General features: G+C 44.7%; 4 protein-coding genes across 6 annotated transcripts in view; 1 reads left to right on the forward strand and 3 right to left on the reverse strand.

Moving 5' to 3' along the window:
• Positions 1–5,924, reverse strand: part of HPX (hemopexin) — a 5,954-nt gene extending 30 nt beyond the window's left edge. Inside the window, exons 1-10 of the mRNA XM_077113799.1 lie at positions 5,792–5,924; positions 5,587–5,630; positions 5,412–5,483; positions 5,111–5,232; positions 3,309–3,459; positions 2,444–2,656; positions 2,024–2,167; positions 682–812; positions 438–600; positions 1–299 (exon numbers count right to left, since the gene is read on the reverse strand). The exon at positions 1–299 is cut by the window's left edge and continues 30 nt beyond it. Of these exons, the coding sequence (XP_076969914.1) occupies positions 40–299; positions 438–600; positions 682–812; positions 2,024–2,167; positions 2,444–2,656; positions 3,309–3,459; positions 5,111–5,232; positions 5,412–5,483; positions 5,587–5,630; positions 5,792–5,874 (1,383 nt within the window). The 5' untranslated portion in view covers positions 5,875–5,924 and the 3' untranslated portion in view covers positions 1–39. The remainder of the gene's footprint in view (positions 300–437; positions 601–681; positions 813–2,023; positions 2,168–2,443; positions 2,657–3,308; positions 3,460–5,110; positions 5,233–5,411; positions 5,484–5,586; positions 5,631–5,791) is intronic.
• Positions 5,925–18,392: 12,468 nt separating this feature from the next.
• Positions 18,393–46,134, reverse strand: TRIM3 (tripartite motif containing 3). 3 transcript variants are annotated; one of them, XM_077113800.1, is made up of 12 exons: positions 45,960–46,134; positions 38,174–38,339; positions 31,289–31,520; positions 30,906–31,057; positions 30,515–30,695; positions 29,525–30,257; positions 29,321–29,424; positions 21,001–21,168; positions 20,623–20,791; positions 20,287–20,357; positions 19,083–19,223; positions 18,393–18,961 (listed from the first exon to the last, which is right to left on the reverse strand). In XM_077113800.1, the coding sequence occupies exons 2-12, from the start codon at positions 38,302–38,304 to the stop codon at positions 18,809–18,811; spliced, it is 2,235 nt and encodes a 744-aa protein (XP_076969915.1). In that variant the 5' UTR covers positions 38,305–38,339; positions 45,960–46,134; the 3' UTR covers positions 18,393–18,808. The 3 variants fall into 3 exon arrangements, with proteins under 3 accessions (XP_076969915.1, XP_076969917.1, XP_076969916.1); XM_077113802.1 differs by lacking the exons at positions 38,174–38,339; positions 45,960–46,134 and adding an exon at positions 37,685–38,145 and having other exon boundaries at positions 31,294–31,520; XM_077113801.1 differs by lacking the exons at positions 38,174–38,339; positions 45,960–46,134 and adding an exon at positions 37,685–38,145.
• Positions 46,135–48,388: 2,254 nt separating this feature from the next.
• On the reverse strand, positions 48,389–53,425 carry ARFIP2 (ARF interacting protein 2). The gene is made up of 8 exons (XM_077113803.1): positions 53,294–53,425; positions 52,371–52,511; positions 52,018–52,114; positions 51,033–51,151; positions 50,632–50,853; positions 49,931–50,088; positions 49,608–49,782; positions 48,389–49,175 (listed from the first exon to the last, which is right to left on the reverse strand). The coding sequence occupies exons 2-8, from the start codon at positions 52,467–52,469 to the stop codon at positions 49,020–49,022; spliced, it is 1,026 nt and encodes a 341-aa protein (XP_076969918.1). The 5' UTR covers positions 52,470–52,511; positions 53,294–53,425; the 3' UTR covers positions 48,389–49,019.
• A 41-nt stretch (positions 53,426–53,466) lies between these two features.
• Positions 53,467–54,428, forward strand: TIMM10B (translocase of inner mitochondrial membrane 10B). The gene is made up of 3 exons (XM_077113804.1): positions 53,467–53,619; positions 53,806–53,901; positions 54,078–54,428. The coding sequence occupies exons 1-3, from the start codon at positions 53,590–53,592 to the stop codon at positions 54,252–54,254; spliced, it is 303 nt and encodes a 100-aa protein (XP_076969919.1). The 5' UTR covers positions 53,467–53,589; the 3' UTR covers positions 54,255–54,428.
• Positions 54,429–70,286: the final 15,858 nt, after the last annotated feature.

Consider the following 70,286-nt stretch of genomic DNA (forward strand, 5'->3'; position numbering starts at 1 on the left):
AACTGGGAAGATAGAGCCAGACTCACTTCAGGAGGCCCCTTAATGATTGCAACCCAGAAGGGTGGTCACTTTCTGGGGCTGGGGGACAGTCTTGGCAGCATTGAGTTTATCCACATCACTGTAGCAGTACAAATTGGGGCCATGGATGAGGTACAGGCCGGAACCACTGGCGGAACATGAGCTGGGGCCAAGGGACTTTCCCACACACAGGGCTCCATCAACCTCGTCATGGGGCCAAGGTAACGCTGTCCATGTAGCTTGAGCTCCTAACTTCAGGTCAAGCCACCACAGCCGCCGTCCTGGGAAGAATACATCAAACATAACATGCTTCCATGTCATAGAGATCCTAACCTGACCCGTCTCATAGCCTGGCAAGGAAATGTACCATGGAGAGTCAGCAGAACAAGCTATCCTTTAAAATCCAAAAGCCCCCTCACCTGACATCACATGGAGCCGAGAAGACCCAGGACAGATAAAGGCTGCATCCACAGACTCAAGGCTAAACCCATGGGGGCTCCCAAGTTCCTTCTCTAGCCTCTTTGGATAACCACTTACTAGGGTGTAACCTCCTTTTGTCAGGAAGATATACACCTGGGTGCCCTGGAGGACAAAGGACATTAATCAGTATAGATGGATATCCTTACACCAACCTCCACCTCAGGCCTCTCCCCAAACATTCACCTGGATCAGATAGAGTTTGTCCTCCCAGGAAAAGGCAGCATCCACTGTGGAAGGCCCTTGGGGCCACTGATGAGCAATGGGCCATCTGTGCCACCCATCTTGGCTGGTGTCCAGACGCCAGTAGTGGGACCCTGTGGGGTACCAGGGGTAGCTCCAGTGCTGGTGTTAAAAGCCCGGTAATGAAGAAGATAGTGACAGAGCAGCCAATGAGTCTCATAAGGGAGGACAGTATGTACATCGGGGCCAAGAGGGAGAAGGTGAGATTGGAGGGAGAAGTAAAGCAGGACTTGGGAAGCAATGTTGGGCATTGTGACCCAGTTGGAGCTGGAGTTAAGGCAAGCACGGAAGAAAGTGAACAAGTTGCCAGGTAAAACCAACACTCAGAGTCTGAGGAGGTTCTCTATGCTTCCCAGGTGTCTGTGTACGGAAGAGTGGTCATAGATAATGAGATATCATGGCAAGAAATTAAAGGGGGAAGTACCATGCAAGTTTCCACTGATTGTTCTCACTCTGGCAGTGTTCTCTAACCCTGTGAGGTGACAGGAGAGTGAGGGAGTAGCCAGGCCAGCGTCCCATTTATCTTCTCTCCTCACAACAATTTATTAAAGGAATTGTTTAGTCTCTTTCTTCCTCAACTCACTCCAATTACACTTCTGTTTCTCTCCTCCATTGAAACTGTTCTTGTCAAGGTCACAGTATTCTCCATCTTGCCAAATCCAAATGTTCTCAACTGCGGACTAAGACTCATCATTACCTGCCTGACTAACCCCAGAATCTGTAGTATCATTAGATGGCTTTATCTATGATGTCACAGATCAGGGGAGGGGTGTTTCCATTTCCCACTCAGAGGAGAAATCCCCTGGGGCTAGTGAAACCACCTCCTAAAGGGTCTAGGATACTTCTTGGCAGGTTTTCAATAATGAGAATACCTTGTTCCCAGGCAATTCAGTATTCAGAGGACTGGACATAGGAACCAAGTACCTGGGAAAGGATGGAGCTCCAGAGGATAACTTCTGGGCAAGCTAGAGGTCCTGGGAGGACATGGAGCAAGGAGGATATGAGGAGGTATAAGGACCTGTGAGGCACAGAGAGGGCTCGGAAATGGGCATAGATGGTGCTGAGAGATAAACAATGAAGTTGGAGACTGGATGATAAGAGACAGGTCAAGAAATATGCAGCAGAGGAGATAAGAGGCATGAAAGGGCATGCCAAGGATGGGGAAGAGATGGGGCAAGGTAGGGACATAGTGATGAAGTTGGGTGAAATAGGTCAGGGATGGAAGACAGTGGAAGAGATGGGGGTATGGCAGGCAGAGATGGGGGAACTGGAGGGCATCTCTTACCACTGAAGGCATAGGTGGCACCATGGTTGTCAGATACCAGTGCAGACAAGACTAGATCTGGTCTACAGCGCACAGATACATCCCCATGACCATGGTGTGTAGCATTTCCATGGTGAGTCCTATTCCAGTATCCAGGGGCATGACCTTGGGATAGAAATAAATGAGAGGAACTCAGAGGAAGGTCAGAGATTAGAGTGAGGTCTAAGACAGAGAGATGGCTGGGGTTAGTGGGTAAGTGGGCTTCCATATGAGGGCAACAGGGAAAAGTCAAGATAGAAACCGAGGATAAGGGTTAAGTATTATAACACAGGGCCAGGTATTATAACACAGAGTTAAAATAGGAGCTGGAGCACATGGGATTCACAAAGTCAGGGGAGGTGGGTGAATTCTACTGGGTCCCAGGGGCTGATGCTTTCTCACCTCTGCCAGGGCAGGACATGAAGTAGTCTCGGATATCAAGAGGGTACCTGGGAGGCACCTCTCCTGTGACAGGGTTGAAACGTAAGAAGAGGTTACGCTGGAAGCAGTAGTGGCGGCCAAGCCATCTCAGGGCAGAGGTGCAGTTCCCAACAGCAGGCCAGGAACGCTCCTTCGCGGTTCTTGTAGCCAAATCCCAGAACCACTTGCGGTTACCTTGGTCCAATCAATCAACAAGCACATAGTGAGACCAGGTTCATCCTTGTACCTGCCCCAGACCCAGGAAGGGTCAGATAAGGTCCTGATCACAGAAAGCTCACAGTCCGGCAGGGTGAAAGCTGAGGGACTGGGAATACAATGAAATGCAGCAGCAAAAGGGCACATGATCAGCTCAGCAAGGGCAGGGCAGAGAGTCAGGGAAAACTTCCCAGAGAAGGTGATATTTAATCTGAGATCTAAAGCAGAAGTCACAAGGCAGACAAGAGAGGCAGATGGAACTCCAGAGAGGAAAGAGCCTGAAGCCTGAGGCAAATTTTGCATACAGGGAAACAGCATTGTTTCTGGAGCTTAGTATCCAGGGTAAAGGTGTAAGGTGAGGTGAGGTTGAGCCCATAAACTTTGTCAAGGAAGGTCAGGTTAAGGAGCATACATTTGTCCTATGGTGAAATGAGTGACTTTTAGCATAATTACACCCAATGACTCCCATCACCCTCTCCTCCCCCTGCTTGAACTCTAGACCATAACCAGTTTATCCTAAGGAAGTCCCCAGCTGCATCACTATCACTGCCACTAGCACAATTGACCACACTAACACCATGAGCACCAATCCCCCAGCACCCCAGCATCTTGGACTCCAGCCTTCACTAACCTTGGAAGAAAAGGATGCCCTCATCGTGGCACTCTCCACGGTGACATTCCACAGCAGCATCCACTGGGGAAGGGATTCCAGGAAATTCTTCTTGGAGCAACTTTGGATGTCCTTTCTCCTTCTCAGGAGAGTATACCCAGACTTTGTCCCCCTGCATACAAAAGCACTCTCATTTAAGCTGTGCATCCCCCAATATTGCCACTTTGCACTCACACAACATCTTTGGGTTTGTTACACTTACGCAATGTCCTCCTGCAGCCCCACACACTCTCAGTCCATCTGTGGATAACAATATGCTGTCCCCTTGCACAAATACACACTTTGGATTTGATGATGCAAACCCAGATGCTATTACCATAACATACACATGTCGGGCTATGCAAAATCAGATACTCCTATGATACATATATTTGCAAAACCATCCATCTTTGCAAGCATATCCATACATAGTCATCCTTCAGTCATCCATCCATTCATCCATTCATTTGTTTATTTATTTTCTCATTCAAGAAAAATTGCTGTCTCTTACTATGTCAGGTACTATGTTAGGCACTGGGGATAAAGGGATAAAGACCATGCCTTTGCCTTCAAGGAGTTCACTGTACAAAAGCAGAAAGGGTCCATAGATCCTAGCTGTGCAGTTACTATGACTGATTGAAAGCATGAGGTATTTTGGGTATATAAGGGGAATGCCCAAGTCTGCCTAGAGAAGTCCTGGCAGACTTCTCCCAGAGGTCCCTCCCAGAGGAGGAAACATTTTTGTCAAGAGTTGGAAAATGAATAGGAATTTTCCAGGCAGACAAGTGAGGAAGGGTGTTACCAGCAGAGGGAGCAGCACATACAGAGTGCAGTCAAGGAGGCACAGTGTGCTCAGAGGACTCTTGTAGTCTCAGGTGGCTAGCACATGGTGAATGTGGTAGGGGAGGAGGGAAGCCTGGAAGGATAATCAAGGGCCAGATCTGACTTGCCAGGACCAGGCACATAGTGGTGTCATTTACTATAATAGGGAACATAGAAGAAAGAGTTAGTTTATGGAACCATGACAAGTTCAGTTTGGGGGATACTGAATTTGAAGTACCTGTGTTAGAGATGTCTGTAGGAAATTGACTAGAGACATCTGGAGCTCAGAAGGGAAATTCAGATCTGGGGTCAACAGAGGAGGGAATCCTCAGAGCCATGGCTGTTTGGGATCACTCAGGGAGGGTGCTTAGAGGGGCTATGACAGATCCCTGAGGGATATCTGGGCACTGGCTGAGGATAAGAAGCCTGAGAAGAACTGGAAAAGAGGCAGGAGGGAAAACAAAGCTCATAGTCTGGACTGCCTCTACCACATAGCACCTTTGGATAAGTTAGGAGAAGGCACTTTTCCTTCTAGCAGACACGGGCCCGACCAGGGCACATGATTCAGTGAGCAGAGTGGGCTGGATTTCATCCTCCACTCGCCCCTTGACCAGATGCCAGTGTGTTGAGAAAAACCTGTCCAGCCAGATGAGTAGGACCTGAATGCAGAGTCATGGAAGCCAGGGAAACAAAATGACAAGAAGGAAAATATGGCGAACAGTGTAAGTGTAGCAGAGAGGTCAAAAACTTAGATGAGGACTCAAGAACAGCTGCTGAGTGTGTGGTGCCTGTGTCCCCCCGTGCACGCTCTTTTTGCCTGAGCATTTTGGGGAAAGGAAAGCACAGAGGGAGGAAAGCTGGTACCTACTGGTATGGGCTCTGTGCCGGGGCCATTTACAGGAGGGGGTCTGGTATAGATTCCAATCCTTCCTGGCCCAACCCTGACCTTGGCCCAGTAGTACCTTGATCAGGAAGACGGTATCGTGACCTTGGCGGAAGGCAGCATCCACAGGGCCGGTGAAGTTCTTCCACTTCTCTGAGATTAACTCCCGGGCCCATGCGTGACCCTTCCACATGAACTCCCCTGAAAAACCCACACTATTCAGTGACCCAAAACAAACCTTTGGCCTAATGAAGACAGTTACAGAGAAGCTGTGAGTGATACTGTCAGATAAGTCCTAAGACGTCCCCAGAGATGGAAATCGCCTCTGTGAAGGAGAACAGGTCTGAGACCCCATACGCCCCAACCCCAGCTCCTCCTACCTTTAAAATACAGCATGGTCCCACTGTCATCCAAGGTGGCAGCATCAACGCCCCAGCCATCTGAGCAGCGTTCTGGGGTGAGGGATAGGGAAATGACAAAGTAAAAGACTGCTCCAATGATAAAATGCAGAAACAAAAACAGACTGACAGACTCAGGGGGCTCTGGGGGTCTTACCGATCACGTCTGGGTCCACCTTGGTCTCATTTCCACCTTTAGCCCTAGAGAAAAAGCAAATCACTGTCTGGGTCCATTGAGACCAATCCTTCTTCCTTAGCTCCTCATCCCAAACTTTCCCCAGGGCTGAAAACTGGCCCTAGCCCACCCTTACCCACCCTTGACCAGACCCCAGTCTTCCGGCCCTTGTTCCATCTTTACTCACGGAGGAAGAGGGTGGGCAATGGCCAGTGACCAGCACAGGCCCAGCAATCCCAGGACAAGTGGTGCTCCCAGTACCCTAACCATTCTGAGCTAGAGAGGCCACAGGACAGCTCTAAGCACCCAGTTTGAACTCCCTATATAAATGGCAGCAGCACCACCCCCTACCTCCCACTCTACTGGGAATGTACTATCTCCAGGACAAAGCAAATATTGGCTGATTTCATCATTACAAATAAGATCAGAGTCTGGACAGAAATCTGAGTGCAGGACTCCCTCTTCCTGGCAGGGGCTCCCACCCCCTTTTAATGACTTCTGAGCAGTGGCTACAATGTTGATGTCTCTCTGCAATTCCCATCACTTTGGCAATGGGTGCCCACTTGGGTGCCCCAAAGGACAGGGAAGGGGGTAGATTGCACATCATCTTTCTATGGTTTGATTTATCTCTTCAATGGGGGAGGAGAGAAGAGGAGGAAACTAATATTTTTTGTGTCCTAAGTGTCAAAAAAGAAAAAAAAAAAGCTCTCTTCTAGGACAATTACAGCTATAGACACTGATATTTATATGCACTTAGTAACCACATACACAGATAACATACTTAGATGTACTCTGAAAACAGCTTTTTCCAAGTTTCATTGAGATCCTTTCAGGGGCATCCCAATTCTCTTCAGCTTTGCCCTTGGACTAGTGATTTTTTAGTCACTATTATCCCACCATTGCCAAATGGCCAAGCCCCACCTCTACCCTCATCCCCACTGGCATAGTGTTTTGCAAAAATGTCCCCAGGGTGGGACTGTCTGACAGTAATGGGGCAGGAAGAGGAGGTGTCTCTCTTTCAGAGAGCACTACTAGTAATTAGTCTTTCTTGGTAGTTTCCACCTTAGGGGAAAAGTGCTGTATTTACCCATCACAGAATAAATAGAACTGTAACTGGGGTTTCAAAATATTTACAGCTGATTCCTGCTTAAATGCTATCTTCCCAATGAAGCCTTTCTTGACCCCTTATCTAACCATTTCAGACTCTTGCTTATTTCCTTGATGTCACTTACTAAAACTTGAAATTATTCCTTTTCCTGGCTTGTTTGCTTGTTTTGTTTATTTTTTAACATATTTTTTTCTTTATTAGAGAAGTTCTGGATTTACAGAATAATGCATAGAATACAGGATTCCCATACACCACTCTAACACCAAAAGTTTGCATTGGTGTGGAACATTTGTTACAATTGTTAGTGCATCTCTATAATCATACTATTAACTAAAGTCCATGGTTTAACTTAGGGTTCACAGTTTGTGTAGTATAATTCTATGGATTTTTAAAAACACTTTATTCTGTTATCTTATATACAATCTAGCATTTCCCCTTTTAGTCATGTTCATATATGTATTTCAGTGCTGTTAGCTGTATTTACGTTGTTGTGCTGCCATCACCACCATCCATTACCAAAACATTCCCATCATTCCACCTATGGACTTTGTACATGTTAAGCCTTGACTTTCCATTCCCTATTCCCCCCCGCATCCTCTGGAAACCTATACTCTAGAGTCTAACTCTTTGAGTTGCATATTCTGATTGTTTCAAATCAGTGAGATCATAACAATATTTGTCCTTTTGTATCTGGTTTATTTTCTTTTGCATCTGTTATTTACCATTATATTTCTGCCACCTAAAATAATGCCTGCTCAATAAATATTTGTTGAATGAACCAAAAAAAATGGATTTCAAGTACTGATTAATGTTGCTAGTGTTTCAGTCACATTTCTGACACCACCACCCCCTTTGGAGTGAGGAAAATATTACAAATTGGGGCATGCTATGAGGGGGATCCATCATGATTGAGGCATCCTAAGCCCGCTGTCCCTAGCCCTCCTTCTATGGTTCTGTTTTTCTTTTTTATCCTAGACCCATGCCCCTCTCCTCCCCAAGTCCTGAGATCTCACCTGCTATTGCCCTGGTACATCCTGGACCACTGCTGACACCTACCCCATATCCATTTGTGATTTGACTACAGTAAGAAGACAGCTATGAGCAGAGTAAGCAATGGGCCAAGCTGAGTTTCCAGGACCCCTGCTCTGCAGCTCAGCCCGAAAGCACCCTGGCTCCTCTGAGATAGCTCTGAGCCTCTGAAACCCCCATATAACCTTGGCAGAGGTCTAAGATTCCTTTACTACCCTACAAAGGTTTATCTCAACAAGAAAACAAGATTTCTGGGACCTCTGTCATGTCACCATGTCACCTGGCATCATGTCATCTCTTGACTTCCAAATGAAAACGTGCCTTGTTAATATTCCCTCCTCAAAGCTGGGTTCTCTGAGCCTTTGGCAGCATGGGCAATACCACAGCCCCCACAGCAGGTATCTGGCACCCACCCTCTCCCCATTGCAGGGCATCTCTGGCTGGACCTGCTCCATGCCAGCTATTGGGCATTGTGCTCCCAGACAACCCACCCACCCCATTTTCTTTTCCCTCTCAGTCTCTGAAACCTTCTATAACATTATCCCCAGTTAGAGTGGCAGTCTTCCTGGGATTCTTCCTTCTAAGCTCCTGGTGACCTTCCACAGCAATCCTCTCAATGTGTCTCTAGCTGCCAGAACTGGGTCTACATGTCCTTTGGATTTCACTGAGGCATCACTGGCACCTGAGCCTCCCTGGGGAGATGGGAGGTTTCACATCAAGTCACAAACACTCCCCAGAATACCCAGAGTGCGGGTCCTCAACAGTCCTGTGAGTCTAGGAAAGCAGCCTCCACTGTGGTCTAAGGGTGCTCTTTGGAGGAAATAGCGCATATTCTGGGTGATGATTTTTCATCTTGGCCTCATCTTTCTTTCACAGCTCTGATCCCCTTATGGCATCCCAAGATCTAGCTTTCCTAGAATAGTACTTGAAACCCACTCCCCCACCCCCACCCTTTCACTGTTATTTCCTAATTCACTTGTCCACCCAGGGTAGCTTAGAAATCATTATCAGAGCCACGCTTCCCGCCAGGAATTAGACTGGCAGGGCCTTCTGGATCAAAACAGCCCAGAACTTGCTCAAAGTTCTGAGCAAGAGCTAAGAGACAGAGAACTGTGTCCATTTGGGAATCCAAGCAGCAGGTACTTTTGGCTATCCTGGTTGCTGACCACAAGGCACGAGGAAAATCTTCTCAGGGCACCCCAGAATGGAGCAGCTTTGCTTCTTTTCCTCTCAATTTAGGAGGTCACTTCTTGTCTCAAATCCTTCCCAACTTCTAGCCAGGGCTGAAGGGAGAGTGCATGTCCATATTAGGGCCTGAGGGAGCCCTAGAGGCTGCAGGGATGAGTAAGTTCTCACTCTTCAACTGGAGGCCAGACTCCAGGGGTGCTTTCTCCCTGGAATGCCTCACTGTGGATTTCCTCCCTCACACTGTCAGCTGGGGGGTGGGGGCTGTAGTGGCACATCCCCTTCGATGATCCTTCCTCTCCATCAACCCCTGTTGGCCAGAATGTGTTTGAGGACTTCAATAGCTTCTTTGATTTCCTGGGGAATTCAAGCCCAGAGAAATTCAGCGATCTCTTTTTGTCATGTTATCTCTCATTTCTCCATCCTCACCAGCAGTTTTCTGGCTTTCCCCTGATGGGGAGTCTGAATGTGAGTCTGAATGCGAATCAACATCGTCTACATGGACAGAGCTTCCTCCTGCTTTGCCAGGGACCGGATTTAGGTTGGACACTGACCCACTATCCATTGGAATGGCTCTTCCTAGCCTTCTATGTGCTGATCTGAGCTCTCTGACCTCAGCCATTTCTCCTGGGCCCCACTGAAGAGGCTGTCTGAACCGTGACTTTGTGCTTCAGGGAGGAGAGACCAGATTCCCCCTCTCTCTGAGCTTAGAAGGTTTAGGAATAAAGTTGCAGACCGCTAAAAAGAGCATCACTGTTTTCAATTGATCTCTCCACATGCACATTTTCATTTGCTCTGTCTATAATAGGGCTTCCTGCATAGCCCATTCTTGCTTCTCTATGAATAAACAATTATAATAATAATTAGCTGATATCTAGTCGCACATTCATCAGGCACTATATGCTAAGCACTTGGCATGGATTAGTTCATTAAATCCATATATATATTATATATACGCGATAGGTACTATCATTAGTCCCATTTTACAAATGAGGAAACTGACATTAGGTATCTTATCCAAAGTCATATTGTTAGCAAGTGGTAGAGTCACAGTTTAACCCCTGGCTATGATCCTAGCCCTAGCAAGGGGTAGGCTGGTAAATGTTTAACAGCTGGCTCTCCAGAGGTAAAAAAGCCCTGATTTATAGCATTTGCTAATTTCTGTGGTGGAAATACCCCTGCCCTGGTGAACTGCAATCCACCAACAAGATGTCATCAAACATGGAGTTGGGAAATGATGTGCAGTAGCACACTATTATATGGCATTTCAACTTACACAATAGATGTAATAATCTCAAGAATACAGATAACAGCAAAATGTAGTAAAATAATTCGGAAGCGATGAGTTTTAAGTATTTATTATCTTTGTTTTAAAGATAGTATTTAATTTTTTTGTTTTCTTTTTATTAAAAATATTTTCAAACCTATAGAAAAGTTGCAAGAATAGTACAGTGAACACCCATATACCCTTCACCTAGAGTCACCGGTTGCTAATATTTTGCAATATTTATTTTCTGTGTGTACATGTATATTATATACAATCTTTTTGTATTAAAAAATAAGGAAAGAGAGTCTATATTATTCATTAATATATCACTGAACAGTCCCTGACATGCAGAAATTTCTTAGTAAATATTTCTTGAATGAGGGAGGGAGTGAATGGAATAAATGAATGAATAAATATGAAATTATTTGCAATCTTGTATCAACCCTCTATTTTCTAATTAGGTGGTTATCTAACTCAGGAGTCTCCAACTTAGGTGAAAAAAATTCAACTTAGAAATAAGTTCTGAAGCAAAAATGCATCTAATTTTTAAGTGTATATAATTTAATTTTTAATAATGTCTGGGTTCAATAACCAACTCTCAAAATTCCTGCAAATTTGACTTTCAGCCCTTGGAGCCAGTATAAATCAGCTTCAGCACACTACTGTCCATCCTACAGCCTTCATGAAGAGGACAAGGATTTCATCTGCTTATTCACTGCTGTCTTCAGCACTTAGAACAGTGTCGGGGATATGGTATGTGATTAATAAATATTAAGTATTGTTCCACTTTCAAATTACACCTAAATTCTGCTCACTTCTTTCCATCTCTTTCCCTCCCTAGAAGTGCAAACACCACTTCTTGGCTGAACCACTGAAATAGCTTCCCTGCTGCTCCACCCCTCAATAATACATTCTTTGCACAAACCACAGTAATCTTCAACAATGTAAATCGGATTGTCTTGTGCTCCTGCTTAAAACTTTTTCTTTCTTGAAGATAAAATCAGTTTTAATTTGACTAACCAGAGACCACCACTATTAATACTTCATTTGGTGTTCCATCCTTTTTCTATTCTTAGAACATTCTTTAAAATAAAGATATGATTTTATAGAACTTTTTTTTAAACCTCACAGCTTATCTCAGACATCAGCATTTTTAAAGGGTGCACATAATCCCATCATATGTCTTAATTAAATACTTACCTTAACCCTTCCATACTGATGGACAGGTAGTTGTTGATGTTTTCAAGTATAAATGAAGCTATGATGAACATGACTGCTTTGTGCATTTACCCAGCTGTTTTCTTAGAATACAGTCCTAGAATGGAATTGCTGGGTCAAAGACTAAAGATAATAGTAAGATATTCATAGTCTTCAAGAGAGAGTGGTTTAGATATGGTGAATTGCCTGCTTTTTATTCTTGCTTTTCTTCCTATCCCACACAATCAATGCCCAACTCTCAGTTTCTCCCACCACGCGTCCCTTTCTTCCCTACTGCTTAAATTTTTCAGTGATTTACTGTTATACTCCAAATCAAATCCTAACTCTTTACCTGAATTATAATGTAATTCAGACCTAACTTTCCAAACTTTTTTCTTTTCTCTCTCTTCTCACCCTTCCTCTGCTTCAGCTACCCTTGCTTCCTTTCAGATCCTCAAACACGCCAAGATCTTGGCCACTCTGGACCTTTTTATCTGCTCTTCCTTGTCTGAAACTCTCTTCCTCTTCTTCTTATTTTCTAATGAAAAAATTAGAATGGCCATAGCCCAAACACCCCTAAAGAGAGGGTTGGAAAGGTCAAGGGTGATAGGGGAGTTATACAGAGAAGATAGAATAAACAAATGAATATGAATGCTGAATCATTAAATTGATATCTCTTTTAGTCTCCAGTATCTTAGAGCAACTAGAAGTAAAAACCTAAAACTGTGGACTTGTAACCCATGTCAACCTCTGAAATATGCTCTACAACTAATTGTTGTGCTGTGCTTTGACACTTATTGCTCTTTTGTGTACATGCTATTTTTCACAAAAGAAAGAAAGAAAGTCGATTGTGATGATAAAAAAAAAATTTAAACCTTCTAGGCTCGTATATTCTGGAGCAGCTAGAAGGAAAAATGTGAGAGGACAAACCCTGGGATCTGCCCTGTAACTACTTGTTGAAGAGTGCTTTGAAAACTATTCTTTTTTATTTCTTTGCTTTGTATATATGTTATACTATACAATAAAAAAGTTAAAAAAAACTTTATTGTGGTAACATTTGAAACATAAAATTTCACATTTTAACTATTAAATGCACAATTTAACTATTAAGTGCACAACCTACATTCTGTAGGTTGTCTTTTTACTTTCTTGATAATGTCCTTTGATGCACCATCATCCATTACCAAAAGGCTTTTTTTAAGATATCATTCCATTCTACATATACAATCAATAATTCTTAATATCATCACATAGCTGCATATTCATCATTTCTTAGAACATTTGCATCAATTTAAAAAAATAAATAAAAAGACAACAGAAAAAGAAATAAAACGATTAACAGAGAAAAAAAAGATTATACATACCATACTCCTTACCCCTCGCTTTCATTTACCACTAGCATTTCAAACTAAATTTATTTTAACATTTGTTCCCCCTATTATTTATTTTTATTCCATATGTTCTACTCTTCTGTTGATATAGTAGTTAAAAGGAGCATCAGACACAAGGTTTTCACATTCAGAGTCTCATTGTGAAAGCTATATCATTGTTCAATCGTCATCAACAAACATGGCTACTGGAACACAGCTCTACATTTTCAGGCAATTCCCTCCAGCCTTTCCACTACATCTTGAACAACAAGGTGATATCTACTTAATGCATAAGCATAACCTCCAGGATAACCTCTCAACTCTGTTTGGAATCTCTCAGCCATTGACACTCAAGTCTCATTTCATGCTTCCCCCTTTGGTCGAGAAGGTTCTCTCAATCCCTTGATGTTAATTCTCAGCTCATTCTAGGGTTTTTCTCAGTCCCTTGATACTGAGTCTTAGCTCATTCCAGGATCTCTGTCCCACATTGCCAGGAAGGTCCACACCCCTGGAAGTCATGTCCCACGCAGAGAGGGGGAGGGTGGTGAGACTGCTCGTCATGTTGGCTGGAGAGAGAGGCCACATCTGAGCAATACAAAAACTGACGTGGCCCCAGGAGCTGTTCTGTACTGTTTCTGGTTATTTAGTAGTTATTCTGGAGGACAAACTAAAACACGCACGTTGTTAAGCCGCCATCTTGACCCGGAAGTCTCTCCTACCAAAACGCTTTTTTTATCCCAAACAGAAACTCTGTACACATTAAGCATTATATTCTCTATTCCCTCCTCCTCCTGGCCTCTGGGAACCTCTGATTGACTTTCCATCTCTATGAATGTGCCTATTCTAGAGATTTCATATAAGTAAAAATATGCAATATTTGTCCTTTTGTGTCTGGCTTATTCCACTTAGCTTAATGTTTTCAAGGTTCATCCATATTGTTGCATGTTTCAAAACTTCACTCCTTTTTATGGCTGAATAATTTTCCATTGTATGTATATATCACATTTTGTTTATCCATTCATCTATTGATGGGTACTTGGATTTTTTCCACCTTTTGGCTATTGTGAATATGATGCTATGAGCATTGGTGTTCAAATACCTGTTTGAGTACCCATTTTCAATTTTGGGGGGGATATACCTAGGGGTAGAACTCCTAGGTCATATGGTGATTCTATGTTTAACTATTTTCCACAAGTGGCTGCTATTTTATATTCCCACCAGCCATACATGAGGGTTCCAATCCTCACCAACACTTGTAATTTTCTGTTTTTGAAATAATAGCCATCCTAGTGGCTGTGGAGTGGTATTGCTCATTGTAGCTTTGATTTGCAATGACTAATGTTGAGTACCTTTGCATGTGCATATTAGCCATCTGTATATTTTCTTTGGGGAAATGTCTTTTCAAGTCCTTTGCACATTTTTAATTGGGTTGTCTTTTTGCTGTTGAGCTATAGGATTTCTTTATATATTCTAGATATTAAACTCATCATATATTTGATTAACTATTGTCTCCCATTCTGTAGGTTGTCTTTTCACTTTCTTTTTTTAATTTATTAAAAGAAATAAAGAAACAAAATAAAACAATATACATAATCAGTAATTCACAATATCATCACTTAGTTGCATATTCACCATTTCTTAGAACATTTGCATTAATTCAGAAAAAGAAATAAAAAGACAATAGAAAAAGAAATAAAATGAACACAGGAAAAAAAAATTATACCTACCATACCCCTTACCCCTCACTTTCATTGATCACTAGCATTTCAAACTAAATTTATTTTAGCATTTGTTCCCCCTATTATTTATTTTTATTCCACATGTTCTACTCCTTTGTTGACAAGGTAGATAAAGGAGCATCAGACACAAGGTTTTCACAATCACACAGTCACACAGTGAAAGCTATATCATTATACAATCATCCTCAAGAAAACTGACTGCTGGAACACAGCTCTACATTTTCAGGCAGTTCCTTCCAGCCTCTCCATTACATCTTGAATAACAAGATGATATCTACTTGATGCATAAGAATAACCTCCAGGATAACCTCGGACTCTGTTTGGAATCTCTCAGCCATTGACACTTTGTCTCATTTCCCTCTTCCCCCTTTTGGTCAGAAGGTTTTCTCAATCCCTTGATACTAAGTCTCAGCTCATTCTAGGGTTTTTCTCAATCCCTTGATGCTGAGTCTCCGTTCATTCCAAGATCTCTGTCCCACGTTGCCAGGAAAGTCCACACCCCTGGGAGTCATGTCCCACGTAGAGAGGGGTAGGGTGGTGAGACTGCTCGTTGTGTTGGCTGGAGAGAGAGGCCACATCTGAGCAACAAAAGAGGCTCTCTTGGGGATGACTCTTAGGCCTAAATTTTAAGTAGACTTGACTTATCCTTTTTGGGGTTAAGTTTCATATGAACAAACCCCAAGACCGGGGGCTCAGCCTCTAGCTTTGGTTGTCTACACTGCTTGTGAGAATATCAAGAATTCAACTTGGGGAAGTTGAATTTCTCCCCGTTCTCATCACTCCCCAAAGGGGGCTTTGCAGATACTTTTCCACTCACAATCGAATCACTGTGGGATTCATCAGGGCATCACTCTGGACAAACCAGCAAAATCTCATGTCCTACCTGAGATTACAAGTACTTATGGCATTCAATCAAACTATCTACATAAGTTATATTAGGAAATGCACTAGTCAAAATATAAATTTTGTAACAAATGACTCACTTTCTTGATAATGTTCTTTGATGCACAAAAGTTTTTAGTTTTGAAGAAGTCCAATTTATCCATTTTCTCTTTTATTGCTTGTGCTTTTGGTGTGATACCTAAGAATCCAATGCCAGATCTAAGGTCATGAAGATTTTCCCCAAGTCATCGTCTGAAGTATGGTGTGAGGTAGAGATCCAATTTCATTCTTTTGCATGTGGAAACCAGTTTCCTTACCACTATTTGTTTAAAAAGACTATTCTTAAGTGGACTTGATACCCTTGTCAAAAATCAGTTGGACCTACATGTGTGGGCTTATTTCTGTACTTTCAAGTCTATATGTCTATCTTTTATCAGTAACAGTTTTGATTACTGTAGCTTTGTAGGAAGTCTTGAAGTCATCTTCTCTTTTTAACATAGTTGACATCCACCAAAACTGAAGGTCAAAGCTTAAAAAAGTCTTCCTTGTCCACCCTATTTAACACCCTATCCTCTGTTACTGCATTCTATTCATTTCCTTTGCAGCTCTTAATTCAAACTGTGCACATTTAGTACCCCTTTTGACTCTTCCCCTAACTCACTATAGGCTCCATAAAGGTAGGAACCATTTTTGTCTGTATTCCCAGGGCCACCACTATCTGACCATAGAAACTGCACAATAAATCCTTTTTGAGTGAATAAATGAACCAGCAGGCCACACATGAGTTCAGCTTGTTCTGACCACTGACAGACCTATTTAAGACAGGTCCTCCTCTTGTAGGACCATAAAATAAATTTCTGACCCTGTCCCAGCAGGGTCCCTAATGCATTCCCCAAGTCTGCAGAGACCATTTAAGACATACGCCATCTGACTCAAGGACTGGCACTACTTCCCTCTACTTCAGGGCCCAAGGCCTGAATTGGCAAGAAAATGCCCTCTATGACCTGGTCTAGGAGCAGCTGAGTGCCCACCTTGAGACTCCTTCTGAATGGTTGAGGCAGATCACCTAATTTGCTATCCATGGAAATCAGCTCCAGCAGCCTTTCAGTAGGGCTTCCCACACAAGGAATATCATTCTTGTTGCCATTTTATTTCTCAGCTACATTTAGGTGTTGAGATGTAAGAATGTGAGAGTTGATGATGGAAATTTGAGCTTCCATCCTCAGTGGCACTGCTGATGCTTTGCTCAAGACAGGGGTGAAGTGGGTGGGAGGAGTAGCAGACTTAAAGCTTTTAGGGAAGCTGACCCCAAGAACCAAGAACCTTCAGAGGACTTCTCTTCTGTCCCTCCACCTGCCTACCATGTCTCAGCCAGTGGGGATACAGATAGCCAGGAAGCTGAGCTTAAGTGAGACTTCTATATGGTCCAAGTGTCCCTTGATCTCTGCAAAGCCCTCATTTGTCTTCCATAGGTCCATGCACAGCCCCTCCTATCCTGGTCCCAGGAATCATGCTATATGAGGACAATGTCTTGACCTTTTTGATGACCTCTCATGACCAACCTTCCAAATTCATCATTCTCCAAGTGTTTGTTGGGTACCTTCTCTATCAGTCACCATGCTACTAGGCTCAAGGGGTACAGGATGAGGAAGGTGTTATAACTTACCAGTTAGAAGTACCAGCTTTGGAGTATGACATTTCAAATTCAAGTGTGGGTTCTGTCATCATCTGCAATATAATCTATTTCTCTGAGCTTCAGCCTTTTGTAGAATGGAAGAAATAATAGTCCCTACCTCAGTGCACTCAGATCACTGAGTACTGGTTTTATCTTTGGAATTGGCTGCCAAATGCTGGCAGACTAGGACCCTCATTCAACTAGGGGTGGGGGGAGGGGGGTAAAGGGCAGCACTCTTGGGAGAATTATGGAACAAGGGCTTCAGGAAAGAGCTTTAAAAATTGGTCATGGAGTCTCCCACACCTAGTTTCCAGGACTGGCCAAATAAGGGTGACCTTGATAAAGAAGGAAAAGGGTAAAAGCAATGGAAAGGCTGATGACTCCCTATATGCTTTTGTAGATATTTTGGATGGCCTTGTGGGGTGTGTTTGTACAAGACGACATGGAAACCAGGGGAAGGAATGTAATCATACAACTGTCCCTATGCCTCCCATCAGGTCCCTTGCCCATGTGTGGGATTCAAGTATTGGATCAAAACCCTGAAACTGTTTTCCCTGCAGCTGCTGGATGTGTTTTGTGCAAAGGTAATTTTCCCTAGGCTCCTCTCAGCCCCAGAGTAGAGAAGCAGAAGATTTGCCTATTTCTACAGGAAATTCAGGGCTTGGGGATAGGGATATGGCAGGTGACTCAGGATTACATGGGTTTATCCTCTCTTGATCTTCTCTCCTGAAGCTTTTAAACATCAGGACCCCATATGGAGTGTGGTAAACCGAAAACTGTGTAGTCCAAGAAATATCTTTTCTTAATCTTAATCCATATTCCTACAGGTTTGAACTCATTGTAAACAGGACCCATTGAAGGGGTTGTTTTTAGTTACGGTGTCCCCAGTTAAATCAGGATGGGACTTAAACTGTTACCACCAGGGTCCATTATAAACAGAAGAAGTTCTGACAGAATCAGTCAGAGAAGGCATCATAGGAAGAAACCAAAAGTCAAAAGAAAGCTGAAGAACAGATACCATGAATGAGAGATCACCATAGGAGGCAGAGATGCAAGCCAAGGAATTCCATGGATTGCAGCAAATCAGCAACAGAACACTATAGATTTCAGGGAGAAAACCTGGTCCTGCCAACATCTTGATTTTGGACTTCTAGTCTCCAAAACTGTGAGCTAGTAAATGCTTGTTGTTAGGGCTGTCATAGCAGTATGACAGACTAAGACATGGAGCTAGGTCCCCTGCCCCTGACAGTGGCTGCTTGGCTAAGCTTTTAGTCCAGAGCTAGTCCCACCATGCCATTCTTCCACAATCCCACCCCACAAGAAACCAACAGAACCATCTCGTCAAAGACATTTATTTAATATGGGGGGGTGGGGTATTGCTGTCTCTGTCAGTGTGTATGGGGGTGGTAAGGAGACAACCAGAGGGACTTCTGCCCTGGAGTTAGAGGCTGTTCTGGCCCCAGGCTGGGGGGTGGGAGCAGACTGAGGGGACAGGGGAGGTGTGTAAGGTGGGGAAGGGTGAAGCTCTGCACACATCCTTGGGACCACAGTCCAGGCCCACTCAGTCACCAAAGCAAGAACCGAATAAATAAAGTGCAACCGTGGGGTTGAGGGAGGGGAGTAGGGAGGGCATGGGGCATACCCACAGCCCACATTCAGTGCTGCCAGGTCTGGCCTACTTCCCGGCCAGACCCTCTTGTCCAATCACCCCTAGGTCGGTCCCTCCATGAGCCAGGTGGGGCCCCTGTGCAGCTACTGGAGGTAGCGATAAGCCTTAAAGCAGTGGTTGCCAGCATCGGCCACCACCACATGGCCATCCGAGGTCAGTGCCAGGCCCTGTGGGCCGTACAGTGGCTCTGCAGATGTGTTGATATAAGACAGGAAGGAGCCAGAGCTGTCAAATACCTGGGGAAGGAGTGGAGATTGGGGGGAGAGGCAAGACCAGGCAGAAGAGGGGAAACGGGAAGGAGTGTGCGTGGGGCATAGTGGGAAACTCACCCCTATGCCATCCCTGGGTCTTACTCACCTGGATGCGGCTGTTGCCCCAGTCAGCCACGATGATGTTCCCATTGGAGTCCACAGCTACTCCCGTGGGGGCATTGAACTGCCCGTTGCCCTCGCCGTGGGAGCCAAACTTGAAGAGGAACTCACCGTCGGCACTGTACACCTGGTGGGGGAAGGGGCTGGGGACCAGGCCTTGGGCAGAGGGTGGGGACTTGGAAGTGGATGGGGTGAAGACCCCCAGATCTGCAAGGCTATAATCCAGACCTCCTTCCTAAGCTTCACATCCACACATCCTACTGCCTACTTGACATCTCCAGCTGATGTTCCTTGGACACATCATATCTAACAGCCTATATTCCCTGGAGAATAGGACTTCTTCTGAGTCCTCTTTCTCAGTGACTGGCACCATCAAGTTGGCCGTGAGACATTCTTGACTCCACCTTCTCTTCTGCTTCACAGCCAAGGAATGAACATAACCCACTGAATCTATCTGAAATCCCTCTCTAAAATCTGTGTCCTAGCAATATACTGCCACTGCCTTTATCATGGTCCATGTCTGCATCATTTCTCATTTGGATTATTGCAAAAGATTGACCTTTTTGCCCCAAGTTTTGCCCCTTCCAGTGCAGCAGGAAGAGGGATCTTTCTAAGACACACAAGATCATGTCACTCCCTTACATGCAATTCCACAGCTCTTAAGAAGTGCAACCCCCTTAACATCACAGACAAGCCTCATCCTCGTCTTGCACCCTCCCCTCCTCAAATCCAGTATGACCACTTGTACCTTCATAAACACCAAAAGGAGCCCCATACCTCCTGGTCTTGGCTCCTCCTCTGCATTAAACACTCTCCCCTTCTCTACCCTCTGGTTAATTCCAACTTGTTCTTTAGGTCTTTGTCAAACAGTCTCCCTGTAGAGTCAAACCCTTCTCCATGTCCTCCAATAGTTCCCTCTACTTACCAATCACATAATCTATCATATCATATTGTAATTTCTGGTTACCTTTTTCTTTTCCCTATTAGACTATAAACAAGAAGACAGGAAATGTCTCTGGTCTGCTCTGCTCATCATACAGTGATGAACAGCTTCTAGCATAGCAGCCATGCCATGAATGTTTCTTGTATGAATGAATGAATAATCATTCTTAAGGGGTAAAAAAAGATGAGAGAGAGGGGAGTCTGGTGGAAGAGGAAACGATGTTGAGGAAAGGAGGGAGGACACTGACCTTCACTGAATGATTATGGAAATCCGTCACCACAATCTCATTCTTGTTGTTCACAGCTACAAAATGGGGCCCTGAAATGTTAAGGTGTTCTCTAAGGCTATAATTTTGAGTGGAATGGTGTAGAGTATCTAGGATGACAATGCTCAGAAGTTCAGAGAAGGATGGGATTTCTGAGGCTGGGATAAGTGGGAAGAAGTCTTTGGGTTAATGAGGGCAGGATATAGGGAAGGGAGGGTGTCTAGGGCCAAGACATAGGAGGGTCTTCTTATGGGGTTTTCAGGGGTAGTTTTTTGGGACTGGGGTATCAGAATAGATCTGTGAATTGTCCCTCAATACCTGCAAAGTGACGGTCAGTGGCTCCACGGCCTCCAAAACGGCCAACGAGCTTGCCATTGGGCTGGAAGGTGAAGACGCAGCAAGATTTGTTGTCAACCACAATGATATGTCCATTCCGGTCCACAGCCACTCCTTTTGGGCCCATGAGGCGACCAGCTCCAATCTTGGTCTGGAGAAAGGGGAAGCCTTAAGGGGCTTTATACTGACTGATGTGGGGAGTAGTCTCAGCCTGGCACCAAAGTGGAACCTTGAGTTGAGGATGAACCCGAGAGCAGGAGACAGGAGTGGAACAGTCCAGGTCCTGATCACCAAGAAGCACTAGAATGGTTAGCTTGACTGGTCACTAAAGGGGCAGTGAAGGGACATCAGGACACTCACCTTGAACTTGCCCTCAGGGGAAAAGATGCTGACCCAACGGTTGTCGTAGTCTGCCACAATAATGTCTCCATTGGTGTCCACTGCCACACCTGTAGGACGCTGCAGCTGCCCAGGCGAGCGCCCTCGGACTCCAAAACGGAACTTAAACTGGCCCTCATTGGAGAAAACCTGGAGCAGGGGAGCAAGGGTGGAAGTGGAAGGAAGGGAGAGACTATAGGCACAGAGGGAAGGCAGAGGGATCCTAAGGGAGGAGAGCTCCCCACCCCAATTCATTCAGTCATTCAATAAGCTCTGACTGACACCGTGAGGGGACAGATGGGGGACTCAAACATGGTGGCAGGCATGGCGTAGACCTTTAGGGACATGTGGCAGAGGTGTGACTGTGAGTGTAGGAATGTGAAAGGGCTGAGGAGCAGTGGTCAGGAAGGATCCACAAGAGAAGGGGCTATCTGAGCTAAGAGCCTGATAAGAATGCCAAGAGATGAATGGAAGTCTGCTAATAAAGGGGGAGCAAAGACAATCAAGCAGAGTAAACTGCCTGAAAAAGGAAAAGAATCTGGTCTGGGCAATGCTTGAGGACCTGCACAGTATGGCTGGATTATAGGGAGCACATGGGTGAACAAGAAGAGGAGTTATGTTTTTTCCTGGGTGTAATGGGGATTCACTGAGAATTTCTGGGTGGAGTGACAAGATCAGATTTGCTTTTAAGAAACAGCAATTAACTGCAGGAGTCAAGGTTTGAAGCTAGCAGACTAGTCAGAGGAGAAATCAGTTGTCTAGGTGTGGAATGATGATGGCTTGGATGAGGGTAATCGGCTGGAGGGAAGTAGATGGACTAAAGAATTACATAGGAGGTAGACTCAACAGACTTAGCAGCAGACTGGAAAAGGAGGTAAAGGTAGAGAAAGTGTACAATGACTAGTCAGTCATATAGATCATCGGGCCCAGCCCCTCAACCTCAAGCTATGGGGTTGACAAGGTGACCTTCCTCCTGGACACAGCGAAACTTTCAAACTCTCGCCCTCTCCTGGCTTCTCCTCCTCAGATGACCAACATACTGAGACCTCTTCATCCTAAAGTACCGCCCTTAACCCTCCTTCCCTCTTAAGCTAAGTCTTCGTGCTTTTCCTTCACAGTCAAAACATTACTCACAGTATTAGTCTCCCGTATTCTGCTTTGTTACAAGCTCTAGGGACACCAGATGAATCAGAGCCAGTACTAGTCTCAGAGAACTCAAGTTTAGGGGTTTGGGCCTCGCTTACGTATAGAGAACTGCTCCCTCCTGAGTGGGTCAGGCTCTCCATCCTCATCCCACCCCCATCTCTTAGGCCAGCAGAGCTGCCTGATCTTGGTCCCACTGCCAGATATCACTCTAGCATAATGCTGACCTTCCATCATGCCCTCACCTGGCTGAACCATGCAACCTCTGGGTTCTGCCTTGGTCCCCTGTGGCAGGACAAGCGCTTGCCAGGATCAGAAGGGAGCCAAAATGGGTTTAAAAGTAGATGTGAGGGGGCCTAAAAGATACCACTGGATCTGCAGTGACATAATGCATCCACCCCTTCCAGTCTGAGCAGCTAAGTTGGAGGCTTCACAATGCTAAGACTTTGGGGGTTCCTGCTCTTCCCATCCTATCCTATCTCACCTCCTACATCTGGCCAATTACTAATCCTTCAATTCTCAGAATTTCTAGGTCACTTCTTCAAGAGAAGCCTTTACTCAGCAACCTCTGCCCCTTGAATCAATACACACACATAGAGTTTGGACTCTGTAAAACACGTGTTATAGCTTTCTTCATAACAATGATCAGATCTGTAACTAAAGAGCAGTTAAGCATCTGTGTCCTGTTCTAAAGATGCACACATAGGCAGGGGCTATGTTGTGTATTTGCTGCTTGCTTTTCCAGCACTAGTATAGTACCTGGCACATAGTATACATTGAGCAAATAAATGAATCCCTGAGCTCAATCTCAGACCACAACTGTACATCTCCACTTAGATGCTGCACAGCTACCCAAAGTCAACATATCTAAAAATGAATTCATCAACTTACACCTAGGCCTGTCCTCATGTGCCCCATCTCTGTGAATGGCAACACGATTCACGTTGATCACCAAATCCTGCCATTCCTGATCCATTCCTCTCCCTTGACATCTGACAGCTCATCAAAACCTACCATACAGGCTTTTATAACACCTTGAGAATCTGTTGGTACCCTAGTTTGGTCCTTAACAAATCTCTCTCTTATATGACAGCAGCAGTAAGGAGATCTCCAGGAAACTCAGAGTCTAATGAGGGAAAGAAGCTAAAACAAACAAAACAAAACAAAAACAACCAGTAATTCTGGTAGGTTATGGTAAGTGTTGTGGCAAAAGACTGGGGGTCAACAATGTGGATGGAGCTTGAAAACCTTAGGCTAAGTGAAGGATGTCAGACATAAAAGGTCACTTACTATGTTTAAGTTACATAAAATATCTAGAATAGGTAAATCCATAGAGGCAATGCAGATTGGTGGTTGCAAGAGACTAGAGGTGAGGGGAATGGAAAGAAACTGCTTAAGGGGTACTGAGTTTTTATTGTGGGAGTGATAAAAATATGTGAGAACGAGATAGAGGTAGTGGTGGCACAACATTGTGAATGTACTGAATGCCACCGAATTGTTCACTGAATTTTTTTTTTAACTTTTTTATTGCATAGTATAACATACAAATCAGAGAAATAAAAAAAAGCAATAGTTTTCAAAGCACTCTTCAACAAGTAGTTACAGAACAGGTCCCAGAGTTTGTCATGAGCTACCATACCATCATCTCAGAATTTTCCTTCTAGCTGCTCTAGAATGAATTGTTCACTTTAAAATGGTCAATTTGATGTTATGTGAAGTTTGTCTCAATTTTTAAAAAGTTAGATTTTGAGAAAAGAAAAATAAAAGGAATTTAAAATATTTTTTAAAACATAGGCTGGGGAGCTCAGAGGAGACTATGATTAATAGTCTGCCTGAAGGGAGATGACTCCCAGAGATCAGTCCAGCCTTGGGACCATGGGATCAATAATTCCATCCTGACCAAAAGGGGGAAAAGAAGTGTAATTAATAAAGTATCACTGGCAGAGAGAGTTCAAATAGAGTTAAGAGGCTACTCTGGAGGTCACTCTTACACAAGCTTCAGTTAGACATTACTACCTTTCGTAACTTGTCAAACCCCAACCAAAACCATTCCAGCCAATTCTAAAGAACACCTAGGGCAATAAATAAGATTCTACAAAGGTTCTATGCACTAGGGTAACTTTCCAGAAACCTACAATCCCCAGATGGGTCCCTGGACCAGATAAGCCCTGAAACCTAGAGGGGCCAACCTCTCCAGAACATCACATAGGTTCATCTTCCTGTCCCATATTATTGACAGCCCTTTCCAACATGAAAAAATTAGAATGGCCATATCCCAAACATCCCTAAAGAGTGGGACAGAAAGATCAAAGATGATGGTGGAGTTATACAGAGAAGGTAAGGTTTAACAAATGAATATGATTGCTGAATCATTAAATTGATATTTATTGTAGTCTCCAGTATCTTAGAGCAGCTAGAAGTAAAAACCTAAAATTGTGGAACTGTAACCTATACCAAACTCTGAAATCTACAACTAATTGTTGCGCTGTGCTTTGAAATTTATTGGCTTTTTGTATATATGCTATTTTTCACAAGAAAGAAAAAGAAAAGTCGATTGTGATGATAAAAAATATTTATTCCTTCTAGCCTCCTATATTCTGGAGCAGCTAGAAGGAAAAATCTGAGAGGATGGTATGGCAGCCCAAGACAAACTCTGGGATCTGTCCTGTAACTACTTGTTGAAGAGACCTTTGAAAACTATTGCTTTTTCTCTCATTGCTTTGTATGTATGTTATATTATACAATAAAAAAAAGTTAAAAAATTTTTTTTGCTTTAAGGAAATGAAGTGTTCACAGAAGGGTTGATAAAATATCTCAAATAATACATAAGGATATAATATATTCAAATAAAACGCTTTCATTTAAAATCACCTAATGTTTTTTCCTTTTGTCAATTGATGCTAGTTCAGCTCAATGAAAGGATTTCTCTCTTCCTCTAACACAGAAGGCACCAAAGGGGGAAAAAGTTCATGAGGACCTCAATCCTCATTAACTGAGCTAAGGGGTCACAGTCTATCTGGGATTCCAGCCCATTCCAAGCCTGAGGACCCCGGAGTGAGAGAAGCAGAAACTCAGTTTTGGGATATGAGAGCTAGACTCATAGCAGCTATGAAGTTGAGGCACAGGTTGGAGTACAAGAAGCAGGGCTGTGTGCAGTAGCAGGTGTTCAGTAGGGAGAGAGGGCTGCACCCGACCTTTCTCTCAATTCCCCACCCTGTAACAATGGACAAGCATAGCCCCTCACTGGGGAAGGTAAAGCATGGCACATATCTTTCTAGGTATGCACACACCAGGGGAAGGTGTCCCAAACCTCAGCTTTTGTACCAAGATGCATCCCTGGCATCTGGGAGAGGTAAGGAGTTGGGGGAGAAGGAAAGGTGTGACTATAGGTGTGAGCAGGGCCTCAGCACACCCTCTCTGCCCCCATCCCCTTCTCACCATCCAGGCTTGGCCCAAAATGCTTCCCTGTACTGACCTGGGCCTCTCCTTATCTCTGCTCTTCGGAACGGGGTAGGAATAAAGAGGGACTAGATAGGACTGCAATAGGACTCCAGGAGAGTTCCTGGCATCCTCTGCCCAGTAGGTGGAAAGCAGGGGCCAGGGAGGAGCTGACATGCGTTTTGTTAAATGCTGAGGAAATTTCCTGAGCACTGACTCTTGGCAGAGCTGGAGCCATGGCTGGGGTACTTAGGATGGGTCAGGAAGAAGTTTAAATCTATGGGTGGTGTAGCCAGACACAACAGGACAAATACTGTCTGACTTCACTTATATGAAAGAATCAGAATATGCAAATTCAGAGAGAGAGAAAATAGGTTACAGGTGGGGTGGGGAGAGGGAATGGGAGTTAATGCCTAATGAGTGCAGAGTTTCTGTTTGGGGTGATGAAAAAGTTTTGTGAATGGATGGTGGTGATGGTACTACAACTTTATGAATGCAATTGATACACCACTGAATTGCCTACTTGGAAGAGGTTAAAATGTACATTTTTATATTTTATGTTGTATATTGTGCTGGTGTGAATCTATTATGTACCAGAAAAGACTAAGTTCTTTTAATCCTTTTTTGTGGGTGCAGACCTATCGTGGGTTAGACCTTTTGATTAGGTTGTTGCCATGGAGATAAGACCCACCCAATTCAAAGTTGGTCTTAATCATATGCTGTAGTCCTTTATGAGAGAATAAAAGGCAGAGACATTTTGAAGAGAGCCCATAAAGAGCCCAGATAAAGAAAGAATACTTCAGGAGAAGTCAGAAGGACCCATAGGGGCTGAGAGAGCCATTTCAAAACAGACCCACCAAGTGAAACCATTGCCCTTCCCCCTACATGGGACATGACATCCAGGGATGAAAGTCTCCCTGGTGGCATGGGAGAAGACTCCCAGGGATGAGCCTGACCTTGGCACCATGGGATCAACAATGCCATCCTGACCAAAAGGGGGAAAAGAAGTATAACAAATAAGGTATCAGTGGCTGAGAGAGTTCAAGAAGAGCTGAGAGGGTACTCAAGGCTACTCTGGAGGTCACTCTTACACAAGTTTAAACTTTACCACAGGGAAACCCTGGATACTGTGCCAAATATCAGGGACACCAAAATCAATAGACTAAGGCCTTGATCTTGGGGTTTGCTCTCGTGAAGCTTATGTATGTAGCGGAGAGGTGTAGCCTACCTATAGGAATGCCTAAGAGTCACCTCTGGAGGACCACTTTTGTTGCTCAGATGCAGCCTCTCTCTCTCTAAGCCCAACTTTGCAAGTGAAACCACTGCCCTTCCCCCTGCATGGGACATGACATCCAAGAATGAAAGTCTCACTGGTGGCATGGGAGATGATTCTCAGGAATGAGCCTGGCCCTGGCACCATGGGATCAACAATGCCATCCTGACCAAAAGGGGGAAAAGAAGTATAACAAATTAGATATCAGTGGTTGAGAGAGTTCAGTCGAGAGGGTACACTGAGGTTATTCCTATGTATGCTTCAGTTAGACATTGCTACCTATCATAACTTGCCAAACCTCAACCAAAACCATTCCTGCCAATCCTAAAGAATACCTAGGGCATTATATAAGATTCTACAAAGGTTCCATGCACTTGGGTAACATTCTAAAACGTATAACCTTCAGATGGGTCCTCGGACCAGATAAGTCCTGAAATGAAGAGAGGCCAGCCTTTCCATAGCATCAACCAGTTCCATGCCCCTATCTCACATTATCAACAGCCCTTTCCAACATGAAAAAGTTAGAATGGGCATAGTTCAAATACCCCTAAAGAATGGGAGAAAGATTAAAGGTGATGGTGGAGTTATACAGGAAGGTCGGGTTTAATAAATATGAGTGTTGAATCATTACACTGATATTTATTTTAGCCTCCAGTACCTTAGAGCAGCTAGAAATAAAAACCTAAAATTGTAGAATTGTAACCCACACAAAACCCTGAAATCTGTTCTACAACTAATTGTTGTGGCGTACTTTGAAATGTATTACTTTTATGCATATATGTTAAAGAGAAGGAGGAGTTCTCTTTAACATATATTATTATTATTAGATATAAATGCGTTTTATAACCCAACTAATAAATGCGTTTCACTGCTGAATCATTATATTGATAGTTCTGTTGGTCTCCAGTGACTTGGAGCAGCTAGAAGAAAAAGCAAAAAATCATGGGCCTGAAATCCATACCAAACTTTAACTGTTCTATAACTATTTGTTAAAATGTACTTGGAAATTTATTGCTTTTTTGTATATATGTTATATTTCACAATTAGGAAAAAAAAAAAGAATCGCAGAGACAAGGTAAAAGAGAAATGCTCAGAGACATTTAGGAGAGAAAGACTAGCAGATGTCACCATGTGCCTTCCCATGTGTCAGAGGAACCCTGGATGCCAGCAGTCTTTCCTGAGAGAAGGGAGTTTCCTCTTGATGTCTTAATTTGGACATTTACATGGCCTTAGAACTGTAAATTTGTAACCTAATAAATCCCTTTTACAAAAGCCAACCCATTACCAGTATGTTGCATTCTGGCAGCTTTAGCAAACTGAAATATATTTTTTTCAAAAATTATAGATGTTGTGAAGTAAGGGCCTCCAGGGAAGTTTTACTAACTGCTGAAATGTTTCCAAAAACTGAAGTTCACGGTAGTTAGTAACAATCAAAACTCAAAATTCCACAGCACCATCTCCAAAATCTGACCTCAGCTATTCAGACTCCTAATTGTAATCTACCTCTGGCCCTACTGGAATTCCAACAATTCCCTCCTGCAGTTTCCCTTCTCCTGGCCTTTGTTACAGCCTCCACCTGGACAACGCTATTTTTAATATTAGAAGGCTCACTATGTGTCAGGCACAGTACATCATGTCATTTAATGCTCCCAGCAACTCTATGAGGTATTGTTTTCCTAATTTTATACATGATTTCATAAAAGCTCAGAGAGGTCACATGATATGGTAGTAAGTGGCAGAGCTAGGATTCAAGCCCAAGTGTCTGGTTTCACATTTAACTACTACCCCGTGTCAGCCACACTGGTGCCTGCCATTAGAGGCTCTGGGCTCACTACCAGGAAGAGAGAGAGAAGAAATCACATATCCTGGCTTTAAGGGGCTCTCAGTGCAGCAGAGACCAGGTCCATTCAGTGTGGCTGACGCCTCAATCAGGTGTATGAGATACAGGGATGGGCAGGGGCAGGACCACCTGTGAGGCTGTGCTGCAACATCTAGACGCTGAAAGGCACCCCCTCTTCACAAGGTACCCCTACTGAGTGTCTAATTAACCACATGTTTGCAGAGACTAGCACAGACAACAGACATTCAGGAGCTAGGCAGGGATGTGGAAGACAGCAGGGGAGGGCAGAGCCTGCCTCCTGGGAGAAAAAGGGGAGAAAGGAAGCCAGCCCGTGGTAGGCTCAAGTGGAGGCAGAGGGATCCAGCCGCTGGTCCGGCCTAAACCACAGCCTGGAAGGTACAGTTACAGAGTAGTCAATCCTACTTCCTTTGAAGGTGTTGCTAGTGGAGGTGGCGTGGGATGTTAGCGCTTGAGGGTAGGTAGAATTCATTTTTAAGGAGTGGTACTATCTGTAGGGCTTCATCTTTCAGGAAGTGACTGTTGTTTCAGGAAGCTGTAGCTTGGGAGCACTTATTTCAGTGTTAGGAGGCGGTGACACTGGTGCTTACCTGAATACATTGGTTGTTGCTGTCTGCTACTACTATGCGGCCACTGCTAGCTGCTGACACACCCTGTAAATTGGTGAATTCACCTTTCTCCCGTCCGCGGCTGCCTGTGGAGAAGGGATGGCAAGAGAAAACAAAATAATTTACTCCCTTCTGCCTGAGCACGCCCCCACCTGGTCCTACTCCCCCCACCCCACCCAGCCGTACCAACGCGGAAGACAAGCTCGTCCTCAATAGGGTTGTCCTTTCGTTTGCCACCAGTGCTGTACATGGAGCTGGGTCTGCGGACTGCCTTCTGGCGCACGTGGCTGCCCGGTCCACCCGGCGACTTGACGCGACGCTTAACGTCATCCGGGGACGGCGGAAGGTCGCCGGGACGCAGGGCACGCACGCGGAAGGGGCTGCCGCGCACTGGCTGACCGTAGAGCAGCACAGAGAGCAGCAGCTCCCCTTCCGTGCGTGCCGTGTAAACCAGCTCGTAGGTGCCATTCTTGTGGTCCACCACCGGCACTGGAAGGCGCGTGCCGTCAGGGCCCGTGATCTCGGCGCGCAGCTCGGCACTGCCTGTGCGCACCAGGCGTCCGTCCTTGTCTTTGGTAGTGACAGTGAGCGAGGCAGGCTGGCCCACTAGCGCCTGACGTAGGCCCTCACCCGTGGCCACCGTCTCGTGTGCCGTGGCGCTCGTGGTGAGCAGGGCGCCCAGATTCAGCACAGATCGCCGCAGCCCATCAACCTCGAGGACCAGTTCCAGCTGCGCGTTCTCGTGGGGCCGCTCAGGGAAGGCCTGTGCAGATAGCGCCGCGAGCCGCTCTCGCATGTGTTTGCGCACAAGAAGTACCTCGGGGGCCGAGCCCAGGCGCAGGGCCTGCTCTGCAAAGCTGCAGCTACTGCTGATGTGTTCCTGCCCCTGGCGCAGTGTGTCTAACTGGGTCTGCAGCACCTGAGGAGGGGATATATGAGGGTTGGGGAGGGGGGTGTGGACTGGCGCAGAGGGAGGCTCTGTGATTGCTGAGCCTGTAATGCTATGACATTTAAGAGATACAAGAGGGTGGTGGGTGGGGACAAGGGACAGGAGAGTCTGCAGCACAGAAGTCAGTAAGCAGAACGCATAGATGGAGAAAAGTGAAAAGCGTAATGGAGGCCACATGGCCAGTCCATGAGGAATAGTGGCAGGACAGGGTGGACAGAGGGACGTACCTTCTGCTTGGCCCCACAGATAGCCTCCAGGTCGCTGACAAGAGCCTGCTTGCGCTGTTGCAATGCCTGCTCCAGATCCTCAAAGGCCGCACTGATCTGGGCCAGGGCCTCTGCCTTGCGTTCCTGCAGTTGTTGGCTGATGCCCCCCACTAAGGCGATAGCTGCAGACAGCTGTGGCAGTCTGGGGAGGGGAAGCATCTCACACGGGGGTTGCTGGAGGGTGCCCTCACCAAACCATCCTCTCTCCCATGAATGCCCTACCTGTGTCCTCCCTGAGACTTCTATTTCTGCCCTCTCCACACCCTTATCTCCCCTCCCTGGGATTTCTCCCCTGCCCCTGTTGACATGAACCTGATGGCTCTGCCAGCGAGGGGCCCCATCCAATGCCTACCGGCCGCGCACAGCCTCCAGCTGACGTTGCAGAGCTGCCTTGTGCTGTTCCACCACGTCCCGCAGTAAAACGGTGCCATGCTCCCGGTGCTCCCCTGCACGGCACTCACCACACATAGCTGTCTCACAGGCCTCACAATAAAACTCCATTGTCTGCTGGGGCAAGGACATCAGTCAGGCAGGAGCTATACACCAAAATTCTGCACCCACACACCCCCCCACCTCATCTGCCCTCTTGTCCCCAATTTTCTAGGTGCTCCCTCTACCTGGACCACTCATCCGGAGTAAGACTAATACCCTCTCACCCAAAGATACTCCCTCCCCTTAATTCCACTCCCCCTCCCACCCCAAGTCCTGGCCTCATTGGGCCTAGCTTGGGCCCACCTTGCCTTCATGGTTGGGGCAGGAGAGGGGGCGGCCAGCCACAGCGCTGAGGGGATGGGGTTCCTCAGGGTCGTGGGCCCCATCAGGTGCCTGCTGCATGGCCTCCATGAGGCTGCTGATGAAGAAGTTGTTCTGCAGTGCTGAGACGCCCTGCTCAGGGAGGATGGACGTCTGCCGACACACTGGACAGGACAGTGTCAGGCTTTGGGCAGGGATGTAGTTCTGGAGGCATCTGGCCAGGGAGAAGAGGGGTGAAAGGTAGGAGAGGAGGTGAGGCGGGATCATGAGCCCTCCCCATACCACCCATGAGGTGTATGACCCCCTCCTCATAGGTGTGTTGTTACACTTCATTTTGACACCTATCTAATTAACACAAACATTTGTGCCACCAGCAGGTGTCAAAAGCCTCATCTTTCACAACTGCATAGAAACACATCCCTAAGCTCTCTCAAAAGAGCAGACATCTGCATTCCTCATGGTGTGCACAAACACAGGTTCATCTTTCACAGGTGCTTATAAACCCTGCTCACAGAAAATGTATGACTAGGCATTCCTTCAATAATTCATTAAACACTTAATGACTGCCTACTTGTGCTGGTTTGAAAGGATGTATGTCCCCTAGAAAAGCCATGTTTTAATCTAAATCCCATTTCGTAAAGGTAGAATAATCCCTATTCAATACTGTATGTTTGAATCTGTAATTAGATCATGTCCGTGGAGATGTAACCTAATCAAGAGTGATTGTTAAGCTGGACTGGGGGAAATGTGTCTCCACCCATTTGGGTGGGTCTTGACTAGTTTCTGGAGTCCTATAAAAGAGGGAACATTTTGGAGAATGAAAGAGATTCAGAGAGAGCAGAGAATGGCATAGCCATGAGAAGCAGAGTCTACCAGCCGGGGAACTTTGGAGATGAAAAAGGAAAACACCTCCCAGGGAGCTTCGTGAAACAGGAAGCCAGGAGAGAAAGCTAGCAGATGATGCCATGTTCACCATGTGCCCTTCCAGCTGAGAGAGAAACCCTGACTATGTTTGCCATGTGCCTTCTCACTTGAGAGAGAAACCCTGAACGTTATCGGCCTTCTTGAATCAAGGTATCTTTCCCTGAATGCCTTAGATTGCACATTTCTATAGATTTGTTTTAACTGGGACATTTTCTCGGCCTTAGAACTGCAAACTAGTAACTTATTAAGTTCCCCTTTTAAAAGCCATTCTGTTTTTGGTATATTGCATTCCGGCAGCTAGCAAACTAGAACACTACTCTTGCCAGATTTGTGCCAAACTTTGGGGACATAGAGATAAGGCACAGTATCTTCTAGTCTATAGAGACGAAATGTTCCAGAAATAGAGTTTAGAGAAGTGAATAGTATCATGATTAAGGGTATGGGCCCTGGAACTAGGCTACCTCAGTTCAATTCCAGGTGAGCCATCTATTATACTGTGTGACCCTGACATGTTTCTTAACTTTTACGGGCCAAGCATTAAGATGGAGGGTGGGCCATGGTGGCACAGCAGGCAGGAATGCTTGCCTGTGATGCCAGAGGACCTGGGTTCGATTCCTGGTGCCTGCCCATGTTAAAAAAAAAAATGGAGACAGTACAGATTTTATAGGGTGCTTAGTGCCATGCCTGGCTTGCAGAAGGCACTATGTAATGTAAGACACTGATAGTATTTATTATTAATATAGAAAATACAGGATATGTAGTGGCAAAGAAATGCAAAGAGGGTGCACATAGCCCAGCCAGGGTGAAGAGGGTGGCCAGGAAAGGCTTCATGAAGTGACAGAGGGTAAGTCTTCCTAGTAACTAATTGTTAGCCTGATCAAAGAAAGGGTGTTCCAGATACAGAAGCTGCAAGAGACAGCACAGTGTCAACAGGAAACTATAAGCAATTTGATAGGGCTGGAGATGTAGTCCATGGCAATGAATGGGAGAAGAAACCTAAAAAGGGAGGCAGGGGCCAGCTTGTGGGGGACTTCATGGGCCATGCACATCAAGAAGCTTAGAAGTTAACCCTACAGCAATAGGGAGCTGCAGGAGCGGCATGGCCAGGTTTATAGTTCATAAAGTTCCTCCTCACTGCTGCTGTGTGGAAGGTGAATTTGAAGGAGACAAGACAGCAGACAGGAGGCAGTGACATCATTCCGTTACTATTAGTTATGTGCTTGTGTGTCAGGTGCTATGTTTTGTGTTTTACATTTATTCTCAACAATCCTTTGAGGTAGTTAAGAGCATCTCCTTTTTGTAGATAAGGAAGCAGGCTCAGAAAGGGTAAGTAGGCCAGGGTAACAGAGCTAGTAAGCACCGGAGACTGGATTCAAATCCAAGTCAAAGCATGTACTTGACTAACATCCTCTTGCTATAGTCTAGGCAAGAAGAGAGGAGGACCTGGATTTAGGCAGTAGCAACATAGACCTCAAGGGAGGACAGATTTGAGAAATATTTAAGAGTTATGGCCAGTAGGAGGAGTTGTCTGAGTAGAAAAGGGGAGCAAGAGAGATTGAGTCTTGTTTCACTTCCAGATTCCTAACTCAGATGACTGAGTAGATGGTGGTGACACTCACTCAGGTAAGGTACAGAAAGAGGAGTAGGTTACAGGGAAATTCAACCTTGTCCTGGATGATTTTATCATAACAGTGAGACATCTAGGTAGAAAAACCAATAGCTAGTAGAAGAGAAGGTGGGCTAGAGAGAGATGGGGTACCATCAACATTTAGATGGTCTTTGTTACCTGGGAGAGGATGAGATTGGCCAAAGAGAGACATACAGGGAGAAGAGGGCAGTACGGAGCACTCAGCAAATACTGAATGAGAAGAGTGAAGAGGAACAGGCACAGGGAGGTAGGAGGAGAGACACTGTCAGGGAAGCAAAATGAGTAGTACATTTCCAGAAGGAAGAAATGAATAATCATCAGTATCAAAAGCAGTTGAGGAGTCAGGTAAGGGAAGGACGGGAAATACCAATTGAATTGGGCAATGTAAGGGCACTTTTGTCTAACAGGAAAACACAGTCAGATGGGGGAAGGAAGGCTTGCCAGGAGCAAGTTGAAGACTGAATGGGAGGCTGATAGTATGAATGAGAAGGGGGCTGAAGGTCTGGATGGCAGCTAGAGGTGGACAAGGGACAGAGGAGAGTTTGTACTTGTTTGGTCTAAATGGGTACCTTGATGTGTTTATAAATTGAAAGGAAAGCAGTAGAAAGGGAGAGATGGAAGGGACTAGATGTCCAATGGGATAGGTCTTCATGATGGGGGGAGTGTCTCAGCTTGGTCTGAAGAGGAAAAGGGAACCTCGTCCTCTGAATGAAGGAAAGAGGGGTTGTAGATGAGCAGAAGGGACCAAGTTAGAGAGAGGATGCCTGCCTTACCTTAGGCAAGCTCAGCTGCTGAGAGTGAAGGAGGAGGGATTCCTGAGAATGATGAAGGATGAGATTAGTCATTGAAGGGAGTGAGAGAGGAAGCTGACCAGAAACAGACGCCAGGACTAAAGGCAGCTGTGTTTGGAGATCACGATTTTGTGAAAAGAAGATCTGTATTTGTGCAAATGCTCCCACATCCTCAATCTCTTCTCTGAACACCTTTTTATCTTAATTAACTTTTTGTTTTTAACCTTAATTTTTTTGTCTTGTTTAGCAAACACTACGTGCTAGGCATTGTTCTAAGTGCTTCACAAACATTAACTTATTTAATTGTGACCTAGTTTTCTCTGCAGCCCTCCCAAGTAGAGCATTTTTTTCTCTCATACTCCACATTCCTTAGGGCCAGAAGGTGGGGCTGAGTCCTCCTTGCTCCCAACCAGAACACTTCTAAACTATTGTTCTTCAGCTCTTTTAAAGCTCATGCCTTCTATCTATACCACCCTTCCTTGTTAATAATGTTCTTGCTTCCTCTAACCAAATGGTCACTCTCCCATTCACTGAAGTTTTTCTCCTGGTTTACTCTCTACTTCTATCACCTCCACTATCATTCCCACACACAAGGGCCAGCATTCTCAGTGGCTCTGACATCCACACAGTAACCCATCCACCATCATGATTTCTTAATTTCTTGACCTCACCCCAATGATCTTTTCCTCTTCTTCACCTCAGCTGACCACTCATATGCTCCCCCACCATGCAGATATCATCACCTGTCACCACATTAGCTCTGAACTCTGCATTTCAGCCATTCCAATGTGTGGTCCTGCAGCCCTCTTCCCAGCTCACTGAATCTAGTTTCCCTGCAAAATACCCCAAACTCATCAAGGCTACCTCTTTGTTGATCATCCTGGGTTCACTGCATGGTTTCCTAACTGGTCTCCTATTTCCATTCTTACTCCTCTACAATCTGTTCATCACACATCAGCCAGAGTGAGCTTTTTGAAAACCTAATTTATATCACATTATTTTGCTGCTAAAAAAAAAAAATCCTCCAATGGTTTCCCATTGCACTGAGAATAAAATCTAAGCATTTTTCTAAAACCTACAAGCTCCCCTATGAACTGCCTCTGACTCTCCTACTTTCCTCCTCACTCACTACTCTGCAGGCATACTGGCTTCTTTTCTGGTCTCTAAATGTGTCATGTTTATTACTTCCTTAAGGTCTTTGTATCTTAAGGTTTTCCTGTAGCCTGGAACAATCTTCCCATGTCTGTCTCCTCATCCTCAGGTCTCAGGTCAAATGTCACCTCTTCAGGTAAGCCCTTTCAGATGACTCCATATACAGTAGCCTCTGGCCCACCAACCTCTACAAATTCCCTCTATTTCCTGTAAAACAATTAGCACAAGCTACAACTCTCTTGTTTGCTTGCTTATTGTCAGCCACTGCCCTCTAGAGCAAAAGCATTTTGAGAGCAAGGCCCAATAGATAAATGAATTCACATTCATTTATCTGTTGTAGTAAAGAGTGAAGGCTCTGCAGTCAAACCTGGATTCAGACCTAGTCTGTTTACTTGCTTTGGAACCTTTGGAACCTTCTTTAATTATTTATTACTCTGAACTTTAGTTTCTTCCTTTCTAAAATGGGAATAATAAAATACCTCTTGTGAGGATTAAGTAAATTAATACATATAAATCACTTAGCCAATCCCTGGCAGAAAGTATGCAATCAATAAATGGTACCTATTGTTATTATAATTTCCCAAGCACTGATTTTCCTCCAGGAGTGTCAAGTAGGCCGGGAGAAGGAGAAAGGTGATAAGACATGCAATTACAGCTCTGACCTAGGACTGAGATTCTGCTGGGTGGGTTTTACAAAGGACAGTGATGTGAAGGAATTGTGGGGGCCAGTCAGATGGCCAACCACAGCATCCTGGAAAGAAAGGGAGACCAGGATGTGGTTGATGGATGGCAGAAGAAGGAGCAGTTGAGGTGGCAAGATGTGTACATCAAGTCAAGCTGGTGAAGTGGGAGTTGAATATTGGAGTTTATGAGCACAGAGGTGGTATTATAACAATTGATGACAAGATCCAGGGCATAGTTGGAAGAGTGTGTGACAGAGAGTAGAGAAGGTCACTGGAGATGAAAGAGTCAAGAACCTAGAGGTATAAGTGGATAGTGAAGTCACCCAGAATGATGGAAGAACCTGGAATGGGCAGGAGGGCTGAGACTTCGCAAAGTCTACAGTAAATGGGGTTAGGTAATAAGAAGTTGAAAATCAATAGCAATGATGAAGGGGAGAGGGCAGTAGAGTTGGAATCTCAAAGAGCAAGACTGGAAGCACTGTCGCTAGGGCAGGGCTAGGTTTCAGTGAAGCCAGGAGGCAGAGGGAAGGCTTGGGTGAAGACTGTTGAGAAGAGCCAAGAACCAAGGCACCTGAGACAGCGTAATGAGAGATGCGGGTCCAAGAGAGAATACTGTCTGAATACAAATGGAATCCTGCATAAAACCCTGCAAAGGCTTCATGCAAAGACAAAATTCCTTAACAGAGCTACAAAGTCCCATGTTGTGTGGCCTCCACCCCATTTTCTAGCTTTGTCTCATATACCTCTCAATCACATTTGCTCTGCTCCAGCCTCACTGGGCTTCTTTTAGGTCTTCTATATGCCACATTCCCTCAATGCACGTGGCCTTTTCAGATGCTCTTCCTTTGGCCTAGAATGCTAGAATAGGAGTTTAGGAGTACCCCTCACTCGTAGCAAACTTCTATTTATCCTCTGGATCTTACCCCAAGGACTACTTCCTCAGAGAAGCCTTCCTTAATTCTTTAGAATTAAGGAAGACCTTGGAGTCTTCTTCAAGACACATCCCATATGCTAAATTCTCATAGCACCATGGAACAGATCCCATATGCTAAGCTCTCATAGCACCATGAGCCTTTATTTACAGTACTTATTTAAGGGTGCAATATTACATTTATCTGTATGATTATTTGTTACTATCTTTCTCCTTCATTACCCTGTTCCTTAAAAGCAAGGATCATACCTGGTTTTTTGCTCATCACTCCATACCCAATGCTTGGGGCAGGGTCAGACCCATAGTAACTCCTCAGCAAAAAAGTATTTGTTGAATGAATAAATGATGGATAGAAGCCTAGAGGATGGGAGGAATTGCCTTTCACTCAGTGCCTGAAGATGACAATGACAATAAGCAGGGAAGGACAGACAGCAAATTCTTCTGGTGCCAGAGCAGGTCGAGGGTCCCAGTACTGTCAGATTTCTCTGGTAGTGTCAAGGGCTTCCCTAGGGTCTGGGAAGAGGCAGAGAATGCCCTATTCTGGGAAGAGACCACAGCCCAGTGTTAGGAGCTTCTGACCCTCTCACAGGTTCTTGTACCCACACCTTCATCAACTGCAGGTGAGGGTTCAGCTGCTCCCTTTATGTGTATAAACAAGTATCCCTTACTTCTTAAAGTTTTACACACACACCACTCCCCTCTCATGGGGGCCCACAAGTTCTCCATCCCTCCCCTCACCTCTCACAGAAGGTGTGCAGGCAAGGCAGAACCTTGGGGCACCGGTACCGATCCAGACAGATGCTGCACACCAGGAACTGCTTGTCCATTGGCTGGACCTCTGGGCCAGGACTGTCCTCCCTCTTCGCCATGGTGCCCACAGGTGGCTCCTGTCACTCACACCTGCCTGTACATGGAGAGATGGTCAGCACCAGGGAAGCCAGCACTCTCTACCCAATCCCCACCACTCTAATCCCCTGCAAAAAACTGTCCTCTCTTTCTTCCCTGCCAAGGGCAGGACAGTCCAGTGAGCTGGCAGGAGCAGGGTGGGTGTAGGTGGCTTGGGTAACCCCTGGGTATGGTGCTGTGGTTAAGAGCAGAGGCTTAAGGTTAGACTGAGTTTCAAACCTGACTCAGCCTCTTACCACCTATGTGTCTTAGACAATTCACACAACCTCTTTGAGCACCAGTTTCCTAATTTGTAAGATGAGCACAGTAATCTTTATCTTGAATAGTTCTGAGAATTTGAAATAGTTTATGTTGAGTGGCTGGTACACAGATGCCCTTTTTCAGACACAACCACCTTCGCCTCCTCTATGTCCCTCAAATCCTCCTCCAGGACCCCTTTTCCTGCCAAAGTGTCTCTCCTCTGAGTATCTGTAGCCCTGAATTCTATGCTCCAATCTACTTCTCAACACACCTGCCTGGGATTTCAGTATCCAGGTCTTGTTAATCCTGCCCCCCAAATATCTCAAATTTATTCCCTTCTCCCCAAGAGCTATAGCTCCCCAGTCCCCAGCTGAGGCTGCAATCAGTTCTCTCCTGGAACATAACAGTCACCTTCTAACTGGTCTCCTCACTTGCACTTTCCCATCCATCTGCCTCACAGCTAGAATGATTCTTTTAAAATGCGGATTTTATCTTGTCATTACTCCCTGTTTAAATGTCTTTAGTGTTCCACTGTTCACAGGACAAAGCTCAAATTCCTTAAATTGGCCAACAAGGCTTAGCTTCCTCTGGTCCCTACTTTCCTCTACAATCTCATCTCTTATGATTCTGTGATCAATCACACTGATCTCGTTTCAGTTCCTGGAAAACTCCTTGTTCTCTTTTGCTTATAAGCAGTCATACATTGTGCTCCCTCTGCCTCAGATCCTTTTCTTGGTCCCCCTTTGCCTGGCTGACTCCTCCTTATTCTTCAGGTCTCTATCTAAATGTCACTTTCTCCAGAAAGTCTTCTCTGATTTCCCTAAGACTGGGTTAGGTGCTCCTCCTCTATGTCCCTAGGCATCCTATATTTCCTTCTTCCTAGCCATTATCACAGTATACTATAATTTTCTTTTTACGTGTCTGCTTCCTCCACTGCATGGAGAGTTCTTTAAGGCAGGAATTATATTTTACTTTTTTATTCCTAGCACTTAGGACAGAGCCCAACATGAGAATTGATAGATTTATTTGAATCCCTTTGGTAATTCAACAAATAGTTAAGTGCCTACTTTGTACAGGCACTGGGGATAGAGTGATGGACAAAATAGAAATGGTCGCCACCTTTGTGTTGGGGAAGTGGTGATAGATATTTTAAAAGTCAATAGACATATATATAACTACAAATTGAAAAAAGAAAGTGCTATGAAGGAGAAAGCAATGCTATCAGAAAGAAGGCAGTTATCAGAGAAGACCTCTCCAAGCAGGTAACTCTTAAGCAGAGCTCTAAGGGATGGGAGACAAATTGTGGGGGTGAAGGTGGGAGTATCACTGAGTGAGAAAGGGAAATCATTCCAGGCTGTAAAAGCAGCATGAATGGAGGGTATCAGGTAGCAGGCGCATGTGAGAACCCAAAAGGACACTGTCATTGGAGAAAAATGAATAAAAGGCAAGAGGTGTGATCAAGAAGGACCTCTAGGCTGTGTTAAGAAAATGGATTTAAAAAAAAAAAAAAAAGAATACGGATTTTATTCTAAGTTAGGGAAAAAAGAACATGATGTAATTTACTAAAAAATTAAAAAGCTACCCTGGTGGCTAAGGACTAAAGACGAACATGAGTGGAAGAAGGGAGAACAGTTAAGAGGACACCGCACAGTCCTTCAGGTGAAACAATATGGGTATTAAAGAGCTATAGGCAAAAACGTAGACTGATTTAAGAAATATTCATGAAGTAGAATCAAAAGGACATCATGATAGGGCGGGCCACAGTGGTTCAGCAGGCAAGAATGCTTGCCTGCCATGCCAGAGGACCCGGGTTCGATTCCCGGAGCCTGCCCATGTTAAAAAAAAAAAAGGACATCATTATAGATTGGATATGAAAAGGAAAAAGGAATACCAAAAATGACTCCCTCATTTCTCATTTTGAGCAAATTGTGGGTTATAAACAGAGATGGTAAAAGTCGAGGAGTAGTTGATTTGGGGCATTCTGTTTTAGGTAGTTTAAAGTGTCTATATCAAGTAAGGGAAAGATGTCAAGTAAGGAAAAAAATATTGGAATCACTGGCATATTGAGCAACAAGGATGGATGAGATGGCCTAGGGATACAACGTGGAGAGAGATAAAAACAGAGCTCAGCATAAAGGAGGCAGCCAGCAAGGGCAACTGGAAAGAAGAACCCAAAGGGACTGGGGCAGGGGGAAACCAAGACTAAGGAAATTATGGACTAAGGAAATCAAAGGAAGAGAGTGATCTAAGAAGGAGGGGTGAAATAAGATAAGGACTAAGGGGTGTCCACCAGATTTGGTTCTGGTGGAGTGGGAGAGGCAGAAACTAGAGAATGAATGGGAGACAAAGAAGTTAACATAGTGGGTGTAGAAAATTCATGAGAGAAATTTGACCAAGAAGGGAAGCAGAAAAATAGCTGAATTCCTTTAAAAAAGAGGCAATGACCAAGACCAGGTCACCACTCGCCATGTCCAATTAGATGCCTCATGAGCCTCTCTAAAGACAGTGAATGAATAGATGCATGCAGTGGGACCCCTCCAGAGCCTTCTCCAGGTTTAGGGAGAGGTGGGAGAGGGGCTTGGGAATGAGCCTTCACTCTATGTTTGTGTGAGGGTGGCTTGGATAGGGTGGGGAGGACATGCCTGAGGGCAACTTCTCCTCATTTAGGCACTGGGGTCCTACGGTTCTCTTTCCAGATATGAGAAGTTCTGAATCTGAAGACAATGCCAGGCCAACATAGCAGGAAGGAGGACAAGTTGAGGACTGGAGGAAGGAATGGGAGGCCAGAGCTAGGTTGTAGCTTCCATCTGGTGAGGGGGAGGGCTAGATAAAGATAGGAGTGGTGACAGGGCAGCTGAATGTCAGGCTCCACCTCTCTCCAAGCCCAAGGGGCTCCCCCAGCTTGTCACATGGGGGCGGGGATTGGGCGGCATCCAAGGACTGGCAGCTCCTCTCTCCTTCCCTTTCCTGCTTCAGTTCCCCACCCAGATTTACTGGACTTGCAGCCGCTGAGACCATACCCCAGTCTGAATCTCTAAGATTCCCTTCTCTTGGGCTCTTATTCCTATCTCTCCCTATCCCACTGTGCCCTAGAGATCCGCCCCTAAGGTCCTATAGGCAGTGGTTTATGTAGACTATTTAATACAGCAGACGGTTGGAAAGTGTTGGACACAGAACAGAAATTTCACCCTCCTTCCTCAGGCTGCCTCCTATAATTCCTGCATCTCTTTATGGCTCAGTTCTAAAGGCACCTCATTTTCTCATTCAGCATTCACTGGACACCTCTGCCAGGCCTAGGAATACAAAGATGAATAGTCACAGCTCAGCCTTCACAGATTCCACAATCTAATAAACACATTACTGCAATGCAATGTGGTATGGGCTATGATAGAGAAGCACAACTGCTTCAGGAGTACAGAGAAGGTCACCTAGCTAACCCAGACCTGGGGCATGAGTGGATGCAAAGTTTGGAGGTCAAGAGAGTTCTCCTAAAGATAGTGACATTCAATCTGAGAGCTCCAGGATGAGTAAGTACTAGAGCATGGTGCCTTCTACATCAATGAGCTAGAACATACAGTGTGATAGGAGAGGGCAAAGAAATGAGACGGGAGGTAGTTAGGAGCTAGACCCTGTAATGCTTTGTTGTCCTTTTTGAGGAGTTTAGACTTTACCCTTCCTGTTAATGGCTTAACACTTTTCCAAAAAGCAAAGGGAAGCTAATGGCGGTTTTAAATACAGAGAGACAAGAACAAATTTTTGACTGCTGTGTGGAAAGCAGTTTAAAAGAATCAAGAGAAGTAAGTTAAGAGACTGCCATGATATTCCAGAGGAGAGATAATGGTGGCCCTGACTAGGAGAATGGCAGAGGGGAGGTCTAGAGAAACAGATTTCATGGCGAGGAATCAACAGAACTTGGTGACTGGTGGAATCTGTGTGAAGGTTTGGGGAGAAGAAGGAATCAGGACTGAGTGCCAGTTTTCAAGCTTGGAAATGCTGGAAGAGGAGCATTTTAATGACAGGGTGATAACTGCAGTATTTAATATGATGAAACGTAGATGCCTTTGGGACATTCAAATGGAGTGTCCAGCTGGCAGTTGGAGAGAGGTTTGAACTGGAGATATGGATTTGGGAGTTGTTGGAATAAAGATGGCACCTGAACCCATGTAAGTGGATAACATCACCCAAAAAGAGTGTAAAGTGAGAAAGGAGGGCCTGTGACTTCTTTCTTACAGTTGAGGAAACTCAACCATTAAGGGATGGGCCCAGGAAGCAAAGCCTGAAAAGAATATTTAGATGGTGAAGCAGAGAAGGAGGAGAAGCAGGAAAGAGAGATATTACGAAGGTCAAGGGACAAAAGATTTCCATGGACAAAGGAGTGATCTTCATTGTGAAATGCTACAAAGAGGCCCCCTGACCTAAAGGCCCCCAAAAGTAGTCATTAACTTCAGAGAATGTGGTTTCCATGGGCTAGAGGAGAGGAAGCCAAGTCCAGAGGGCTGAGGAGCAAGTAGATTGTGAGCAAATGAGGCCAACCAGTGCTGACTCCACTAGATCCTTGACATCTACAAGGCATGTGTTCCAAAGCTTTTCAGTTTCTCCAAATTCTCAAATAACATCTAATTTCTCCCATGACTTCTTTCTTGTCATTTCTTGAGATTCCCAGTGTACATGAGTTACACAGCTGTGAGTGGAGGTGACAAAGGCATTATCAGAAAGGGGATGTGAGAGGTCAGCTAGGCTCACTTGCTTAATAAAATGACTCACTTCCAAGTATGTTTGATCATGAGGCCTCAGCAAAATAACAAATGACTGCAGGTTACAGTTTCTGCAGTTTCTCTGGAACAGATAAAGCATTGGATGAAGTAAAGTCCTCAAAGCCAAGGAACTCTTTCAATAAGATTGGTAGGGAAGAGAAGTGATGAAATTCACAGTACAATCTCTGCCAGACTGAGTAGGTGAATAACCATTCAATCAGCAGATCAACCCTACCAAACAATCAAACTTCCTGGGGTACATTCTGGGCCAATCCCTTTTACTGGGAACTGAAGTCACAATGCTGAATCAGATGCAGCCCCTGTGTTTTGCAAGTTCTTAGCTCAGTGTGGGAAACAGACCTGGAAATATATAACTACCATGTGATAAGTGCCATAATATTGACATATTTAATCCGCTATTATGGCAAAGGGGAGAAAGTACCTAACTACAAAGGTGGTAGAAGAGAATAAAGAAGGTTTCCAGAGGAAAGGACATTTGGGTTGGGCCTTAAGAGACAACAAGAGTTTGACAGATATATTGAGAAAATAACGATCAAAGGAATAGAAGCATGAAAATTGAAAAACAGACCAACTGGGCAAGAAAGCAAGACTCAAAAGGGCAGAGATGGTACTCAATGCTTTCATGAGCCACTTGAGGTGGGACCTTAACTTGCCTCTCTGACTGCTCCTCCACTTCCCATTCCTTAAATGTTTAGTTTCACAGGGCTTTGATCTAAAGTGTCTTCTCCTCTCATTTTTCACACATTGCATGGGCAATCACATCACCTCTGATGGCATCAATTACCACCCAACTGCTAATGACTCCTAAAGCCTTATCGCTGGTACAGAAGATTCTTTTGAACTGCAGACCCGTATATACAACTGCATTCTGGACATTTCTACCAGGATGATACATAAGTGAATTCATTTCCCCCTAACATACTCCTCCTGTATTTCCCATCTCAAGAAAATACACCACCATCCACCTAGTCACACCAGCCCAAATTTTGGGAGTCTTCAATTCCTCATCTTATTTTAACTTTCAGATACAAGCTATGACTATATGCTTGGCTCTGCTTCTAAAATGTATTTAGGTTTAAAGATCAGGAAATCTAGGAACTAGTCCTGACTCTGACACACTAATGCCTCTAACTCAAGGTAACTCCTTACCTGTGAACTAGGGCTAGAGTGGAGTCTCTCTGTTTCTAAAACCTGAGATTCCCAAAGTTCCCTTTTCAGCCAAGGGCCCCTACAGATTGCAGTTTGTGCCCATGATTAAATTCCATTTTGTAGTATCTTGAGGATTTGATTGCTAGTTTCTACCATAAGACCAGGTATGCTGGAAGATGGTCGCAGTTGCCTCAGCTCCCTTCCAAAATAAATGTCTGCTGCATGTAAGTCACCCATGACACTCCCTCTGAGTACCCTCTACTCTAGCCATCCAGCTTTATTTGAGCACGAATGTCATTCTCCCTTAAGTGGCCAAGCAGTAACTGGCATGCAAAAGGTGCTCAGTATATGATGGTGGCAAGAGGGTCACTGCAGTTCCCTCTCACCAGAGAGAAAGGCAAAAGCAAAGGTAATAAGACAAGTGAACCAAGTTTCAAGGAGAGAGACCTTCACTTAACATAAGGAAGCTTTACCACAGCAGAAGATGGTAAGTGCTCTGTCACTGGAGGCATGCAAGCCAAGAAAGGCAGGGCACCTCTCAGGCCTGCAGCTCTGACTCCAATTTGACAGCGGAATCAAAGCCCTGCTCAGGGGATGAATGGACACTGGCGTATTGGACAGACTGGCAGAGGAAGATCTGTGAAAAGGACCTCTGCATCTGCTATGACCTCCTAGGGCTGATCTTCCTACTGAGGCCAGTCTTGGGCTTCTGCTGCCCACATCAGAGACCTCTGCACAAGGAACATGCCCATAACCTGCCTTCAGCATCTCCCTGGGATGCAGCCTGCCCCTCCAACCTACAACCATCTGTCCCTGCAGGTTTGCAGTCCAGGATCCGAAGCCAAGTCCAGGAGGGAGGAAGGCCAGAACCAGGGAGGGATATGGAGTCCTGCTGGCTGGGTCCAGGTTGGAGGGGAACCAGAGGGGTCCTTTCCTACAATTAGCAGCCTCCGGTGAGGAGAAAGTGCCCCCCCCCTCCTGCCTGGTGGGTCTCTGGGTGCCCGAAATGGCTGGGGGGGAGAGCAAGGGATGGAGGTGTCTGCACCACGGAGAAAGAAGCCCTTCAGACAAGCTGGGCCACTAGATTTCAGAGTCCCACTCAGCTGCAGCCACCCCCACCCCCCGCCCCTCCGCCCCTGGGCCGCAGCGTTCGGCACCCTCTGCCAACACACATAAGCTCCCAAGCCCCAAGCTTCTCCAGGGAACCATCACCCATCCACCCGCGCCTCCCCCCAAACATGGACCTCACGTGAGCAGCCACAGCCCGAAGAATCCCCCCGCTGATCTCTCGGACATGGACACGCCTCACGTGGATAGAGACAGGCACTGCTTCTGAAATGCATCCGCGCCCCCACCCACAGCCACTCGGACAGATACACGTCCGTTCTGACCCGGACCGGGACCGGAGCAGACAGGGTACAAACGCACCCCTGAGGCCCGCCCGTCGCACTCACCGCGGTGGAGGAGGATGGGAGGGCCAAGGCCTGGACTACGGCCACTCTGAGGGGCCCGGGGCGCTGCCCCCACTGTCAGAGCTCGACCACCCGGCCCTGTCCGCGGCGCCGCCCCAAGACCCGCACCTCTCCGCCTGTCCGCGCGCGGGCGCCGCCGCCGGACCCGCCGCACAGGCCTGAGGGAGGGGCCGGGGCGGGGCTGCGGACCCGGCCGGGAGGGGGCGGCTCAAATTCTGAAGCCTCACCCACGCCCCGCCTGCTGCCGCGGAGGGCCCGCCCCTCCACGGCCCGCCCCTCCACGCCCCGCCGCCTCTCCCCTCCCGCCGTGACTCCTGCAGGCTCTGCCTCCGCTATCCGACAGCGGAGCTGGTGAGCCGGATCCCGGATCCCGGATCCCGGATCCCCGCCCGCTGCCTTTGGCTCCCGAGGACTCCAGGGGAGCAGGTAGTATAGTTAGTCCTAAGGACAGGGATGAGACGCCGTACAGGAAAGGCTGCTAATGCAAGCAGGGATATCAGCCTCTGGGAGCCTGTTCGGGCGGCCTTCCAAAGACGCCCTTTCCATCTTTCTTGTGAGCTCCTACGGAATATGCCCGTCCGGTCCCTGCTGAGCAGGGGGAGACAGATTGTTTGTGCCTTGGAACACATTTCTGGGCAGGAAGGGCCCGGAAGGTGGAAGGGCAGTACCCAGAGCTCTGGGAGAAGGGGCTGAAGAGGTAGAAAGGTGGGGAACTTAATTTGGCTCTAGTTGCATGACTCTCCCTCAGAATCCCCCTCCTAAAGAAATTATGGTTCAGATAATCCAGCGTCTCCTTTCCTGGTCCCAAAGACCCAGAGCAATTCTCAGAATCACTGCAGTCTGGAAAAGCAGCCCCAGTGGAAAATATTAACAGTAGCTGACAGGGAATGCATGCTTATTATGTGCCAGACAGACACTATTCACTTCACAAATATTAACTAACTTAATACCCATAACCCTAAAAGGTAGCTTCTTTTATTAGCCCTGTTTTACAACGGAAGAAACAGAGGGCTCTGGCTTCTAGAGGTTATATTAACCCTGATCCCTCAACCTTTGGCGTAACTAAAATTTGATCCCTCATATCGTAGGGCCCACCTCTGGTCACTCAGATACCTTACCTTTCATATTAAAAATTTCCCAGGGACCTATAAAATGATGGTTTATATGTGGACCCCTCCCTAATAACCAAGCCCCAGTCACATGACTAGTATAACCAAAGCCTAGGAAGCCTACCTGGGAGATGCACTGCTACAAAGAGCAAAGTTAGGTTATATGAACTCTGATATTTTGAGAATCTGCTGACCGGGCTGTCTGTCCCCTTCGCTCAGTCCTCTAGAGGGGTGAATGTTGAAAGATTTGGAGTTCTCCCTGGCCCAGAAGTATAAAGGTGATTGCACTTGGGCTCTCATTTAATCAGTCGGAGAGCCTTCTGGCCTCACTCAAGTAGATTTGGACTCAGGATCTGGGTGCAGCAGGGGCCATGGGAACTGCCTCAACAACTCGCCCATCTAAATGCTAGCACCCACCACGGGGAGCTCCAGTGCTTGTGAATTTGGAGCTTTGGGGTTGGGTTGCTAGATTACCCAAGACGTGGGGACTGAGATCTGCAGGACATTAATCCACACAAGGACTATTTTCCTCAACCCTGAACTTCTCCCACACTGTCAAACTTCTACTTAAAGCCTTCACAGCTCCCTTTACCCATCAAGCAAGTCCTTAATTAGGCAAAAAGGGCCAAGTGTGATTGATTTCTCACCACCTTACCTCTGTATTCTCCCTCCAGCCACTCCAATATTTTTCATTCCAATCAAATTTAATTGCTTCTAATTCTTACTCAAGGCCCTCATACATGATAAGTTCTCTGCGTAGGATGCTTTCTCCCTACTCTGCCTGGCTGTCACCCCCTCACCTTTCAAGTTGACATTACCCATCTCCACCCCAGTCTAAGCTGTATGCCCCTCCTCTGCTCCCAAGGCTCCCCACACTTCCTGTATCCAAGTACTTAGCACTGTTTTGTAGTTGCCTGGTTACTTGTCTCTATCCCCCACTAGGCCATAAGCACTATGGGCACGGACTATGTTTTATTCACTGGTATTTCCCCAGGGTCTAGCACAGTAACCCAGCAAATAAAAGCACCAAGTAAATATCTGCTGTATGAATGAATGCATGATGGTCAGAGGGCCCAATTCCCTCTGGACCAAGGGCTCTTAAGATGTATAGTTAAGAGGTACTAGCCTGCTGGACAAATACAATTTGGCTCCAAATGGGGCTGGGGGAGGAAAGTGGGCCTTCAGACTATTCTTGAAACCTGTGATGTCAGCTTTTTGGCCACAGCCTTTCTAACTTGGTAAGATTTTGGTGAATGATTTAACAGAACCTTTTCCACCCATACCACCCTCGTGGAGTTCCCAACAAATTGACCTCACTGGGCCTGCTTTTATGAAAGGTTTATTCCTAGTGCTGGACCCCAATCTTCCAGGGCTCTGAGCACAGTTAAATTGGGTGGGTAGGTGGGGGGAAGGCCCATTCAGATGCAGGGCCAGCAATGGGGCTCACCATTATACCTACTCCTTTGGTCCCAGTCTCCTTCTCTGCAATGGGCACACATAGAGGAGGGACAAAGGGCAGTGGAGGCAACATCATTGGCCCAGGGGAGCCCAAGAGGAGCTGCCATTGGCTGATGGAGCCTTCTGAGGCTCTGCCATTGGTCAGGGGGCAGACCCCAGGAGCTGTGGCTAGGCCTGAGGAGTGATGCCATTGGCCAGAGAGTGGTCTTGTCATAGCCTCTGGCTGTGGAGTAGAAGGAAAATATCTAGGAATGAAGCCCAGTGGCCAGAATATAGGACAGGGTGGCAACTGCTGGGCCTACTGGCCCCCTCCCCTCCCACAGCAGCATGGGCAAAATTGGTGTCAGGCCCCAGCCAAGAAGAGGGAGCCCAAGCCAGAGGCAGGCAGCAGGGGATGTCCCATGTCCAATCTCCCCTACCCAGGGGCTGTCCCTCCCAATGTCCTTCTTGATAGCCAGCTTGGGCTGTGAGTGGCTCACTGCTCCTCTAGCCAAGAGGGTTTCTCAGCTCCTGGTGGCCGCAGCTTGATGTTGAACTGCTGCAGGGTCTGCTCCAGTTGTTTCTGGTTCCCAGCAAAGTAGGCGGACACAGCATTGTGGAAGAGCAGCAGCTGCTTGTGCATCACCTTGATCTGGAGGTCCAGCGGGGTCAGCTAAGGCTAGACTCAGTGCCCTCCTTGAGGGTCTATGAGCCTCAGTTTAGGCCCAGACCAGGGACATGTGGACTCTGCTCTGATGGGACTGAACTCCACCAAGGGAATCAAAGGAAAAACCTGACTTGATTTGCTAGGCATGAGTTTCTGGCATCCCCACCCAAGGGGTGATTTTTCTGTTATACTCCAAATCCGCCAACAGGAAAGGGCCAGGAATTGGAAGGATGGTAATTGAAAAGACCCAGGCAGTGAGGGGGCTGGGCAGAATATCCCATTTCTTAGCAGGCTGGAATAGCTGGGCTATTAAAACTTAGCAGGGCTTCCTGATTCAATGATGGAGAGAGGAACTAGGGAGAACGTAAGTGCCATAGATGGGAAGGTACACTGGGGTCAAAGGGGTGGGGTTGGCACCTTGTTTTCTTCCAGGAACTTGAGCTTGATGGCAACATCTCCCCGCAGCTTCTCGTACTTGTCCCGATGGGCCTGGAAAGTGGCCTGGGCGCTCTCGAGTCTGCCCCGTGTCCCTGCATCCCGGGGGCCTAGGCTCAGCTCCTCTAAGTCTGTTCGGTAGGCGTCATATTCCAGCCTGAGGAGGGGGTGATATAGGCTAGTCTCCACCCTTTTGTCCTCCACATATACTCTCTTTTTCTTCCTGGATTCTTATGACCCTAATGCCCAAACTTCCACCCATGCCAGCCAATTCCCAAAACCTTAGGCCCTGCCAGCGCTCACACCTGGCAGCCTCATACTGTTTGACAGTCATGAGTGTATCTTCCATGGTCTTAGTGACCAACGTGTTGATGCTAGAGACAAAGAAGTTCACAGCCCCTAGCAGCGTCTCCCCATTCTTGCACAGCAGCTTCTGCGTCTCCGCATTGTAGCCAAATTCCTCCTAAAGGCAGAAGGGAAGGACAGGACTTGAGTTACTGTCCCTGCCTGACTAAAGTTGTAGGGCCCTTCACTCCCCTCCTCCCCAAGGAGGACATAGCCATTAAATTACACTGAAACACCAAAAGACTGCCTCCAGCGAGGCTATCTCAGCCACAAAGGTAGTGGTCCACCCTGGGGATGCCTGGGGTAGGGACATGGGAAGTAGGGGTTCTCATAAATTCACAAGACTGGAACAGGGAAAGCTAGTGCAGCAGGCAGGGAAAGGACTCCGATTAGGCCGAGCACCACAGGCATTCTTGCCAATACAGAGATGGGTTACTTGTGAGTCACCTAGTACTCCCCCTACCCCCAACCCCTCCAACTCTGGACTTCTGTACACACCCTTAGGCTGCCTCCACAGGTGAGTGTTGCTGGGGGCAGGGCTGGGCCCACCCTGGAGGGGTTCTGCCTGTGGGCTGTAGGAGGGAGGGAGGGAGGCTGAGGGGTGACTGCCTGGGAGGGCCCGAGCCCAGGTCCCCCACCCTCTTTGGCCTGGCTGAGGCACCTGAAGCTCTGGGGACTTCTGGCTGAGGTCAGCAAAGGCGTCCCCCAGTGCATGCTGGGTCTGCAGCAGGCTGTAGAGATGGGCTGTCAATGCCCGGCCCAACTGCAGGACACTCTCATACTTGCGCTTCGTCTCACGCAGCAACTCAATCTGCAGCTCTAGTTCCAGGTCCACAGTCCGGGAGCCTCGCCCAAATCGCTCTGATAACAGCTGCTTTGTACACTGATTGGGAAGTGGAAGAATAAGTCAGAGACCCTAGAACCCTCACCACCTACTCAGGTACCCACCCCTGCATCCCCAGATGCCAGATCTCAGTCATAGATGGGATATTAGGGTCTCGGGAGAAGGGAAAACATTACCCAAGGGAATTATGAGTATATGGAGAGGTGCTCAAATCCCACCTTGTATGTGTTGATGCCCCATTTCTTGACGATGTCAAACTTCTCTCCAGCGATGCCCCGAGCCACCTCATCTCCAGTGCCAGAGGGAGTGGCACTGTGAGAAGGATGGCGTCCGGATCCTAAAGGACCAAATTCTCTGACATTAGCCTCTTTCAGATACAACCAGATACCTCTGTGGCCCCACTCATACTTCCCTCCCAGGACATGAAAATGACTTCCCTGAAGCAGCAGGGACTAAAGACACAGATTTGCCTGTTCACTAGGGAGAACTCATACCTTATGCCCTGAGACCCAAATCCCATATACATGTTCTGCCTGGGAGGGCCCGAGGCAGGAGATGTATATTCTTCCCATACTTGTACAGCAGCTTCTGTGTCTCTGCAGTGTAGCCAAATTCCTCCTGAAGAAAGAAGTGAGGGACACCTCCTTCTGAGGTGTGTGTGTGTGTGGGGGGGGGGGGGGCACTGTTGCTACAGTACAGTCTCTCCCAGAAACAGAAGAAAATGTACCAAGTATATTGGAGGGAGGGCGGAGGAGGAGAAGGGCAGGTTAAGATTGGTTGATCCTAATAATAGGAAACCTGGTGACTTTCCCATGTGGCATTCTAGTCTGTGTGGAACTTGGGACTGTTTGTTTCTCTAAATTTTAGAGTCTTAAATAGACCTTTAAGAAACTTCAGAAAATTCAAAATCAGTCTCAAGCTACAGAACAGTAGAACTTCTGAGAACTAGAAGTCTTAACCTGGTTCAAGTAGTAATAGTAAGGAAAGAATAAATGGGTGTATCTCAGGGGCTAAATGGCAAATGGGAGCATATGGACAACACTGGGAGCTGCTCTTGGACTGAAGAGGGTCCATGGAGTTCATACTAACGGAACCTCCCCCCAGACCTCCATGTATAAACCAAACTTCTCTAGACATATCTGACACTCCCCAGAACAATTCCTATCCTCCCTCTTCACTCAACCTTCCTGTTTCTGATCATACCTGTAGGGATGAGTCCATCACCAGAGCCCCCATAACCACCAGACACAATGCTGGTTTCATTGAGGTTGGGTCCTGACACCATCACCTGCTGGAGGTCCTAAAGGCCAGAGAAGAGAGGGGCTTCAGGAACACAGGGCAGCTGAAGCACTTTGACGGTAGGAACAAGGTTGGATTGAAACATCAAAGAGAGAGCACTCAAGGGAAGTCTGCACAGAACCAGAATGAAGATATGTGAAAAGATTAAGGGGAGTTAGCTACATTAAGGGAAAGCTAGTGGAATGAGAGTGACAGCCCAGGATCTGAGTTGGGATTGCTAAATTGAAACAAATAGGAGAAGAATCAAACTGAAGCACCTGCTCCAGCCCATCATCCTCAGGAAGCTGCCCAGCTTCGCCATTCCCGTGGATGGGGATCTCCATGGTGGCTGCCTTCCCCAGGATCCCGTCCGTCATGGCTGGAGAAGCAACTGGAGTCAAAGTCTCCACCCCAGGGCCCTGCAAAACCCGACACAGTTCTGGAAACAGGCCAGCACTCTAGGAGAAGAAAGCCTCCCCGGCCATTTTTAAGGTTTTAGAGGTTATCCCCAGGGATTAAATGTGGCCTGGGGCTCAGCCACCACTCCTCTCCTCAGGTGTATGTTTCTCCTCTCCAGCGTGCACATTTTTACACAGGCACATTCAGGCCTCAGGTGTCTTCTCACAACCCCTCAAACGCACCAGGACTCGGTTGCTCAATCATGCATTCAATCATTCAGTAGGCATTTAATGAATGCCTACCATGTGGCAGGTACTACATGAAGCTCTAGGAATGCAGCAGTGAATAAGAGAGATGAAGTCTGTGCCTTCGATGGAGCTTATCTCCATTCATGTGTCTCTCCACCGACCAGGAGATGAACCCTTCTCCAGGGCTCAGGTGTCCGCCCCCATTAGGGTATATTCTCTATTGCTCGGCCATTACCAGTCTTTTAATTTTCTTCCCTCTTACTTCAGGTGGTCTCTCCCTTCTCCATCCCATGCACCTTCTCCTCCTCAGCACCTCCTCACCAGGATTAATCAGTCGATGTATGTTCCCCATCTGTAGTAAAAACCTCCCTTTTCCAGGACACAGATGATGCCTTCCAAAGTCAGTTATGTCTCCCCAGGTGTGTGAGCCCGCCCCACCCCCATACACCTGGGCATCAGGTGTGTCTCCATCCTTCCCCTGGGCTCAGGGGCATCTTGCCGATAGGGCAGCTTCGTGCATTTAACTCCCCCTCGCCCAAGTATGAACCTCTCACCTCGGGCCGGGCCGCTCTTCCCCTCAGGGCGCCAGGCCCGGGCCGCGCGGGGACCTCGGGCTCCAGTTCCCGTCGCGATCCTAGCAGCAGGTCAGGGATTCGGCGGAAGTGACGTCCCTCATGGGCAGAAGAAGCCGGCCACGTCGCAGATTATGAGGGCGGTAGTGACGTTAGCCTCCGGGGGCAGGGCGCTCTTTGAGCCAACCCCTCAGTCCTCTGGGAATCGGAGAAAGATCACTTCCGGGGCGTTATCGAGAAACGGCAATGAAAGTGATGTGGTACGCGCAGGTGGCGTGATGGAGCAGCAACAGCAGCAACTGAGAAACGTGAGTGGGTCGGTGCAGGGCTGTCCCTTCAGCTCACATCCCTACCCCCGAAGGGATAACCCAAAGAGCTAGGGATTCAAAGGCTGGGAGTATCAGGCTGTGATGCCTGTGAAACCTCGGGCGGCGGGGACTGAAGTGACGTGTGGAGCCCCTTATCGCTGTGTTCCTGGCTCCCTTTTCTCCCAGTTGCGAGATTTCCTGTTGGTCTATAATCGGATGACAGAACTCTGCTTCCTACGCTGCGTGCCCAGCCTGCACCACCGAGCTCTGGACGCCGAGGAGGTGGGGAACTGAGTAGGAATTCCTCAATTATCGGTAGACTATCTCCCCTTCCCTGCTTCCCCCACCTCCGGCCCCAGCCTTTCCATGGTCTTTGGCTGTAGGCTGGGGATGACGAAGGAAGGCGATGAGGCCTGGTAGGACCCTTTGGCCTCTACTTCCATCTGTCTTTTTTCCAGGAGGCCTGTCTGCACAGCTGTGCTGGGAAGCTGATCCATTCCAACCACCGCCTCATGGCTGCTTATGTGCAGCTCATGCCTGCCCTGGTACAGCGCCGCATCGCAGACTACGAGGCTACCTCGGCTGTGCCAGGTGTTGCTTCTGAACAACCGGGAGTCTCCCCATCAGGCAGCTAGCTGTCCCCTCCCCAGGAGGGGAGGGACTGGAGGGAACCTCAGATTGAGGAAGCCAGTGGACCTTGGGCTGGGTGAAAGCTCTACAGAGTAGGTGAGGGGAATGCCTGAGAGCTTGGTATCGTTTCTTCTTTCCCTGGAGCCAATAAACTGGCTTTTGACTCCGTTTGATTTCCATTCTGGGCAGGGAAACTTTGCTTGCTTTATTGGCACCATCTTTTGTTCTGCCAGTTAGTGCATATTTGTTAACTTCAGACCTGGCAGCTGAAAAATTACCTTTATATGCAGAAGAATACCTCAACAGTCCCAGATCCCTGGTTAAAGCAGGATTTGTGGGTATAATTTCCAAGTTTGTAAAAGTAATAGAAAGTTGGTTCTTGCTCAGATGACAGAGAAAATGGGAGCTCTGTCTTGCTGTCCTTGAGACTTAAATGGCTCACTCGTGAGCTAAGTCTGTATTAATAACTAATTTTTTCATGGACTGTGTCTTACAAGAAAGGATTCTGCCAGGTCTCAGGAACAGTGGCAGTACCTAAGAGCAACAGATCAAAAAACAAAAGGACTTTTAGCACTACCTCCTGGGAAGTCAGTGGCCAGGAGCAGAAATGATCCTATAGAACTTCATCCATTTTCTGAGGTCATACTTTATTATTATTATTTTCTGTCTTCCCAAGATGAGGAGTAAAACCTTTAAACAAAGATGGTATGTTTGCTTGTCTTCCAGGACAGTCAGGAAGGGGAAAACTTGGGGAACCATATTGTACAGTGCATACATCCTTGAAGGAAAGAAACTTAAGGGAGAAGTAGATTGTGGTAACTGAAAAAAAAAAGGATAAAACCAAATCTTCCAGACCTCTTTAATGTTATTGCAGTGTCTTACTCCTTGTCTATAATCTCTTTAACCCAATTCTGCACCTAGCATTGTTCCCACTGTACCTATTCAGTGCTTTCAATTCCAGCCTCTCCATTGTTTTCTTGCCTTCCTTATAGAATTTACTTTTCTATTTAGCAGTCGGAATGGCATATGACTCCACTCTCCATTTTCTTACTGCCATTGGCTTGTTTTTTAAAATTAATTCAGCTGTTTTATATTTTTTATTCCTCTTTTCAAGCTGCTGCATGTTGTGCTGCTGGTGGGAAAATTCTACATCAACGTTTGTTTGTGTCCATGCAGTAAACTTCCATTGTGAATTTGCGTTTCCTCTCTTTCCATGTCGTATAATTAATAATTGCTGGAGAAGGGCTAGGAACATAGATCTGTCTGACTCTAAAGTCTGTGTTCTTTGAACTTCCAAACCTTATATCTGCAACCTCACCTGTACCCAGCTTGTTGGCATGGAAAGACAAGCATCCTTCAATGTGACCTATCAATTCTCTCTTAAATTTTCAATCTCTTCTGCTATGGTTCTTTTTGTCTATAAATATGATACTTAAGAGAATAACGTTATTCCTACCAAAAAGAGACAGCCAATTGTATATGGGAACAATGTGATGTTTAAAGCATAACAATTAGGAATAAATGTTGACAAAATTTTATCACTTATCACACATACACACACACACACACACACACACATATATATATATTCCTTTGTGGCCATTCAGCCATACAATGTCATTATTTGTGTTTAGAAGCTACCATTCTCCTGCCACTTTCTTCTAAAACTGAGCTCATGGCCTCTTACCCACCCCTTTATACTTTGATGTTTACATGGATAGTCCATTCAATACCCCGCTCTCTAAGTTCTTTGAGCCAACCTCCCAATGATTTGCACCCGCCCTCTTAGTTATATCACCCCAAACTGCTTTTTCTTCAAAACACTTACATCTCATTCACTGACTATATTCCTTCCACTTTGTTTATTTAACTGTTCTTTTTACTACCATTCTTTGATTTCACTGGAGGATTCAGGCCATTGCATCTTCTACTTTGTCCATTAGCACCATCCTGACTTTAGATTCCTATCCGGCTTATATTTTAGTGATTTTCTTCCAATAGCCTAAATTTCTTTGTCTCTCATATCTTTGTTGGACTATTCTCACAAAATATCAACCTTAGGTGAAAAAAGCATTGTGCCTGCATTTGAATAACCAAATGCCTCCCAAGGAAATTACTGTAGAGCATATTTTCACCAATATGAATCCGTGATTACCAACTTCAAATGGTGTCTCAGCCCCTATAATCTCATAAAATTTTTCTAGTCATCTCTCCTTCCTGCAATAATTATTTCAAACCAATATTCGTTAGGCTCTTATTACCCCCTACCATTCTTTTCACTTTCTGTGGTAACCTTACTTCTTCAGACAAAAGGAGAAACCTTTAGCTAGGAACTCCCTCAACATCCAGCATTATTCACCCACATTACCATCACTTCTCTTTTTCTCCTGTCTAAACAGAGCAATTATCTCTCTTCTCTAAGGCCTGTGCTCTGAATTCTGTTCCTTTCCTCTTCAGTAATCAATGATTTTTCTCTCACTTTACTGAATTATCATCAATATCTAAATATGCTAACTGTTCCCTTGTTAAAACAAACCATTCCGGGTGCTGTTTGTCCAGCTACCATCCTATCTCTTCCACTTTTCCAGCTAAACTTTTCAAAACAGTTGTTTACTTCGACCTTCTCCATCCTACAGGTCACTCTCCACTCCCATTCCTCAACCCAAGGACTTTGACTTCTGCAACCTTTATTCCACTGAAATAGGTCTTACTAAAGTCATCCTGGTTCACCAAGGTGACTTGAGTCCAGTGATTATTTCCCAGTCCAGTGCTTATTTCACTTGAGTCCAGTGCTTATTTCACTTCTCTGTAGTGTTTGGTACTATTCAACAAAACTAGTCCCTTATCATTGGCCCTCTTCCCTTGGTGTTTGAGTTAACTCTCATGGTTTTACCACTGTTTCTTTACTGCAACTACTTTTTCAGGCTCATCCTCTTCTCAACTTTAAAAGTAAAACTATTCCCTAGGTCCTGTTCTTTCATAGTCTAATTTTTCTAAGATGGGTTTATCCCCACTCTGGGCTTCATTTATTAATGACTCCCAGATCTCTCCTTTGAGCTACTTAACATCTCCACTTAGGTGTCTCAAGCTCGACTCATTAAGGCCCAACTCATAAACTTCTCTCCTATACTAGTAATCGTCCAATTGCAGAAGCTAGACACGTAGACACACCCCTCTCACCTCTTCACTCAATTGCCAAATTCTTTCTATTTACATTTTTAAGTATTCCTGGATTGTGCATGTTTCTTATTCCTCTTCACTTCGTGACCCCCAGATTATTGAATTGCTTCTTCCCATATCCCCCTTGATTTATTTTGTACCCCTTGTACCCCTTGATTTATTTTCAGTCATCAACCAGAAAACACAGGCTGATGCTTGAAACCTTGCAATAACTTCCCATTATTAGGGTAAAATGTAAATTCTATCACTGTCAAAATTTCAACAGCCTTTTTAACAGAACTATTAAAGCCAGTCAAATTCATATGCAATAGTAAGACAACCCAAATAGCCAAAACAATTTTTTGGAGGCCTTACATTTCCAATTTCAAAACATACTACAACAACCTCACACCTATAAGAATGGCTGCTTTTAAACAAACAGGAAACTAGATGTTAGAGAGGATGTGGAGAAACTGGGACACTTATGCACTGCTGGTGGGGATATGTAATGTTATAGCCACTATGAAAGACTGGCGTTTCCTTAGGAAACTAAATACTGAGTTGTCCTATGACCCAGCAATAGCACTACTTGGTATATACCCAGAAGAACTGAAAGCAACAATACAAACAGACGTTTGTACACTGATGTTCATAGCAACATTATTCACAATCGCCAAAAGACGGAAAACAGACCAAATGCCCATCAACAGACCAGTGGATCAACAAAATGTGGTATATACATATGATAGAATATTATGCAGCAGTAAGACAGAATGATGTCCTGAAGCACATGACAAGATGGATGAGTCTTAAGAACATAATGCTGAGCAAAATTAGCTAGACACAAAAGGATAGATACTGTATGATTCCACTTTTATGGCCAGCATAAAAGTATAACCAAAGGCTTATAATACAGAATATAGGAGACTTAGAGATACATAGAAGCTAGAGATGGGTGATCCATTAGCTAATGAGGTTGAACGCCACTATAAGGGAATAGATAGAAGCAAAGGTGATTCTCTGGTGGGTCTAGAAGTAATATTATCATTTTGAAGATGAGCAAGACTGAAAGGGGTTGTATAGACCTACGTGTCCTACTGACTCACACTAGAAATATGAATGAGTTCTCACAAGAATTACTTCAAAGATAAGATTCTTGTATAAAGAGTCCAGAGTACAGGGGGAAAACTGCTATTGCATGCTATGAGCTATGTTTAAAACGAAACCATCAGCACTACCACAGCAACAGCAGAGGTAATGGGGGTGAGGGACAAGAGTTAAGAGGAGGTTTAGATCTCTTGTTTGGTGAGGGTGTTTTCTCTTGGTTTTCTGTCCCTTGGGAACAACGAAATTATCTAAAATTGAGAATGTTGGTGGACTGTGGACTTTGGGCCCTCTACGTGATGCCTGATGAATGCAGGTGGCTGAAGGATGCACTGACGGAGAAGTAGATTGGTGAACAATGGTGTATACTTACGAATGAAGGTTTGCTGGTATGAAAAGAAAGAATGTTGTAAGGCATGCAATGATGTGAATGGACATGCGGGACATTTGGTGAGGCAAAATAAGCCAGAAACAAAAAGAAATGGTATAAGCATTTATTGAAAAATGCTTTTATAAAAAAATTTACTTAAATTATTTAAAAATTATTTATTTAAAAAATGCTTATAAGAAAACGGGCCTAAATTGTAAGTTTTTGAGCAGACACATTAAGTCTAGAGTGGTGATTATTATTTCTGGATTTTGAGAGGCTGTTTTATATATATAACCTGATATTAAGAGATAAGAACAAAGTCGAACAGGTTGGGGTTAAAGTAATTCAGAACATAAGGGTAAGGAAGACTGTCTGTATTTTAGAACCACACACACTCTTTGAGACCAATGGAAGAAAGATTTATTTGATCTGGAACTGAAATTTTCTGTAGTGCATAATCTAATTCAACCTATCTGTACAGCTCATTTGAACAACAGAAACACAGGAAGCCCAGAATAAGAAAGAGGTTCTTTAATCCTGTATAAATTATTGTAATGCCTGGAGACATCCTAGAGTATATTAAGCAGATAATCAAAAAGTATTGGCAAAGTTTCCTGAGGGAGGAGAGACTATGGAACTATTAAACCTTACCGTCAGGGAATCCCCTGATGCTGTGTCAAGCTTTGGGGACACCCAGGTTGATAGGCAATGTCCTTGATCATGAGGCTTGCTCTTGTGGGGCTTGTGTGGGTGGTGGAGAAGCTTAGATTACCTATAGGCATGCTTAAGAGTTACTTTTGGAGGACCTCTGTAGTTGCTCAGATGTGGCCTCAGTCTCTCTAAGCCCAACTCTGCAAGTGAAATCATTGCCCTCCCCGCTATGTGAGACATGACATCCCGGGGTGAAAGTCTTCCCTCCCAGGGATGAATCCAGACCTGGCACCGTGGGATCAACAATTCCATCCTGACCAAAAGGGGGAAAACAACTGTAATTAATAAAGGATCAATGGCAGAGAGAGTTCAAATAGGGTCAGAGGCTACTCTGAAGGTTGCTCTTATGCAAGTTTCTAGCAGACCTTGCTACCTATCATAACCTGCCAACCTCCAACCAGGACCATTTCAGCCAGTCCTAAAGAACACCTAGGGCAATTTATAAGATTCCATAAGGGTTCCAAGCACTAGAGTAACTTTCCAGAAACCTACAACCTCCAGATGGGTTCCTGGTCCAGATAAGTCCTGAAACCTAGCTCAGCCTTTCCAGAACATCAGATAGTTCTTCCTACCCTATATTAGTGACAGACCCTTCCAATATCAGAAATTTAGAATTGCCGTAGCCCAAACAACCCTAGAGAGAGGTATGGAAAGATCAAAGGTGATGGTGGAATTATACATAGAAGATAGGACGTAAATGAATATGAATGCTGAATCATTAAATTGATATCTCTTTCAGTCTCCAGTATTTTAGGCATCTAGAAGTAAAAACCTAAAATTGTGAAACTGTAACCCATGTCAAAGTCTGAAATATGTTCTACAACTAATTATGGTGCTCTGCTTTGAGATTTGTAGTTTTTATGTATATATGTTATTGTTCACAAAAAAAGGAAAAAAAAGTGAATTGTGATGATAAAGTAGTTAAGCCCTCTAGCCTCCTATTTCCTGGAGCAGCTAGATGGAAAAATATGAGGATCGTATGGTAGCCTTTGACAAACTCTGGGATCTGTCCTGTAACCACTTGTTGAAGAGTGCTTTGAAAACTACTGCTTTTTTATTTCTTTGCTTTGTATATATGTTATACTATACAATAAAAAATTTTTTTTAATACTACAAAGCCACAATAATCAAAACTGATACTGGTATAAGGATAAGCCAATGGAAGAGAACTGAGAGTAGAGAAATAAACCCATACATCTCTGGCCAATTGATTTTCAGCAAGGTGAATGGAGAAAGAATAGTCTTTTCAACAAACAGTGCTGGGGAAATGATTTGCCCATACAGAAGAATGAACTTGAGCCATAACTAACACCACATACAAAAAGTAACACAAAATAGATCAGTGACCTAAATATAAGAGCTAAAACCTTACAACTAGAAGATAATATAGGACAAAACCTTATGCCTTTGGATTTGGCATTCTTAGATATGTTGCACCCAAAAAGAAAAATAGATAAATTGGACTTCCTCAAAATTAAAAAAAAAAAATTATGTATCAAAATACGTCATCAAGAAAGTGAAAAGACAATGTATGGAGAACTTCCAGGGAAGTTGGCAGAGTAGGGAGCTACAGGACTCACTTCCAAAAGCAGCTAGTGGACAGGCAGGGACTGAAACAGCTGTTCTGGGGCTCTGGGGGCCAGGGAATATAGCATCCAGGGGAAAAGCAGGACAAAGAGACTGAGAAACTGGTAAAAAATAAGTAACTTGATCCAAGGTTGTGACCAATGCCCATCCTTTATCCTTGAGGAGAGCCGCTTCAGATCTGGTCCCTGTCTGGTGGTTGGGTATGGAGAGTGCTTGGAAGGACCTCTCCCCAAGAGCAGGGTGTGACATGATCAAGTACTGATCATGGCTTTTGGTCAGTGAATTTAGATTACTGGCCTGGCTCTGTTCTATCCCAACTCAGACAGGAACTGCACTGGCCATTGTTTCAACCCCACCCCCAACAGGCTGAGATGGAGGTTTAAAGACAGCATCTCCCTAGGGCTGTGGGGGAATAGTTTGCTGAAGAGCACCATCTGATGGCCAGGCCAGAAAAACATAGACTCGGTGAGCTGACAAAAAGGCTTTTTGGCATCTCTCCTGACCTCTCCCTAGGGGCTTTTGGAACTGGACTGAATCCCTTTTGTGAGTCCCTGGCCCTGTTTTGACTAGGAAATACCAACTTTGGAAAGTCTTCTCCAGAATGAGCCTCCGCCCAAATTTATCCTCTAGGCAAAAGCAGCCAGAGGCAACAAGAGGAAAGCTGAAACAGAGCAAAAACCTATAGAGCCAAAATAAAAGCAAACAGAATGGATCCAGATTTCTAGAGAAAGAACAGGGAAGGAAGCTTTCTCCTGGGAGTGAAAGAATTGCACAGACAAAGCAATCTTAAAAATTGTACTGCATATGCAGGGCAAGAATCAGATGTAGAAAAGTGTGGTAGTTTGAAGCTGTACGTACCTCAGAAAAGCATGTTCTTTTTTTTTTTTTAATCATCACATAGTTGTATATTCATCACCACGATCATTTCTTAGAACATTTGCATCACTTCAGAAAAAGAAATAAAAAGAAAAAACTCATACATACCATACCCCTTATCCCTCCCTCTCATTGACTGCTAGTATTTCCATCTACCCAATATATTTTAACCTTTGTTCCCCCTATTTTGAAAAGCATGTTCTTAAAGCGAATCCATTCCTGTGGGTGTGGACCCATTGTAAGTAGGCTCTTTTGTGAGTAAGATTTTAACTTGAGATGGGACCCACGTCATTCAGGGTGGGTCTGAGTTCTCTGACCGTGATCTTTTATAAGGGGGTAGAGGGAAGACACAGAAGAAAAGCCCAGAAAAGCTGAGAGAGAAAAAGCCAGAAGCTGAAGCAGTGACACCTGAAAGAGAAGGACCAGCGGACACTATGTGGCAGAGGAGCTGAAGATCACCTGTAGCTGGTCTTCAGGGAGAAAGTTAATGCCTTATTTGGACATTTCCACAGCCTCAAATTGTAAATTTGTAAAGTAATAAATCCCCATTGTAAAAACCGATCCATTTTTGGTATATTGCATTTTGTCAGCTTTAGCAAACTAAAAGTTGAATAAATCTGATCCAGTAAACATGGGTAGTACTACATACCCAAGGCGAGAATCTGACATAGAAGTTGTTGAATAATTCTGTTCAGTTAAACATGGATCATTTTAAAAGTCTAGAGTAAGTTGAGGAAGAGCCTTAGCACAAAGCCGATCAACAACAAAACCCTAGAAAAGAGAGAGATATTGCCAGAGTACGCTCATCAAGATAATCAGCAAAAAATTAGACATCAGCAAAAAATTAGAAGCCATTCTAAGAAACAGAAAGACATGGCACAAAGGACCTAATTAATAATTTGGAGGAAACACAGAATTTGGACCACTAATCAAAGATATTCAAACAAATCTAAATTCAAGGAGATGAAGGAAAATATGGCTAAAGATATAAAGGATATTAAGAAGACATTGTGTGATCATAAAGAAGAATTTGAGAGTATGAAAAGAAACGTAACAAAACATATAGGAATGGAGGTCAAAATAGAAGAGATTAAAAACACACCAGGCATTATACATGATGCTCAATGGATGGAGGTTGCTGAAAGATACACTGACTGAGAACTAGAATGATGAATTGTGGTGTATACATTTGATAAAATATTGTGCTGCTACAGAAAGGAACAAAGTTATGAGGCATACAAAGTTGTGAATGCACTTGTGGGACATTATGTAATGCAAAATAAGCCAGAAACAAGAGCAAATATTGTATGATCTCATTTTAAAAATACTTATAAGAAAGTTGGGGTCTAGATTGTAAGCTCTTATAGCAGCCACATTTAGTCTGGAGCAGTAATTGTTATTTATAGATAGTGAGAGTCTGTGCTATATAGGTACAACCTGTTATTTCCCTGGAACTTTGGGTACCTGTTGACACTTAAGACCAAGAGTAGGAGTACTGCAGTTCTGAAGGATAGCATTGCCACGTACAACAACTGTTAAAGAAATTGAAAAAGAGATCAGGTTTCAGTTAGAGATAAGAATGAAGTCAATCGGGTCAGGACTAAGGTAAATCAGAATACAGGAGTAAAGAAGACATTGTTTGTATTTCAGAACTTCACCTTATTCTATGAGACCAAAGAAAGGTTTATTTTGTCCAGAACCTAAATTTTCCACAGCATGTAATCTAACCCAACCTGTATGAATAGATCATTTAAACAACCCAAACACAAGGAGCCCAGAATGGGAATGAGGGCTTGTAATTCTGTATAGCTTGAAGTAATGCTGGGAAACATCCTAGAGTTAGTTAAGCAGATAATTAAAAAGTATTGGCAAAGTCCCCTGAGGGATGAGAGAAGAAATATGGAACTGTTAAACTTTGCCATCAGGGAAACTCCTAACACTGCCACAAACATTAGGGACTCTCAAATCAATTTATCCTTTATCTTTAGGCTTGCTCTTGTGAAGCTTATTTATGTAGAGGAGAAGCATAGCCTATCTATAGGTATGCCTAAGAGTCACCTCCAGAGGACCTCTTTTGTTGCTCAGATGTGGCTTCTCCTTCTCTAAGCCCAGCTCTGCAAGTGAAATCATTACCCTCCCCCTTACATGGGACATGACAACTGAGGGGTGGAAGTTTCCCTGAAGATGTGGGATATGACTCCCAGGATTAAGCCTGTCCCTGGCACCATGGGATTGACAATCCCATCCTGACCAAAAGGGGGAAAAGAATTGTACCAGATAAGGTATCAGTGGCTGAGAAAGTTCAAATAGAGTTGAAAGGTTACTCTGGAGGCTACTCTTAGGCAAGCTTCAGCTAGATATTGCTATTTATCATGGTTTGCCAAACTTCAACCAAAACCATTCCCACCAATCCTAAAGAACACCTAGGGCTTTATCTGAGATTCTACAAAGGTTCCATGCACTATGATTATTTTCCAGAAACCTACAACCTCCAGATGGGTTCCTAGAACAGATAAGTCCTGAAATGCAGAGGGGTCAGCCTCTCCAGAATATCAACTAATTCCATTTCCCTATGCCATGTTATTGACAGCCCTTTCCAACATGAAAAAGTTCGAATGGGCATAGCCCAAATACCCCTAAAGATTGAGAGAAAGATCAAAGATGAAGGTGAAGTTATAGCAGAGAAGATAGGATTTAACAAATGAGTATGATCGCTGAACGGTTAAATTGATATTTTAGTTGCCAATGTCTTGGAGCAGCTAGAAATAAAAACCTAAAATTGTGGAGTTGTAACCCATACCAAACTGAAATCTGTTCTACAACTAATTGTTGTGCTGTGCTTTGAAATTTATTGTTTTTTTTTTGTATATATGTTATTTTTCACAATAAAAAATTAAATTGAAAAAACAAGAAAAAAACAGCACAATACTTTCGTAAGTTTCAAACCAAAACAATACACATCTGGAGGAACTAGAAAAAGAACAGCAAACTAATCCCACAGCAAGCAGAAGGAAAGAAATAACAAATTAGAAATAAATTATTAGACTAGAAATAAATGAAGTTAAGAATAAAAAAGCCAATAGAATTTTAAAAACCAAAAGTTTGTACTTCAAGAAGATCAATAATATTGACAAACCCTTAGCAAGACAGACAAAAAAAGAGAGAAGATGCAAATAAATAAAATCAGAAACGAGAGGGGGAACAATACTACTCACCCCACAGGAAAAAGAGAAATGATCATAAGAGAATACTATGCCAATGGATTAGACAATTTAGGTGAAATCGACAAATTTCTAGAAACACTCAAAAAATCTACACTGACACTAGAAGAAATAGGCTTCAACAAACCAATTAAAAGTGAACAGATTCAATCAGTCATCAAAAACCTCCCAACAAGGAAAAGCCCAGAACCAGATGGTTTCATGGGAATTCTGCCAAACAGTCCAAGAAAACTTGAATCCAGTTCTGTTCAAACTCTTCCAAAACAATTGATGAAGAGGGAACACTCCCTAATAAATTATAATAACCAAACTCATAGAATATGGGTTCCTAGGAGATAGAATGAGGGTAGAGAATGGGGAGCTGATGGCTAATTTATGCAGAATTTCTAATTAGTTAGGTTACAAATGTTTGAAATAGCTAGAGGTGATGGTAGCACATTATTGTGAGTGTAATGTGCTGAATTATGCATATGAATGTGGTTGAAAGGGGAAGTTTATATTCATGTATGCCACTAGAAGTAAAGGTAGAGGAAAAAAACATGAAACTGTGTAGCACAGGGAGCCCTGTTGTGGATGATGACTGGTTAATAGTACAAAGACAAGAATGTTCTTTCATGAACTATAACAAATGTACATCACTATTACAAGGTGTTAATGAGAGGGTGGTATATGGGAAAAAATACACCTAATGCAAACTATGAACTATATATAGTAAACAGTAGTATTTTAATATTCCTTCACCAATTGTAACAAAGATAAAACACCAGTGATAAATATCAATATGCGGGGGGGATAAGGTTCATGGAGTTTTTATTTTTGGAGTAATGAAAATGTTCTAAAAGTGATTGTCATGATGAACACGCAACTGCGATATACTGAGAGCCACTGATTGTACACCTTGGATGGAGTGTATGGTGTGTGGTTATATCTCAATAAAACTGCCTATAAAAAAACACAACCTATGGAATGGTGGAAGAAAACAGTTGCAAATCATATATCTGATAAGTGTTTAATGTCCAGAATATAAAAGAACTTCTAATACTCAACAACAAAAGGACAAGTAACCCAATTTAAAAATGGGCAAAGGACTTGAATAGGTATTTTGCCAAAGAAGATATTCAAATGGATTATATGCATATGAGAAGATGTTCAACATCTAGCCATTAGATACTTCAAATCAAAACCACTATGAAATACCACTTCACACCCACTAGGATGACTATTGCTAAAAACAAAACAAGCAACAACAACAAAAAACAGAAGATAAGTGTTGGCATGGATATGAAGAAAGTGGAAACTGCATGCGTTGCTGGTGGAAATGGAAAAATGAAACTACTGTAGAAGAAAATTTAACAATTTCTCAAAAAAGTCAAGCATCTAATTACCATATGACCCAGCAATCCCACTCCTAGGTATATAACAACAACAACAACAAATAGAAAACAGGGATTCAAACAGGTGTTAGTATACCAATGTTCATAGTAACATTATTCATAATAGCCAAAAAGTGGAAAGAACAGATGAATGGATAAACCAAGGATGGTATATATTTGCAATGGAATACTATTCAGCTATAAAAAGGAATGACATTTTGATACATGCTACAAGTTGGATGAACCTTGAACATTATGCTAAGAAAAATAAGCCAGACACAAAAGAACGAATATTGTATGATTACACTTGAATGAAACATCTAGAATAAGCTAAATCATAGAGACAGAAAGTAGATGAGAGGTTATCAGCACCAAGGAAAAGAGGGAAATGGGAAGTTATTGCTCAATGGGTACAGAATTTCTCTTTGGGATGATGAAAGTTTTTTTGTAATGGATGATGGTGATGTTTGCATAACATGAATGTAATTAATGCCACTGAATTGTACACTTATAAATATTTAAAATAGTAAGTTTTATATATGTTGCCACCATAAAATTTTAGAACCCCCCCCCCCAATTCAACATTCTAAACATGAGCTATAAGGCCCTACAGGATCCGAGCCCTGTCTACCACCAGCTTTATCCTATCTTTGGCTCTCAAATTGTGGAGTACCAATACTACTTGTTGAATTGAATTGAAATTAATCACACATCATTCTTTTCTTTCCTCTCTGCTTTAATCATACTGGCCCCTTTTAATTCCTCCAACTTGCCATGTACTATTTCATCACAGGGCCTTTGCACCTTCTGTCCTCTGGCTTGAAATGTTTTCCTCCTTACTTTAACTACTTAATGTCTACTCATTCTTGAGCTCTTAGTTCAAATACTGTTTCTGCAATGAAATTTTCCCAGACTCCTCTCTCATAATTCACCATGCTTTTGGTACTTGTCCTTCTTATATTTTGTAGTTGTTATACCTCATGAGGGCAAATTCTTGTCTGTGTTGCCTACCATCCTTGTGTCTTTGCCTGGCACATAATATGTGCTTTATAACTATTTGTTGAATGAATGTATTTCAGTCTCCTCCCAGCTCAATCTATTAGCATAAGAAGAGAAAGTCTTTTTATCGAAAGAGACAAAAGTGAACCTGCAAATTTAGCCTTTGACCTTTTGCCAATTATGTATATGTGCTTTTCATCCAAAATCTCACTGGATGATATCTTCTACCCTTAATATTCACATATCAGTCAGACCCTGAAAGCCCTCAACTGAATCAAGTCATTCTCTGTCATTCGAATTTTTACTCTATTTCTGAGACCTGTAATTCTGCTTAAATATTCCTTGAACCCTTTCCTTTCTCACAATTGCCATTTTCCCCACCTTAATCCAGAACACCAACTACTTCCATCCCCCTACCCCATATTATCGACAGCCCTTTCCAACATGTAAAAGTTAGGATGGGCATAGTTCAAATACCCCTAAAGATTGGGAGAAAGATCAAAGGAGAAGGTGGAGTTATAACAGAGAAGATAGGATTTAACAAATGACTGTGACTGCTGATTGATTTTTCTTTTAGTCCCAAGTGTCTTGGCACAGCTAGAAGGAAAAACCTAAAATTGTGGAACTGTAACCCATACCAAACTCTGAAATCTGTTCTAGAAGTCATTTTTGTGGTGTGCTTTGAAATATGTTGCTTTTTTGTATATATGTTCTAGTTTGCAAACTGCTAGAATGCAATAAACCAGAAACAGAACAGCTTTTTAAAAAGGGGAAATACTGAATGAGGATTAAAGGAAATGGCTTTTCTGGGGTACACAACAGATTCAAATTGGCACATTTGGACCCCCCAAAACATGTTCTTTCCAAATGCAAAATATATTAATTCCATCACAACATCAGAAACCATTTCAGTAACAATACAAATAAGATACAAAGGCATAAGCAGTACAAAATCTCATCAAAATTAATTACAGTCATGGTCTGTCCTAAGGCAAAATTCTTCTCTGGCTCTGGACCTGTAAAGCTCAGAAAAAGTTATTTGCTGCCAACATGCAAAGGAGGAACAGTCATGAGAAAATATCCAATTTTGATAGGGTAATTCTCCATAAGGAGAAATTGGAAGGAACCCAGGGGTCATCAGACCCAAGGAGTTTCGAAATCCATTACATTTCAAAGTCTGAGAGTCATTTATCTTCAGGGCTTTAGAAAGCGGCAGTCCCACTCTTTCCAAGGGCCTACACAGAGGCCTGCCTCTCTCTGAATGCAGCCTTGGGGGACATTGGGGAAACCATCTTTTTCTTGGCTCCACCCTCTCCAAGCATCAGGGCCATACCTGAGCTCTGTGCCATTTCTAAGGTATATGCTCAACTCCTCCATGTGGTTGAGCCAGGCTTTCCCCAATCTCCAAGGAATATGCTCCACCCTCTCCAAGGCCTGAGGCGGCACAACTCTTCCACTGCAATTAGGAGGAAGGCCCACCCTCTGCCTTGAGGGCAAACTCACCCTCTCCAAGTACTTGAGTGAGCCTGCTCTCCTGCCAGAGGTTCTTGACTTTGAACCTCAGCCTCCATGCTTCTGCCTCTGAAGACATTTTACCTTCACTTTATCCCTTTTCTGAGCCTTTTCGTCCAGACTGGCAGTGGTTCTGTTTACAGAGATCCCACAACACTCTTGTTGGCTTTTTATGTAGTAGGCAAGGATCATGCCCATCAGAAGGAGTTTCCACAGATCCTTCCTGGAAAACTCCATCTCCAATCCTGGCTTTTTCTAAAATGGCTGACTGGTTCCACATTTGGTTAAATCCTCGTATGGGACATTATTCTCTGGGGTCTTCTTCCTGGAGCCCAGAATTTTCCAGAACATCAGTTTCTCATTTCTTTGTAGCCAAGAGTTCAGTTCTCAGTGTGGATGACCAGGAACAATAAATCAGGCCTGAACAGGGAAAGTCCCCAAGAGTTAAACAATAACCAATATTAGGGAACTGGGTGAATGGGATGTGTTTCAGCAACAGCTAATGGCATTTTTCTGCTTCTATGATTACACTTGCTGGCTAGAAACTGCAAACCACAACATGATTTTAGCCTTTATAAGCTCACCTTGAAAACCTCTGGGGGCTGCTCTCTAAATCTTCCTTCTTGGAGGTTTCTGAGGCAGTCACCGGCTGGCTAATAAAGACTTCAAATTGGCTTGCAGTTTTGAATTGTGTGGTCTCTCTTTTGGTGCACCCCACAACACTCAGCTTATCTCTTTCCTCTTGCATTTTACTATATGCTTCAAGGAGCAGCCAGACAGCATTTTCCACAGTAAGTTGGAAATTTCTTCTGCAAATATCTGCCTCTCTTTCCTCTCGCATTTTACTATAAGCTTCAAGGAGCAGCCAGACAGCATTTTTCCACAGTAGGTTGGAAATTTCTTCTGCTAAATATCCAAGTTCATCACTCTCAAACTCTGCTGTCCATCTACGAAGAATGCCTTGCTTCCAGTTTGGAACAACACGTTCATCATTTCTATCTAAAACCTCATCAGAGATCTCGTTAGAGTCCACATTTCTACCAATAATCTCTTCAAAGCATTCTAGGCATTCTCTATCAAGTTCCTCACAACTCTTCCAGAATCTTCCCCTTATATATTTAAAAA

The sequence above is a fragment of the Tamandua tetradactyla genome, chromosome 8 (assembly GCF_023851605.1).
Source record: "Tamandua tetradactyla isolate mTamTet1 chromosome 8, mTamTet1.pri, whole genome shotgun sequence".
Taxonomy (NCBI): Eukaryota; Metazoa; Chordata; class Mammalia; order Pilosa; family Myrmecophagidae; genus Tamandua; species Tamandua tetradactyla.

Bases quoted from the DNA above. Each gene is read 5' to 3' on its own strand.
- ARFIP2 (XM_077113803.1), bottom strand. From the start codon at position 52,469: ATGACGGACGGGATCCTGGGGAAGGCAGCCACCATGGAGATCCCCATC. The intron at 52,115-52,370 runs GTGCTTCAGTTT...TCTGGCCTTTAG, and splicing joins AGGATGATGGGCTGGAGCAG to GACCTCCAGCAGGTGATGGT. The intron at 50,854-51,032 runs GTGGGATTTGAG...CTTCCCAATCAG, and splicing joins GGGGCATCAACACATACAAG to TGTACAAAGCAGCTGTTATC.
- TIMM10B (XM_077113804.1), top strand. From the start codon at position 53,590: ATGGAGCAGCAACAGCAGCAACTGAGAAAC. The intron at 53,620-53,805 runs GTGAGTGGGTCG...CTTTTCTCCCAG, and splicing joins AACAGCAGCAACTGAGAAAC to TTGCGAGATTTCCTGTTGGT. The intron at 53,902-54,077 runs GTGGGGAACTGA...TCTTTTTTCCAG, and splicing joins GAGCTCTGGACGCCGAGGAG to GAGGCCTGTCTGCACAGCTG.
- TRIM3 (XM_077113800.1), bottom strand. From the start codon at position 38,304: ATGGCGAAGAGGGAGGACAGTCCTGGCCCAGAGGTCCAGCCAATGGAC. The intron at 29,425-29,524 runs GTACGGCTGGGT...CCTTCTCCACAG, and splicing joins CGAGCTTGTCTTCCGCGTTG to GCAGCCGCGGACGGGAGAAA. The intron at 19,224-20,286 runs GTCAGTGTCCTC...TTCCCCCACCAG, and splicing joins TCCATAATCATTCAGTGAAG to GTGTACAGTGCCGACGGTGA.